The sequence below is a fragment of the Syngnathus acus genome, chromosome 10, assembly GCF_901709675.1.
Source record: "Syngnathus acus chromosome 10, fSynAcu1.2, whole genome shotgun sequence".
Lineage (NCBI taxonomy): Eukaryota > Metazoa > Chordata > Actinopteri > Syngnathiformes > Syngnathidae > Syngnathus > Syngnathus acus.
The window spans coordinates 28009417-28081505 of record NC_051095.1 but is presented as its reverse complement, the minus strand read 5'-3'; the positions used below and the strand labels follow the sequence as shown (position 1 = coordinate 28081505).

General features: G+C 45.5%; 1 long non-coding RNA gene across 1 annotated transcript; it reads right to left on the bottom strand.

Annotated features, from left to right (window-relative positions):
• Positions 1-35086: 35086 nt before the first annotated feature.
• On the bottom strand, positions 35087-48322 carry LOC119129575. Its single transcript, XR_005099271.1, has 3 exons — positions 48309-48322; positions 38481-38486; positions 35087-35677 (listed from the first exon to the last, which is right to left on the bottom strand). It is a non-coding gene; the product is annotated as an uncharacterized LOC119129575 (long non-coding RNA).
• Positions 48323-72089: the final 23767 nt, after the last annotated feature.

The following is a 72089-nucleotide window of genomic DNA, read 5'->3' as shown; positions in this document are numbered from 1 at the left end:
TCAAAAACTGGCGTCTAGCATTAGCCAAAACATAAGATATAATCAAGTACTGAACATTTTTAGACGACCTTGGCAGTGTCCGTGATTTAGAAAATCATCAGGCATGCATAAAACAGTTCCTTAAGGGTCATTAAGCTATTCAGGCAATATATAAAAAAACATTTGTTATTTCAAAGTGCTCAGAAATATATATCAGATCATATAGTTATAAAAACCTTTGTCATCACCACCTATTAAAAATGTCTAGTTATGTCTTCTTTATTGATTTGGTGTGTAGGTATAATAATATGCTTAAAATGTTTCTTTTATTGCTTTAATATCTGAATATACTTGTCTGCTTATGTACTTTAGTCAATGAGGTTTGAGCAAATCTGTTTTTGTAGCTAGGCAGGACTTTTTGTATTTCGAACCCATTCCTTCAAACTGAACATAAAAAACATATGCACCTCAACTCGCACGAAACTCTTATTCTAAAAAGTTCCTGTCAGCTGTAGGAGACTGTAGGAAGCAATTCCAATGATCAGAACATAAAAAATGAATAATAAAAATAAGCACTGAAAGTGGGAGCACCAAGACGTCTGCACGTGCCGCCATACTCAAATAATTTGTGAGTTTTTTTTTGGCAAACGCACAAAATGAGTGCCAAGGAGAAAGTGAAGAGGATTGTTGCAATTTTGCTGGCACTGACTCCTTATATGAGAAAAGGATAGAGCTTATATAAGAAAAGGATAGAGTTATATGTATATTTGAACAGGGGAGAAATTTGAGCTTTTGCTATTAAGAAGTATTGTTGCGCAGAACTGTAAGACTGTTTGTCCAAATGATCTTATGATGAAGATTCAAATAAAATAATGGATTTGAAGGTAAAATATGAACAAGACTTTGCCACCAGATTACTTTTTTTTGCGTTCAGTTTAGTTGGTAGTATTTTTATTTAATCTAATCTGAATTTGGCATACTCCTTATTAAAGGAGAAACCCCATGTACACTGCTACGAATTTTTGAGTTACACACCACAGAAAACTACCGTATTGGCCCGAATATAAGATGGTGGTTTTTTGCATTGAAATAAGACTGAAAAAGTGGGGGTCGTCTTACATTCGCGGTCTAGACATTATACCCATTCACAACGCTATATGGTGCCAGATATCTTTGAAGTGAATGCTGAACTTAACTCCCCAGGCCAAAGCGAACCCCTGTCACTAAGAAGAAAAATAAAAATAACGGTAGGAAGAAGAAGAAAAATAAAAAATAGCGGTAAGAAGAAAATAAGAGAAGAGATAACAAAAAATGGAGAAACGTAGCAACAATCTGGAGAAAAGTGGGTCGAAGATCGGCCAGATTTTTTCAAACTTGAGTCTTAAAAAAGAGGGGGTCGTCTTATAATCAGGGTCGTCTTATATTCGGGCCAATATGGTAGATCACACATGCATGAATGAGAGATGTCAGAGTAAAAGGACTGCACAAAGAGTGTTATTTTGAGCATGTGCACAAATTGATTTGAAGTGATGAATGCATGTGTTTTTGTTTTTTTCCCTTTGACCAGCGGTCCCCAACCTTTTTAGTGCTACGGACTGGATTATTGTCAGACAATATTTTCACGGACCGGCAATTGTATTGTGGTGCTGAAGGAAAGGAGATGGCGCTGGTGTGTCGCAAAAGTCTTTACTGATAGATACCGTATTAGCCCAAATATAAGACGGTGTTTTTTGCATTGAATTAAGACTGAAAAAGTGGGGGTCGCCTTACATTCGGGGTCTAGACATTATACCCATTCACAACGCTAGATGGCGCCAGATATCTTTAAAGCGAATGCTGAACTTAACTCCCCAGACCAAAGCTAACCCCTGTCACGAAGAATAAAAATAAAAATAGTTTGCATTATTTTATTGCAATGTTTTTCCTTATTCAGATTTGTTTCAAGACTGCAGTTAGACTTCACTTTGATGGTTAATGCAGTTATTGCAATTTTGTTGTTTTATCACAGTAGCCAGAAGCCATTCATTTACAAATGTGACTGCACTTTAGTTTACATATTTAAATGTTCAAATATTAAGATGTGACAGACAGTTTTTGCATGATTTGAATGAGGCAAAATAACATGCTTTTTCTCTCGAATATATTGTTATAATCATTTGTTTCAGATGTACTGTAATTCTTTTCTGTATAAAAATTAGATTTGGTGTTCAAAAAGTATTTTTCCAAACTTGAGTCTTGAAAAAGAGGGGGTCGTCTTATAATCAGGGTCGTCTTATATTAGGACCAATACGCTAATAGAAACAACAACAACGGAAGTGTATTATCACATAAATACCGCGTCCCCATCACACCTTTCAACCCTTAGTTCTATGGGGGAATTCTGTATGCCAACAACACAGTATAATATTGTCACAAGGCAAACAGGACAACCAAGTGCAGCACAGTTTGTTTATTGTTCTTAGGAGAAAGGGACGTGGAGATCAACAGCAGTGTGGCCGGTGGGCGAGGCGAAGACGTAGTCTGGACAGGCAATCAGTTGGGGCTGGCGGTGTTCGGGCCTGGTCACTTGGATGGAAACAAGGTCAGCAACTGGAAGAAAGCACAGGCGATCAACCACACAGCACAAGGAGCAAACAGGTAGCATGCAGGGATGAACTGACAGGGACTGGCTGGGATCATGGGGTTTAAGTAGGGATGAAATAACGAGCAGTGACGGGTGCAAGTGATTGATTTGATTAGGGGGCGTGGCTGGGAATGATGTTGAGGAAAAGGAGCGGCTGGGTGGCAGGTGACGGAGGCATGTGACAGAACCCCTCCCCCGCGGGATGGTTCCTGACCGATCCGAGGTGGGTGGGGCCAAGCAGAAGCAGGTCACTACCAATCCGATGTCAGAGTCCTTGGAGGAAAACATCTCCAAAGTGCCTGCTGTGCTCCCGGCTTTCCTTGGATAAGAAGCCACTTGATGCCCCTCACCCCTGCAGTATAGGCACAACCTTGCTTGGAGGCGTCTACACCGCTCCTCTGGCAAGAGCGAGGCGCGTCCTATCTCCATGGGTTCAGACCAGCTCAGCTGGGCAGGAGGAGTGTTCATGAAAGGCTGGCTGGCCAAGAAAGGGTTCCAGTCACAGACAGACGGCAGGCAGGGTAGAGTTAAGTTAAAGTTAAAGTCCCAATGATCGTCACACACACACCTGGGTGTGGTGAAATTTGTCCTCTGCATTTAACCCATCCCCGTGTGATTTTAATCCATCCCCTGGGGGATATAACGATACATAAATTAGATATCAAATAACTATTATATAAGCAATAATATTATCAAACCATCTGTGCACTCTAAATCATTAAATCCATCGATCAAATTCCTCGTCCTTTGTCAACAACGCAGTGCGTGCGCCCTGACGTCAGCCTCGTCGTTATTCCACAGATCTAGTATATAACTGGATTGTAGCGTTAACAAAGTACAAGGAAAGACGTGGGTTTGGTAAACGGCTCTTTATTTAACAAAACAAACTTCCAGGCGTGTGGCGGCGTGGACTTCCAGCCACGGAGGTGGAAGAGAGATCCATAGAATAGGACCGGGCGTGCGTAAAAGCCATGTCCGAGCCCCATCCACCGTCCCCGGACAGCCACCCGGCCGAGCGCCGGCCCCCAACTTCTATCCACGGAGGTGAAAAAGAGCTCCGTAGAGTAGGACCGGGCGTGCGTAAAAGCCATGTCCGAGCCCCATCCACCGTCCCCGGACAGCCACCCGGCCGAGCGCCGGCCCCCAACTTCAATCCACGGAGGTGAAAGAGAGCTCCGCAGAGCAGGACCGGGCGTGCGTAAAAGCCATAATAGTTTTTCAAACCTTCTGTGTCACTCCAAATCCTTAAATCCTTCAAACTCTTCGTCCTCCGTGTCACTTAGAAACAAAGCCGCTAATGATGCCGGTAGTACGTGGGGCCCTTCGTCATCTTCGTCATCCCGTGATCAATCTTTGTACTTTTTGTAAACAATCGCCACGCCGCGTCGCGTCGCGCTGCTGACATCACTTGAAATTCAAATTACAGTAATCCCTTGCTACATCGCGGTTCGTTTATCGCGGCTTCACTTTTGTTTTTTGAAAATTTTTGAAAAAAAACACAAGTCGCCCCCCCCACCCAAACTATGAAAAAAACCGCGACTTATAGTCCGAAAATTACGGTACAAACGTTTCTACTTATAAACCCGATTGCAGAACCAATTAAGTTCGAAAGTATACGCACCATTGCAACTTTACTAGCAGCGTCCTCATGTAGGAGAGAATTTTTCAAAATAAAAGGTCATTCGGACTCAGATAAATAAAATGGAAATAATGCAAATTATTCATTCTTCTTTGTGTGTCCGCTGCCTTCGACTATGTTCTTGGTAGTCTATTGCAATAATAACAAATGACTGCATTCCACATATAACAATTTAATAAATCCATTTTCTACCACATTATATGATGACACAGCCCTAGATGTGTCTATGTATTCTACGAGCAAAGTATTAATTTTTTAATATGCATTTCATTACAAATAGTACATACGTACTACATATGTGTTTGTGTCTTCTTTTTTCTGTTACCCATTTTATTTCTGTTCCAGTGCCTCCTTGACTTGCCTTCCTTTTTCTTCTCTCTGCACTTCTCCATTTCATATCACTTTCCGCCCTCCTTCGTGCTCTCCATTGCTGTGGCTGTTGGCAGCCTATTTAAATGCTTCATTGGAGAAGGATTAAGGTTTATGCAAGGTCAGTGTGGGATGTGATAATTATAATCACAGCTTTTTGCTTGGCCGGTGACTGCCATTTGTTATTCTCAGCTGAGTGGATTCAGAGGGCCCTGGGGAATGTGTTGACACGAAGCTCACTGATTTACTGGGTTTTGTCCTCCCCCTTCTAGCTCAACATAAAGCTGGTTTTGAGCTTCTCATGTTCTTTTCTGCTTGTTTTCCCTTACTATTTTAACAGAAGCACTTACCTTTATGTGTTTAACACAGTTTGAACACCAACATTTTGCTGCTTCTAATTGCTGTTTTATTTATTTATAACTTCTTGGTCTTGTCGGTCTTGACAGTGTTTTATTTGGCGCTTTGATTTTTAGACTAAGGTGTAGCTGCTATGTTACTGCCATATATCATACATGGCATATGTGTACTCTGTGCGCTGGTCTGTAACTATACTACATCTGTTTCTAAAAAAATTCTATAGACCTATGCAATTTATCTTTGTTTTTATGAAGCTCGTGGAAGCCTTTAACACTGGGACTGTAGAAGAGAAGTAGAAGACTTGAAACTGCTCAGAAGGAAGTAATTTAATATTGTCTTTTAGACTGCCACAAATGAGGAAAAAAAAGCAAGACCAGGGTAATTTTGGGGACAAGGAGCAGAAGGAGGAGCAGAAATAGAATATTCATTCATTTGTTCGTTCATTCATTCATTCATTCATTCATTCATTCATTCATTCATTCGTTCATTTATTTATTCATTCATTCATTATCCAAACCGCTTATCCTCACAAGGGTTACGTGTGTGCTGGAACCTAACCTATCTCAGCTGATTTTGAACTAGTTGCAAACCAATCGCAGGGCTCCAATAACAAACAAGCAGTCACAATCACACCCAAGGGCATTTTAGGGTGTTCAACTAACATACCATACATGATTTGGAATGTTGGGGGAAACCGAAGCACCTGGCGGAAACTCACTCAGGCACGGGGAGAACATTCAAACTCAACACACAGACAGACTGCTGTTCGCCTTGTAAACTGATTTTTACTGACGGTCCTAAATATTGGTGTCGAATTCTAATTTATCGATGAAGAAAGCACATTAAAAACTTTGCAATTTCTGGAGAAATTGCGTGGGAAGGCGAAGAAGCTGGAAAAAACCATGGGGAATGCTGCAGAATGATGTTTAAAGTTAGAACAGGTTAAATCGGTGAATAATGTAGGAATTGGAAGTGACGAACGAAATTTTGTAAAATTTGGTGTGAATTTTAAAGTTGAAAATTTAGAATTTTTGTTAAGTGGGGAATTGTGGAATAGGTAGGTAAATATGCACACTTAAAAGTTGGAAGGGTTTGAATCTGTTGAAAAATGGAGAAATGAGTTCATTTGGGAGCACTTCCGGTTCAATAAGGTCACTTCTGGTTTATTCGGGGCACTTCTGGTCAAATTGAGGTCACTTCCGGTTTGTTTGGCAGCACTTCTGGTTTAAATGTGGTCACTTCCGGTTAATTTGGGACACTTCCGGTTTGTTTAGGGTCAGTTCTGGTTTAATTGAGGTCACTTCCGGTTCATTTGGGGCACTTCCGGTTTAAATGAAGTTACTTCCAGTTTATATGAGGCACTTCTGGTTTAATTTAGGTCTCTTCCAGTTGGATTTGGGGCACTTCCGGTTTACTTCCTGTTAAAATTGGGGTATTTCAGGTTCACTTCCTGTTCATGTTGGGGCACTTCCTGTTCATTTTGGGGCACTTCCCGTTTGTTTTGGGACACTTCTAGTTCACTTCGTGTTCATTCTGTGGCATTTCTGGGTCAATCCAATATAGCCGCCTCACTGTGGAAGTGGGGGTGAAGGGGTGAATTGGGTAAGCATAGTGGAAGTGGGGGTGAAGGGGGTGAATATGGTAAGCATAAGTCAAAGTCAAAGTCCGCTTTATTGTCAATTTCTTCACATGCCAAGACACAAAGAAATCGAAATTACGTTCCCACTATCCCACGGTGACAAGACATAGTACACAATATACATACAAGTAGACAACACCAAAAAAATAAAAACAAGAAGGCACAAACAATGAATAAATAAGAGTGATGAATAAATAATAAATAAACAAATAACACAATAAACAAGAGGAGCAAAAATGGAGCAAGCGTGCATACAGCAGACAGTCAGAATATAGCGCAAAAGTACAGGACGCTACGCAGAAGGGGGGAGAGAGTTCAGGATCCTAACAGCCTGGAGAATGAAGCTGTTGGAGAGTCTGGTGGTGCGGGAGCGCAGGCTCCTGTACCTCTTCCCAGAGGGCAGAAGATCGAACAAAGAGTGAGCGGGGTGACTCACATCACTCACAATCGTGGTCGCCTTGCGGGTGAGATGGGAGGTGTAAATGTCCTTCAAGGAGGGGAGTGAAGCACCAATAACCTTACCAGCCGTGTTCACTATGCGCTGCAGGGCCTTCATGTTGTATTCAGCGCAACTACCACCCCAAACAGTGATACAACTGGAGAGGACGCTCTCAATGGTGCCACGGTAAAATGTAGTCATGACGGCCGGAGGAGCACTTGCTCGCCTGAGTTTCCGCAGGAAGTACAGGCGGCGCTGGGCCTTCTTCGCCAGTGATGCGGTGTTGGTGGACCAGGAGAGATCCTCACTGATGTGCACCCCCAGGAACCTGGTGCTGCTCACCCTCTCCACCACAGCACCATCAATGGTCAGCGGCAGGTGCTGGGTGTGACCCTTCCGGAAGTCAACAACAATCTCCTTGGTCTTGTTGACGTTCAGCAGGAGGTTGTTGTCCTTGCACCACGTGGTCAGAAGGTCAACCTCCAACCTGTATTGAGTCTCGTCGCCCTTGGTGATGAGACCCACCAGAGTCGTGTCATCAGCAAATTTCACCATGCGGTTAGTGCTGTAGGTTGCAGCGCAGTCATGCGTCAGCAGGGTGAAGAGCAGCGGACTGAGCTGGCAGCCTTGGGGGGCCCCCGTGCTCAGCATGATGCTGGCGGAGATTTTGTCGCCAACACGTACCACCTGAGCTCTCTGACTGAGGAAGTCCAGTAGCCAGTTGCAGAGGTAGGTACTGAGGCCCAGCTTGGCGAGTTTGCAGATGAGTCGTTGTGGCACAATGGTGTTGAAGGCAGAACTGAAGTCCACAAACAGCAATCTCACATACGAGTCCCTACTCTCCAGGTGGGTGAGGGCCGAGTGGAGGGCAGAGCAGATGGCATCCTCAGAGGACCGTTTGGCTCGGTACGCAAACTGGAAGGGGTCTATGGTGGGGGGGAGAATGGATCTGATGTGCTCCATGACAAGCCGCTCAAAGCACTTCATGATGATGGGCGTCAGTGCCACGGGGCGGTAGTCATTGAAGCAGGACGGGGCAGGTTTCTTCGGCACAGGTACGATGGTGGCAGCCTTGAAACACGAAGGGACGACGGCCTGCTGCAGGGAAATGTTGAAGATGTCCGTGAAGACACCCGTCAGCTCCCCAGCGCAGTCCTTCAGCGCTCGACCTGGGATGTTGTCAGGGCCCGCCGCCTTACGAGCGTTGATAGCGGCCTCCTCACGCTATCAGCAGAGAGGCACAGGGGCTGCTCTTGTGGAGGGGGAGGGGTCTTCAGCGGGCAAGTGCTGTTCTGAGCGTCGAAGCGAGCAAAGAAGCGATTGAGATCGTTGAGCAGACGGATGTCGCCCTCACAGCTCTGCGGCGCGGGCTTGTAGTCCGTGATGGTCTGAATGCCCTGCCAAAGGCTCCGTGCGTCCTTGCTGTCCTTGAAGTGGGCGGTAATCTTGCAAGAGAACGCCCTTTTCGCCTCCTTGATGCCCCGAGACAGGTCGGCCCTCGCTGTCCTCAATCCAGGCTCATCCCCCGCTCTGAAGGCTTTGTCCCTGGCCCTCAGCAGCCTGAGGACAGCCCCTGTCAGCCACGGCTTCCAGTTAGCCCGAGTGGCGATGGATTTCGAGTGGGTCACATCATCAATGCACTTCGCGATGTAAGAGGAAACAGAGTCAGTATACTCCTCTATGTTCGTCCGATTGTCGCAAGTGGCCGCCTGCTTAAACATTTCCCAGTCAGTAGAGCCAAAGCAGTCTCGAAGCGCATCAGAGGCACCCACAGGCCACACTCTAACCCGCTTGCGAACCGGCCTGGATGCTTTCACCATTTGTCTGTATGCGGGCAAAAGCATAACAGTGATATGGTCAGAAAGTCCAAGATGGGGGAGGGGGGCGGCTTTGAAGGCTCCTTTATGTGAAGAGTAGACCAGGTCCAGGAAGCTGTCGCCACGTGTCGGAAAATTAACATGCTGGTGAAGCCTCGGAAAAACAGACTTCAGGTTAGCGTGATTAAAATCCCCAGCGAAGATGGTGAAACCGTCAGGGTGAGCCATCTGTTGTTCACTGACAGCCTGGTACAGTTCACTAAGAGCCGCGATCCTGTCGCCTTCGATGTTGGTATACCGCGACTAGCAGAATCGCAGTAAATTCCCTGGGCAGGTAAAAAGGACGGCACTTAATGATCACAAACTCCGCCAGTGGCGAGCAGTGCTTGCATACCACTACAGAGTCCCGGCACCATTCGTCACGGATGTAGACGCATATTCCACCTCCTCGCGATTTTCCCCCTTTTACAATGGCCCGGTCCGCCCGATAGCACGCTAGCCGCTCCAGATGTACAGCAGAGTCCGGAATGTTGACAGTCAACCAAGTCTCAGTGAACACGAGCACACAGCAGTTACGCACTGTCCGGTTCGTAGATCTCAGCAGGCGAACGTAATCCATTTTGTTGTCCAGCGATCGAACATTCGCCAGAAGAATGGAAGGCACGGCCGGGCGAGCTGGGTTGGCCGCCAGCCTGGCCCGGACGCCTCCGCGCTTGCCCCTCTTCAGCCTCCTCGCACACCGCTTCCGACGCTCCCTAACCGGGGGAGGAATAGCAGGCGAGTCCGGCGACGTTTCAGGACGGAGCAGTCCGAGCTCCTTTAATGTCCCCGCTTCAAAGTCCAGAACGCCACAAAACTCGCTTTCGCCGATGTCGAGCAGAACCTGCCTGCTGTACTTGTAGCACGACTCAGTACGACGAGACGAACACACAAAACTGTCGGACAAACACCCATTAAACGAACAAAACACCGTACGGGCGGGACAGAGTGAGGTCGCCGCGTGTGCACGCGCCGCCATCTTGATAGAAAAGGTGAACTAAGTGAATAAAGTTGGAACGGGTTGAATCGGGTTAAAAATGTAGAAATTAGAAGGGAAGAACGAAAATTTGGCTTGAATGTGAAATTTTTGGTAAGTGGGAAGTTTTGGATTAGGTAGGCAAAAGATGAACAGTTTAAAGTTGGAATGGGTTGAAAAATGTAGAAATTAGAAGTGAAAAATAAAATTTGGTTAAATTTGGCGTGAATTTCGGAATTGAAAATTTTGAATTTTTGGTAAGTGGGAAGTTGTGGAATCGGTAGGCAAAAGATGAACAGTTTGATTGATTGATTGATTGATTGATTGATTGAAAGTTTAAAGTTGGAATGGTTGAATCGGTTCAAAAATGTAGAAATTAGAAATGAAAAATAAATTTTTGTGAAATTTTGCGCAGATTTTAAACGTGAACATGTGGAATTTATTAAATTGACAATTTTGGGAATGTTGAAAATCTTCCCCAATGTGATTTAAATGTGCTTAATGATGTGAATTTCAAACTGGAACGAAGTATATATGCGAAATGTTGAATGTGCCCATAACAATGAATGGGGAAAACCTTTCCGTAAATTTGCAAAATTTGCCGTAAATTTGCAAATTTTGCGAAAACGGAAACTTTTTGGAAGGAGAAAAATGCAAGCGTTCATCTCGTAAATATTTGGAATACGTCAAAAGTGGAATGGAGTGAATCGGATGAATTATGTGGAAAGAGTAGCGCATAAAAAACGTGAGGAGAATAAAATAGAAGAAGAACTCTTAACTAGAAAATGCAATTTCTGGAGAAATTGCATGTGAAGGGGAAAAGGTTGAATAAATATTTGGGGATAGCTATGTTTAAAGTTTGAACAAGTTGAATTAGTTGAAAAATTTAGAAATTAGAAGGGTACAACAAAATTCTGAAGAATTTGGCGTGAATTTCAAAATTTAAAATTTAGAATTTTTGGTAAGTGGGAAGTTGTGGAATAGTAGGCAAAAGATGAACATTTGAAAGTTGGAACGGGTTGAATCGGTGATAAAAGGTAGAAATTAGAAGGGAAAAACGAAATTTTGGAAAAATTGGCGTGAATTTCAAAATTTAAAATGTGGAATTTTTGGTAAGTGGGAAGTTGTGGAATAGGTAGGCAAAAGATGAACAGTTTAAAGTTGAAATGGGTTGAATCGGTTGAAAGCTGTTGGAGTTAGAGCAAATGTTGAATGCCCCATAGAGAATAAATGGTCATTAAAAAAAAATTGCGCCAAAATGTTTTGAAATTTAGGCGGCTCGGTGGCGCACTGGCTAGCACGTCCGCCTCACAGTACGGAGGGTGCGGGTTCGATTCCACCTCCGGCCCTCCCTGTGTGGAGTTTGCATGTTCCCCCCGTGTCCGCGTGGGTTTTCTCCGGGCCCTCCGGTTTCCTCCCACATCCCCAAAAACATGCTTGGTCGGCTGATTGAGCGCTCCAAATTGCCCCTAGGTAATTGCATGTGCGGATGGTTGTTCGTCTCTGTGTGCCCTGCGATTGGCTGGCAACCGGTTCAGGGTGTCCCCCGCCTACTGCCCGATGACAGCTGGGATAGGCTCCAGCAAGCCCGCAACCCCCGTGGGGATACAGCGGTACAGAAAATGGATGGATGGATGTCTTGAAATTTGGAACGAAACGAAAACTACGGGTTTAAAAGGTTCACTTTGGAATTCTAAAGTTGAAACGGGTTGAATCTGACAAAAATTGTAAAAGTTAGAGCAAATGGTGAATGCCCCATAGAGAATGAATGGAAAAAAAAAAAAAAAATTGCACCAAAATCTTTTGAAATTTGGAACAAAACTAAAACTACGGGTTTAAAAGGTTCACTTTGGTGTTCTAAAGTTGAAACGGGTTGTGTCAGACAAAAATTGTAAAAGTTAGAGCTTATCGTGGTGGAGGGGTTTGCGTCTCCCAATGATCCGAGGAGCCATGTTGTCTGGGGCTTCATGCCCCGGTAGGGTCACCCATGGCAAAAGGGTCCTAGGTGATGTGCAAGACAAAGCACGGCTCACAAAAACCCCTTATAACCATTAAGAAAATTGGATTTCGTTTTCCCTCCCCCGGACGCGTGTCACCGGGGCCCCCCTCTGGAGCCAGGCCTGGAGGAGGGGCTCGAAGGCGAGCGTCTGGTGGCCGGGCCTTCGCCCATGGGGCACAGCCTGAAAAGAAAACGTGGGTCCCCCTTTCCATAGGCTCATCACCTGTGGGAGGGGCCAAAAGGGTCGGGTACAATGTAAGCTGGGCGGCGGCCAAAGGCAGGGACCTTGGCGGTCCGATCCCCGGCTGCAGAAACTGGCTCTTAGGACATGGAATGTCACCTCTCTGGCTGGAAAGGAGCCCGAGCTGGTGTGCGAGGCAGAAAATTTCAGACTAGACATAGTCGGACTTGCCTCCACACACAGTTTGGGTTCCGGTACAAGCCCTCTCGAGAGGGACTGGACTCTCTTCCACTCTGGATTTGCCCACGGTGAGAGGCGTCGAGCAGGTGTGGGCATACTTATTGCCCCCCGGCTGGGCGCCTGCACATTGGGGTTCAGCCCGGTGAACGAGAGGGTCGCCTCCCTCCGCCTTCGGGTGGGGGAACGGAACCTGACTGTTGTTTGCGTCTTTTCACTCAACAGCAGCTCCGAGTACCCACCCTTTTTGATCCTTGGAAGAAGTGCTGGAGAGCGCTCCTTCTGGGGTTCTACTGGGTGACTTCAATGCTCACGTAGGCAATGACAGTGAGACCTGGAAGGGCGTGATTGGGAGTAACGGCCCCCCCGATCTGAACCCGAGCGGTGTTCTATCATTGGACTTCTGTGTTCGACATGGATTGTCAATAATGAACACCATGTTCAAACATATGGGTGGCAATGTGTGCACTTGGCACTGGGACACCCTAGGCCGCAGTTCGATGATCGACTTTGTAGTCGTGTCATCGGATTTGCGGCCGCATGTTTTGGACACTCGGGTGAAGAGAGGGGCGGAGTTATCAACTGATCACCACCTGGAGGTGGGTTGGCTCCGATGGTGGGGGAAGATGCTGGTCCGACCTGGCAGACCCAAACGTACTGTGAGGGTCTGCTGGGAACGTCTGGCAGAATCCCCTGTCCGGAGGAGCTTCAAACCCCGGGCGGGGGACGTTGAGTCCGAGTGGACCATGTTCCGTACCTCCATTGTTGAGGCAGCCGACCGGAGCTGTGGCCGTAAGGTCATTGGTGCCTGTCGTGGCGGCAATCCCCGAACCCGCTGGTGGACACCGGCGGTAAGGGATGCCGTCAAGCTGAAGAAGGAGTCCTATCGGGCCGTTTTGGCCTGCGAGACTCCAGAGGCAGCCGACAGGTACCGGATGGCCAAGCGGAACGCGGCTTCGGCGGTTGCTGAGGCAAAAACCTGGGCGTGGGAGGAGTTTAGCGAGGCCATGGAGAATGACTTCTGGACGGCTTCGAGGAAATTCTGGTCCACCATCCGGCGTCTCAGGAGAGGGAAGCAGTGCACCGTCAACACTGTTTACAGTGGAGATGGCGTGCTGCTGACCTTGACTCGGGACTTCGTGACTTAGTGGGGAGAATACTTCGAAGACCTCCTCAATTCTACTGACACGTCTTCTATTGTGGAAGCAGGGCCTGGAGACTGAGGTGGACTCTCCAATCTCCGGGGTCAAAGTCACTGAGGTAGTTAAAAAACTCCTCGGGGGCAATGCCCCAGGGGTGGATGAGATCCGCCCGGAGTTTTTAAAGGCTCTGGATGTTGTGGGGCTGTCATTGCTGACACGCCTCTACAGCATTGCGTGGACATCAGGGACGGTGCCTCTGGATTGGCAGACTGGGGTGATGGTTCCCCTCTTTAAGAAGGGGGACCAGAGGGTGTGTTCCAACTACAGAGGAATCACACTCCTCAGCCTCCCTGGTAAGGTCTATTCAGGGGTGCTGGAGAGGCGGGTCCGTCGGGAGGTTGAATTTTGGATTCAGGAGGAGTAATGTGGTTTTCGTCCTGGCCGTGGAAGAATGGACCAGCTCTATACCCTCGGCAGGATCCTCGAGGGTGGATGCGAGTTTGCTCAACCAGTCCACATGTGTATTGTGGACTTGGAGAAGGCGTTTGACCGTGTCCCTCAGGAATTTCTGTGGAGGGTGCTTCAGGAGTACGGGGTGCCGAGCCAACTGATAAGGGCGGTTCGGTCCCTGTATCGTCGATGCCAGAGTTTGGTCCGCATTTCTGGCAGTAAGTCGCATTCGTTCCCAGTGAGAGGTGGACTACGCCAAGGCTGCCCTTTGTCACGGATTATGTTCATAACTTTTATGGACAGAAATTCTAGACGCAGCCGAGGTGTTGAGGGTGTCCGATTTGTGGACCTCAGCATTGCGTCTCTGCTTTTTGCAGAGGACTTCGTGCTGTTGGCTTCTTCAAGCCGTGATCTCCAGATCTCACTGGATCGGTTCACAGCCAAGTGTGAAATGCTCGGGATGAAGATCAGCACCTCCAAATCTGAGTCCATGGTCCTCAGTCGGAAAAGGGTGGAATGCCCTCTCCGGATCGGGGATGAGATCCTGCCCCAAGTGGAGGAGTTCAAGTATCTTAGGGTCTTGTTCACGAGCGAGGGCAGGATGGAGCGTGAGATCGACGGGCGGATCGATGCAGCTTCGGCTGTAATGCGGATTCTATACCGGTCTGTCGTGGTGAAGAGAGAGCTGAACCAAAAGGCAAAGCTATCAATTTACCGGTCGATCTACGCTCCTAGCCTCACCTATGGTCACGAGGTATGGGTCGTGACCAAAAGAACAAGATCCCGGATACAAGCGACTGAAATAAGTTTTCTCCGCAGGGTGTCCGGGCTCTCCCTTAGAGATAGGGTGAGAAGCTCGTTCATCCGGGAGAGACTCGGAGTAGAGCAGCTGCTCCTCCACGTTGAGAGGAGCCAGATGAGGTGGCTCGGGCATCTCACCAAGATGCCTCCCTGGCGAGGTGTTCCGGGCATGTCCCAATGGCAGGAGACCCCATGGATGACCCAGGACGCGCTGGAGAGTCTATGTCTCTCAGCTGGCCTGGGAACGCCTTGGGATCCCCCGGGATGAGCTGGACGAAGTAGCTGGGGAGAGGGAAGTCTGGGAGTCCCTCCTTAAGCTGCTGACCCCGCGACCCGACCCCGGATAAGCGGAAGGAGATGGATGGATGGGTGGATGGATAGAGCATATAATGAAAAATGAGGGCACATACGGTTTATTTTGGGCACTTCCGGCTTGTATGTGGTCTTTTCCGGTTTAAATGGGGGCACTTCCGGTTAATGTAGGTCACTTCCGGTTTATTTGGGGCACTTCCAGTTTAGTTGAGGTCACTTCCTGTTTGTTTGGAGTCACTTCCAGTTACAATGAGGTCACTTCCGATTTAATTTAGGTCACTTCCAGTGTATTTGGGTATTTTCCGGTTTGTTTGGAGTCACTTCCGGTTTAGTTGAGGTCACTTCTGGTTTATTTGGGGCACTTCCGGTTTAATTTAGGTCACTTCCGGTTTATTTTGGGCACTTCCGGTTCGATTTAGGTCACTTCCAGTTTGATATGGGCACTTCCGGTTCACTTCCTGTTTAAATTGGGACACATCCGGTTCACTTCCCGTTCATGTTGGGGCACTTCCTGTTCTTTTTGGGGAACGTCCTGTTAATTCTGGGGCACTTCTGGGTCAATCCAAGATCGCCGCCACACTGTGAAAGTGGGGGTGAATTTGGTAAGCAGAGTGGAAGTGGGGGTGAAGGGGGTGAATATGGTAAGCATAAGGTGAACAGTTTAAAGTTGGAACGGGTTGAAAAATGTAGAAATTAGAAAGGAAGAACAATATTTTGGAGAATTTGGCATAAATTTCAAAATTGAAAATTTAGAAGTTTTAGTAAGTTTGAAGTGTTGGAATAGGTAGACATAAGATGAACATTTGAAAGTTGGATTGGGTTGAAACGGTTGAAAAATGTAGAAATTAGAAGTGAAAAATTAAATTTTGGAGAATTTGGCGTGAATTTCAAAATTGAAAATTTTGAATTTTTGGTAAGTGAGAAGTTGTGGAATAGGTAGGCAAAAGAAGAACATTTGAAAGTTGGAACGGGTTGAATCGGTCAAAGAATTTAGAAATTAGAAATGAAAAACGAAATTTTGGAGAATTTGGTGTGAATTTCAAGATTTTGAATTTTTGGTAAGTGGCAAGTTGTAGAATAGGTAGGCAAACGATGAACAGTTGAAAGTTGGAATGGGTTGAATCGGTTGAAAAATGTAGACATTAGAGGTGAGAAATGAAATTTTGTGAAATTTTTTAATTTGGCAATTTTGGTAATGTTGAAAATCTTCCCCAATGTGAGTTGAATGTGCTGAATGATGTGAATTTCAAACTGGAATGATGTAAATGTAAAATGTTGAATGTGCCATTAAGAATGAATGGGGAAAATATGCCGTAAATTTGCCATAAATTTGCGAATATTGCGAAAACTGAATATTTTTGGAATGAGAAAAATGCAAGCACCCCTCGCGTGAATTTTTGGAATATGTCGAAATTGGAATGGAGTGAATCGGTTGAATTTTGTGGAAGCACTAGAAGGATAAAAAACTGAGGAGAATAAAATAGAAGAATAATAAGAAGTATAAATAAAGTGAATGGTTTATTATTAGTGTGAAGGCCTTCACCTTCACACTAATAATAAAGTGAATGGTGTAGAATAACATACCGTAATTTTCGGACTATAAGTCGCGGTTTTTTTCATAGTTTGGGTGGGGGGGCGACTTATACTCAGGAGCGACTTATATGTTTTTTTCACAAAGTTTTACTTGATCATTAACACATCACTTACTTACAAGTATAGTTGACCACTTCACATGTTATTTTTAGTATAGTTGATCACTTCACATGCTTTGATATCTTTATCTTGAACATATTCAAAACATGAAAAATAGAGAGAAAAAATCAAATAAAGTAATTAACACTTTAAAGCGCCATATCCTCTGGACATGTCCTCTGTCACCAGGATGACATAAAGGACGAGAAATTTGATCGATGGATTTAATGATTTGGAGTGACACAAATGGTTTGATAATATTGTTGTTTATGTGATAGTTATTTAAAATATAGTTTATATATCGTTGTATGGGCCTGTGGAATAATTTGAACTGCGGCGCGGCACACGGCATTGTTGACAAAGGACGATCGATGGATTTAATGAATTGGAGTGACACAGATGGTTTTATAAACGTGTTATTTATGTAATAGTTTTTTTTAAATAACTGAATGTTACGTCAGGCCCATTCTCAGCTCCTCGTTTGTGTTTGTCACGTTAGCATACCGTATCGTTTAGCCTGTTGTTGCTCGTTCATGTCTGTTCTTGGTGTTGGATTTTGTCGAATAAATTGCCCCCCAAAATGCGACTTATACTCCGGAGCGACTTATATATGTTTTTTTTCACATTTTTGGGCATTTTATGGCTGGTGCGACTTATACTCCGGTGCGACTTATAGTCCGAAAATTACGGTAAGTGTGAAGGCCTTCGCCTTCACACTAATAACAATGACGAAGTGATAGACAGATGAATTGGGCTGGCCTGAAATAATAATGACTTCTGGGTCAGTTGCTGGTAAATTATGTATGTTCACTAACGTGCCCACCACTGAACAACACAGCTTAGCTTTTTTTTAAAGGCCAAGGTGGCCGTCAGGTTCACAGTGTTCTTGCCAATTTACAATTTACTGCAGTTATCAAGTGGCATATTAATTTACATAAAGAAATGTCTAGCTCTGCTATCACAAAACAGAGACAAAACAATGCAACTGAACTGTCATAGAGCACAAAGGGCTCTAGCTCTTCAAAATAAAATATGCCTCCAAATTCTAAACGCTATTCAGCATGAAGAAATAAGTTGGGATAATAGAGTTTGGTGTTACAAGGCAGATACCCACTGTTTGTTCAGTGAACTTGTTGGGTTTATTTCCTAAACATCTCACAAACAATAAGGAGAGAAGACGTTTTCGGTTTCGTGCAAGGAGAATTAGGAGAGCTGTATGGTTCTCCCACAATTCCCCCCGCAAGGAGAAATAGGAGAGACGTACGCTTGCCGTACGCTGGTCTCAACTACTCCCCCTCAGCTCTCCCATCAACCTCACTTTTATTTGGTTTGGGGTACCTAAGTTACATAATTCTAAGGGGTGTGGAAATCAGCACTTGTTTCATGTTTTTGTTGCAGAGTCTCTGCAAGCAGACATTAACAGATAAGCTATTTTGCACGTCATTTCATCATATCATCTAACAGCAGAAAGGTCTTCTCCGGTGGTTTCCTCTTGTCGCCGGCTTGAGATCAACTGGGGCCAAGCAGAGGCAACAAGTTTCGGCCCCTCTGCTCCTGTTTGTCAGTCACAACAGACTTTCCACAACGATCACAAATGTACAATAACATATGATAAATCGTAATGAAATATTACTCCGACAGAACTCAACTTAATATGAGCATGATCGAAATGAGAAAATTATTAAAATAAAAATTTCAGTCTCTGGAATATATGATGATGTTTGTGCATCTATTTCCACTGAGTTAAATGTATGTGAGTCGTGACGGCTCCCCTCTGGACATAAGCATAGTTTGATAGCTGCCATCAGATCTTGAAAAATGCGTAATGAAATTCATATATCGTATTTTTCAGACTAAAAGTCACTCCGGAATATACGTCGCATCAGCCATAAAATGCACAGTAAAGTGAAAAAAAACATATACGTATAAGTCACTCCGGAGTATTAGTCGCATTTTGGGGGAAATTTATTCGACAAAATCCAACACCAAGTACAGACATGAACGAGCAGGCTAAATGATACGGTATGCTAACTAGGGGTGTAAATCGCGGGTTTTGTCACGATACGATATCATATCGATACAAAGAACCACGATACGATATTTGCCGATATCTTAAAGCCTGCTGTGATTCATTCACGATACATCACGATATAGTGCTCTACGATCGATATAGAACAATATCCTGATTTATAACAATTCATACGCAAAATGCGGTGTGCGGTGACAGATGCGCCTCTATTCCTGCTACGGTCATGTTGCTGGCATTGTCAGTTACAAGAGCTGGGTTTTTATCTACAATGTGCCATTCTTCACATGCTTCGTTTAGGACAGAGGCTAGGTTCGCTCCTGTGTGAGAGTCACTGAAAACGCGAGTCTGAAGCACGTAGTTTTTTAGCGTCCATGCTGTATCAATGTCGTGGCAAGTGACCGTAATGTAGGCTTCAGTTGAGCGAGTCTGTAGTGATAGCAACCCGTTCTGCTTCCTTTAGTTCGTGTAATACCTCCGCTTTAGCACGGGTATATAGACGTGGTACACGTTTCACTAAAGTACTGTCTCGATGGTACTTTATATCTGGGCTCTAGCGTATTCATCAACTCGGAAAATCCCTCACCCTCCACGCTACTAAACGGTCTCAAGTCTTTACAAATATAATATGAAATTGCAGCAGTGATGGATGTAGCTCGTTTAGAGTTTTTACTTAGCATTTGGGGGAAAAATGTGCTCACGGAGGGCGTCGTGTCCGTGTTGTTTTCGCTGCCGCTGCTTGAGGGAGAGATGTCGTGTTTTTTCTTTAAATGTGCGGCGAGATTTGTGGTGTTCCCTGAATATTTGATCACCGCATGGCAGGATTTACAAACTGCACGTGTCTTGTCCGTTGAGCCATCTTTTCTTTGGAATCCAAAGTGCTTCCAAACGAATGAAGCCCAAAGGGGAGCGAATTTCCTCGTCTTCTTGGACGCTAGCCATAGCACCAGCCCAGGAGCCGCGTAGTTGTCGGCTCCCCTTTCACGTGCCTGCTCTGCTCACAACACAACACGCCGCGCACTGCTCCCGGAAAGAGGAAGCAAGCAACAATGAACTGGATTTCAAAATAAAGTCGCGTCTAATGTCCGAGGTCAAAAACGGGCGATATAGATCGATGTTTACGTTTAGCATCGATGCCAACAAATCGTAGAGCATTATATCGACTAATCGATGTGTATCGATGAATCGTTACACCCCTAATGCTAACGTGACATAAACACAAACGAGAAGCTGAGAACGGGCCTGATGTAACAATAACAGTTATTCAAATAACTATAACATAAATAACACCTTTATCAAACAATCTGTGTCACTCCAAATCATTAAAGCCATCGATTGAGTTGGTCCTCCTTTATGTAAACAAGTCCGACGTCAGCGGCGCGTTGCAGTTCAGATTTTTCTACAGGCCCATATAACAATATATAAATTATGTATGAAATAACAATAATATAGGGTGTTTCATAAAGTACGCAGTTTTTAAAAATGCAATAAATCAGCCAAAATCGATGCAAAATTCAAAATTTTTATTTAATTTCATTCAACATATACTTCAATTTAATAATGAAAAATGATATCGAGCATATGTCCACCTCCACTTTCTCTGCAGGCAGTCATCCGATCGTTGAAATTAACGATAACTCTTTTGCAGACGTCCCTGTCGATTTCGCCGATTACCCGTTGAATTTCCATCTTCAGTTCGGTAATCGTTTGAGGTTTGTTCACGTAAACTTGTGACTTCACATATCTCCATAAAAAGAAGTCACAAGGTGTGAGGTCACATGACCTCGGAGGCCATTCTTAGTCGCCGCCGCGAAGTGAGATCAGACGCTCAGGGAATTACGGTTTCGACCGGGCGATTTTCTGGTTGCAACTGACCCAGATTCTTCGAATTTCTGTACCAACCTCGAAACTGTTGTTGCGGTCGGGACATTGTCACATCCAAAGATCGCGCGAGGTTTACGGACAGTCTCTGCGTAGCACTCCCCGTTTTTGTAATGAGTTTTCACAATAAGAATGCGTTGCTCGATACTGAACCGCTCCATGGCTACAAAATGGAAAAACGACAAATGGTCTTCTAATCGGAGTGATAATAGATAACGAAAATGATAGGAACAGTGCTGACAATCTTCAAACAAAAAAATCCCGCGCAATTAAAAAACTGCGTACTTTATGAAACACCCTATATAAACAACAGTTTTATCGAACCATCCGTGTCACTCCAAATCAATAAATCCATCAGAATCTTCGTCTTCCGTGTCACTTGAAGAAAAAAAAAAAAAAAAACAGCTGATGACGCAGGAAAGAATACGTGCGCCGCGGACATCAGACTAGATATATCAAATAAATGTAATATAAACAACAATTTTATCGAACCATCCGTGTCACTCGAAATCAATAAATTCACCAGAATCTTCATCCTCTGTGTCAAAAAAAAAACAAAAACAAAAAAAAACAGCTGTCGATTCCGGACCTACGTGCGCCGCTGACGTCAGCCTCGTTGTCAGTTGGCGACTCCAATTATTCCACAGATCTACGTACCGTATTTTTCGGACTATAAGTCGCGTTTTTTTTCATTGTTTGGGTGGGGGGGGACTTATACTGAGGAGCGACTTATATGTGAATTCTTTCATAAATTTTCAAAATTTAAAAAAAAAAAAAAGTGAAACCGCGATAAACGAACCGCGATGTAGCAAGGGATTACTGTACCGTAATTTTCGGACTATAAGTCGCTCCGGAGTATAAGTCGCACCAGCCATAAAATGCCCAAAAATGTGAAAAAAAACATATATAAGTCGCTCCGGAGTATAAGTCGCATTTTGGGGGGCAATTTATTCGACAAAATCCAACACCAAGAACAGACATGAACGAGCAACAACAGGCTAAACGATACGGTATGCTAACGTGACAAACACAAACGAGGAGCTGAGAACGGGCCTGATGTAACATTCAGTTATTTAAAAAAAACTATTACATAAATAACACATTTATAAAACCATCTGTGTCACTCCAATTCATTAAACCCATCGATCGTCCTTTGTCAACAATGCCGTGTGCCGCGCCGCAGTTCAAATTATTCCACAGGCCCATACAACGATATATAAACTATATTTTAAATAACTATCACATAAACAACAATATTATCAAACCATTTGTGTCACTCCAAATCATTAAATCCATCGATCAGATTTCTCGTCCTTTATGTCATCCTGGTGACAGAGGACATGTCCAGAGGATATTAAAGAGGCTTTAAAGTGTTAATTACTTTATTTGATTTTTTCTCTCTATTTTTCATGTTTTGAATATGTTCAAGATAAAGATATCAAAGCATGTGAAGTGATCAACTATACTAAAAATAACATGTGAAGTGGTCAACTATGCTTATAAGTAAGTGATGTGTTAATGATCAAGTAAAAATTTGTGAAAAAAAATATATAAGTCGCTCCTGAGTATAAGTCGCCCCCCCCACCCAAACTATGAAAAAAAACACGATTTATAGTCCGAAAATTACGGTAATTTGAATTTCAAGTGACGTCAGCGGCGCGGCGGTTGTTTACATAAAGGACAAAGATTCCATCATGGGATGACGAAGATGACGAAGGGCCCCATGTACTACCGGCATCATTAGCGGCTTTGTTTGTAAGTGAGACGGAGGACGAAGAGTTTGAAGGATTTAATGATTTGGAGTGACACAGAAGGTTTGAAAAACTATTATGGCTTTTACGCACGCCCGGTCCTACTTTACAGAGCTTTCTTTCACCTCCGTGGATGGAAGTCGGGGGCCGACGCTCGGCCGGGTGGCTGTCCGGGGACGGTGGATGGGGCTCAGACATGGCTTTTACGCACGCCCGGTCCTACTCTACTGAGCTCTCTTTCACCTCCGTGGATGGAAGTCGGGGGCCGGTGCTCGGCCGGGTGGCTGTCCGGGGACGGTGGATGGGGCTCGGACATAGATTTTACGGCCGCCCGGTCCTATTCTATGGAGCTCTCTTCCACCTCCGTGGCTGGAAGTCCACGCCGCCACACGCCTGGAAGTCGACGCCGGTGCTTGGGGTCGTTACAGTTCAGTAGTTGTTGGCTCGTTGAACTATTGTTTTGTTAAATAAAGAGCCGTTTACCAAACCCACGTCTTTCGTTGTACTTTGTTAACGCTACAATATAGTTATATACTAGATCTGTGGAATAACGACGAGGCAGACGTCGGCGCACGCGCGGCGTTGTTGACAAAGGACGAGGAATTTGATGGATGGATTTAATGATTTGGAGTGACACAGATGGTTTGATAATATTATTGCTTATATAATAGTTATTTGATATATAATTTATATATCGTTATATGGGCCTGTGGAATATTTTGAAGTGCAAGCGCCGTCAGCGGCGCGCACCCATTGTTGACATAAAGGACGATCGATGGATTTAATGAATTGCAGTGACACAGATGGTTTTATAAACGTGTTATTTGTGTCATAGTTATTTGAATAACTCTGAATGTTATGTCAGGCCCGTTCTCAGCTCTTCGTTTGTGTTTATGTCACGTTAGCATACATTTTCGTTTAGCCTGTTGTTGCTCGTTTATGTCTGTTCTTGGTGTTGGATTTTGTCGACTTATACTCCGGAGCGACTTATATATGTTTTTTTTCACGTTATTGTGCATTTTATGGCTAATGCGACCTATATTCCGGAGCGACGTTTAGTCTGAAAAATACGGTATACAACTATATTGTAGCGTTACGAAAGTACCAGGCAAGACGTGGGTTTGGTAACCGGCTCTTTATTTCACAAATCAAGAGCTCAACATGTGAGCCAACACACGCAATCACACAGCCCTGGATCGCTCTTTCCGCCCCCCCCCCTGCTGCCTTCATGGCCTCCCTAGAAAATCGGAAACTACTGAAGTCTAACAACATACACGTTGCTACTCTAAATAAACTATATATCAAAGAACTGTAACATAAATAACAAGTTTATCGAATAATCAGTGTCACTCCAAATCATTAAATCTCCCGACTTCGGAAGTCAGCGAATGGAACTCATTGTCAGTGAGGCTCCAATTATTCCACAGCCATAGTGCGCCCTCATGCGGTTTAAAGTGAAAATAACATATGAAGTGATCAACTATACTAGTAAGTAAAGTGTTAATGATCAAGTAAAAATTTGTGAAAAAATTCACATATAAGTTGCTCCTGAGTATAAATCGCCCCCCCACCCAAATTCTGAAAAAAAAAACACGATTTACAGTCCGAAAAATACGGTAGATTAAATAATAAATCACACCAATTACCACTAAATTATCTAACACAGTGGTCCCCAACCACCGGGCTGCGGACCGGTACCGGTCCGTGGGTCACTTTGTACCGGGCCGCCAAGCCACACAGAAAAAAAAAAAAAATTGTTTTAATCGACGATCAATTAATTCAGGTCAAGACGCTCGTCCCGGTCACGTGACATGTTTCCCCAGTCGAGCCCGCAAAGCTAGCAAAAATGAGTAAGTATTTATTTTGAAAAATATAAAAAAATTGGCGATTCTCTCCCAATTACATCCGTCGGTTCAGGTCAAGACGCTCGTCTCGGTCACGTGACATGTCACCTCAGTTGAGCCCGCGAAGCAAGCAAAAATGAGCAAGAAACAGAGATGTTTGGAAAGCTTCTTCGGAAAGGGAAAAAAGCCCAATGAGGAGACGGAAGAAGAAGAGGCTACGACTTCTAAGAAAAGGAAAGCTGCATTTAAAAGACTATGACGCGCCAAGCCCACTCTGCATAATATGTGGTGACAGGCTAGCTAACGAGGCAATGAAGCCCTCAAAACTGCTTCGGCACATGGAGACCAAGCATCCTGCATTAAAAGACAAACCTTAACCATTTCGGGTGTCATTGTCTCCGATTACGCCTAGATGGGACCGGCTCGTTTCTGAGAAACAAGCTCAGTGCTCCCACTAATTCAATGTAATGGTGAGTTTTATTTTAATGTCGTTTATACTTGTTTTTATGCCAGTCGTATCATTTTATTTCATCGTATTCATATATTTATTATAAATGTATTATTTATTTATATAAATGTATTATTTAGTTATATAAATCTATTATTTATTTATATAAAGGCCGGTCCGCGAAAATATTTCTGACACGTAACCGGTCCGTGGCGCAAAAAAGGTTGGGGATCACTGATCTAACAGACAGAATTGCCAGTTGTTGGAGTGGTGCTCACTATAACTTATTTTTGCAAGAACCACACAGGAGACAGTATGCCCTTTTTAAGCACTTGCAAGTGGAGAGTCATTCGTCGCTGTGCGTACAGCGATGATCGAATGAGGTCTGACTCAGGCCTCTTGCAAGAGCATTTTTATTGAGAGAAACAGGGTGGGGGTGAGAGTGGACAGGATGGGGTTGAAGCCCCTGACCTCTGGTCAAAGCATAGCAGGGGGTGTTTTACGACGTTGTGTAAACAGAACAACTTTGATTGCTTCCTCTGCATCTGGTCAATGAGCTCAAAAGATCTTAGCACTTTGTTCTACTACTTTTGTTAAGACAGGACAAGCTAGGTTAATTATTACAGGTTACATTCCAACATAAGCATTGGATCAAACTAATCTATCAACCCTAACATATCCCTCCTGTTTATCATATGATTATGTCACCCCAATCAACAAATACAAGCAAGAAAATATAATGAAGAAAGAAGAATAGTAAAAATAAAAATAAAAAAACAGAGAAGATAGGGGACGGGTTGGTGATCATGAAGGGTGATACATGATAAAAACAACAAACAATGACAGTAATAATTTCCAGTGAAGATGAGGTGTTTCCTCAATACTCCAGTCCAATTTTAGTGTGTGAGTGAAGAACCTGCGCAGGATGTCTTAATGCAGGAAGAGTCTCACACGGTCCCTCTGCCTTAGGTGACCAGAATGCTATCAATAGAAAATAAAAATAAAAACACAGAAACAGTACATCATTGTACCCATCACTTGCGAGGCATTTTCGATGGTCAAATCATCAAGTTTCTGTAAAACATGCACGGCTAAACAGCATCATCGCAATCATCTTTCCGCAGCGCGTCATAATCAGTACATTTGACATCTCTGATATGTTGTATTTGCACCTGTGCCATGGTAGAAGACAAAGATCTTGATACAGCAGACTTCAAACACGGGACAACACAGGTCGCAAATAAGCACAACAACACCAGCACAACAAGCACAGGAGTCACAGATTTCAACAGCAGTTGCCACCAGTTGCCAGAGAATAGCCATGAAAAGAAATCCCATTGATGTGGGACTTTGTCTTTTGACATGGCCTGCTGTAAGTTCTTCAGTGAGTTCACGGCATCGTTGATGTGAGTGTCATTAACTCCTGGAATGTATGTGCAACAGGAAGTCCCACTGATGTGGCACACACCACCTTGCTCTGCAGTCATCAAGTCCAGAACCATCCTTTTTTGCAAGACCATTAGTCCAATAGCCTGAATCTCTCTGTTTTGTCCATCATTGACTTGCAGTGAGAGATTCACAAAGGATTGAAAACGATAGTTCAGTGTCTCGATGAAGACTGATTGTTTTCCAACTCCAAACCAAGGAAAAAGCGCATAAACGACTTTGTCTCCGACGGACCACACTTTGGGCTGTCAGGGACATTCACACCCCAGACGGGGTAACGTGGTTCAAAGGCTGCAACAGCCCTGCGTCGACGTCCAGAAGAGTTGTGTGCTGTCGTCAGCTGATGACATTGTATCCTGTAGGTGTGGTCTGTCACCATCACTGGTGCACACTGTTAGGGTAGTGTTCACTCTAACTTATTTTGCAAGAACCACACTGGAGACAAGTTAGTCGTTTCAGACACCTGCAGGCGGAGAGTTCACTCGTCGCTGTGCTTACAGCGATGGTCGAATGAAGTCTGACGTCAGGCCTCATCGGGTGCATATTTATTGAGAAGAAACACAGTGGGGTTGAGAGTGGGGGTGTGAGGACCCAGGATGGGGTGAAGACGCTCCCCTGCTGATCAAAGCATAGCAGGGGGCCTTTTACGACTTTGTGGAAACAAAGCAACTTTGATTGCTTCCTCTGCAGCTAGTCAATCAGGTGAAAATATCTTAGCACTTTGGTCTACTACTTTTGGTAAGACAGGACAAGCTAGGTAAATTATTACAGGTTACATTCCAACATAATCATACGATGAAGATATTCTGCAAACCCTAACATATCCCCCCTGTTTTATCATATGAGTATGTCAAACCCGATCAATCAAACATAAGAAAGAAAATACAATGACAGCAATAATTTCCAGTGAAGACGAGGCATTTCCCTCAATGCTCCAGTCCAAATTTTGTGTGCAACTGAAAAACCTGCGGCCAGATTAAAATGCAGGAAAAGAGTTACACGGCCCCTCTGCCTTAGGCGACCAGAATGTTACCAATAAAAAAAGAAAAAGAAAAACACAGAAACAGTACGTCATTGTAACCATCACTTGCAAGGCATTTTCGATGGTCAAATCATCAAGTTTCTGTAAAAGAATGCTGAGCTAAACAGCATCTACGCAATCCACGTCTCGCAGCACATCACAGTCATCACATCCGTCATCTCTAAGAAGTTGTATATGCACTTGTGCCACGGTAGAAGACACAAACCTTGTCACAGCAGACTTCAAACACGGGATAACACAGGTCGTAAACAAGCACAACAATACCAGCACAGCAAGCACAGGAGTCACAAGTTTCAACAGCAACTGCCACCACGCGCCAGAGAATAGCCATGAAAAGAAATCCCATTGATGTGGGATGTTATCCTCCGACATGGCCTGCTGCAAATTCCTCAGTGAGTTCATGGCTTCCTTGATGTGCGTGTCGTTATCTCCTGGAATGTATGTGCAACAGGAAGTCCCAATGATGTGGCACACACCACCTTGTGCTGCCGTCAACAAGTCCAGAACCATCCTGTTTTGCAAGACCATTAGTCTAATAGCCTGGATCTCTCTATTTTGTCCATCATCGACTTGCAGTGAGAGGTTCACAAAGGATTGAAAACGATAGTTCAGTGTCTCGATGAAGAGAGATTGTTTTCCAACTCCGATCCAAGAAAAAAGCGCATGAACAACTTTGTTTCCGACAGGCCATATTTTATGGTCGTCCGGAACATTTGCACCCCAGACAGGGTCATGGGGGTCAAAGGTTGTAATCGCCCTGCGGCGACGTCCAGAAGAGTTGTGTGCTGTCGTCAGCTGACGATGTTGAATCCTGTAGGTGTGGTCTGTCACCCACACTGGTGCACACACTCCTGTCCAGTTGGCGGGCAGCATCGGATAAACCTTGTGACCACAAAGCCACCAGCCGTTCTGTATGAAGTATGTTCCGTTTGATGGTGCAGCCATGTTGGTCGGAGAGCCCTCACCACCTGAAATGGCTCTCTTATCTTGACACTCAGTGGCGATGTCCAAAGCTCCCATCCAGTTCCCTCCTGGAGAGCAGTCTCTGTCAATGCATTTGTGGGTCTCACTTCCTTGGACGTAACACGTATAGTTCACTCCAGGTGGCCGGTCTGTGAAGGCCACCTGCGGCAGTGTTCGTCCTTTAACAGTCACATTGAGATTTGTCCAGAAAAGCTGATCACAGGTACCTTCCGCAAGTCCAGGGCGGGACGGGTCGGCATCACTGACTGTGACAGCACGGTGTTGATATCCAACTCCTCCCATGGATGCCATGCATTTCGCTTCAGTGACATTCATTGCTCTGGCCTCCAAGTGAACTTGTGTGGAGGACGGAGGGAGTTTGGAACACACATAGCAGCCCTCCTGTGTGTGCGATCTCACAGTGAATTTGACGTAGCGGTACCACGTGTTGGTTTCGTATGGGTTTCTGGGGTCCCATGACCAGTCCTCAAAGTTCTCATCGTGTGACCATCGTTTTCCACGGTCAACATTGTCACTTGGTCTGTTCAGTTGAGTCCATAGACCATAGCACGCTCCAGCCACAACGCAGCAGAGGATCCATCTGGCATATGGAGCCCCGTTGCTACTAGGATGGCAGAGACACCGGGACATCCCCTCGCCTAGCGGAGTGGGGATCGTTGTTTTCTTCACCAACATTGAGACGTCCCACCCTAAACGATAGGACTCCTTTGAAGTTAGTCTTCCCCACCACTCCGAATTAGGGGTCCAGCACTCTCTGCAACTTGCAGTGGCTGAGGTGAATCCAGCTTGGCCGTTCAGCTATCTTTACTGCGGTGGGGGTAGTCAGCAGGACTTGGAATGGTCCCTCCCACCGTGGGCTGGCCCAGTTCTTTCTTTTGATGACTTTGATGTAGACCCAGTCTCCTGGTATGACGGGGTTGTTGACCTGTGAGGATGAAAGATCAGGCGGCAGTAAATTTGCATTTGACACCTCTGTCAGTCTGAGCGTTCTAATCATGCAGTCTGCCAAAGACTGTTCTTCATCTGTGGACCATTGTCACTGTAAATGGTTTGGGGGATGCCATGAGTCGGTATGATGGCTTTGCAAATGGCTTTTGCCACTGTTAAGGCATCCGCACGTTTAGACGGAACTATTTCCACCCATTTGGAAAATGCATCAATCATCACTAGGCAGTATTTGTGAGGTCCACTTTGTGTGAGCTCAATAAAATCCATGTGCATGATTTGAAATGGGTAAGACGGTTTTGGAAATGAGCCTCTCTTAGGTCTCATGTTTCCTTGTGGATTATGTTTCACACAAACGGGACATGCTTTACAAAAATTTTTTAAGTAAACATCCAAACCAAAGGTAGTGAATTGTTGATGTATGATGGACCTCATCCCCCCTGTCGACACATGGCAAGGCCCATGCGTCGCAATTGCCGCTGCTTTAAAGAGTGACTTAGGCAAAACAGGTTTGTCATCGACGCGGAGGATATTATCTGTGTCCGCTATTGCTCCTTTTGTCGTCCACATTCGTTTTTCCACCATTGGAGCATTGCCCTGCATATCTGTCAGTATAGTCTTATCTATGAGTTGCGTGTCCTCTGAATCTATTAAAAAAAATTCATGGCCATGTTTCCCTGCTGCCGCTTCTTTAGCAATTCTGTCCGCTAGTCTGTTTCCATTCGAGGCTTCGTCTGTGCCTGTGGTGTGAGCAGCACATTTACACACAGCCAGTTTAGCAGGTAAATGAATGGCCTGCAACAAGTCTTTCAACAAGGAGGCGTGGGTAACTGGCTTACCAGTTGATGTTGTCAACCCCCTGCGCTCCCATTGTTTTGCAAAATAGAACAGAGTAGAAAACGCATACTGACTGTCTGTGTATACAGTGACTTCCTTATCTTCCGCCAATTCACAAGCTCTTGTTAGTGCAATTAGCTCAGCAGCCTGCGCCGACCTGCTGTATGGAAGCTCCTCTGCTTCAGCGATCTGGTATGGCAATTTCACAATTGCATACCCACTTTGATTGTTCCCTTTATATATTTATTTCTTCCTTAGCATTTAACGTACTCAAAATCACTCTTTCTTCAAAGTCGCTCTACTAATTTTCAATAGTAGTGTCCAACAACGTCAACCATTCAACCTGTATTTTCCCTTCATTCAGGCAATCAGTCATCAATGCTCATTTGCATCTCACACACAGTCTCCAAGAAGGAGACTTTCTATCACATCGGTCCCAATTCATCCAAGCTCACCACACAACATTCACATACCGTTTTCATCCCAAGGTTCTTGATAGAACAATCCACCAATCCAAACAAAACTCAACACGCAAGAAAAACTGCTGGCAAATCAACCAGAAGTTTTTCTTTGTTTTTAAATTTGAAGAACCCAATCTCTCAGAATCAGCTCTCATATAGAAGTTTGTATAATCTTATAACACAACCAGTCAATTATTTCTATTAAATGTGAACGTCTTAAATTCACAATTTTGATTCTTCCAATTCCTGAAAGCATGTTCTGTCGTTTCTTACTTAACATGCACTAGTGTGAATCAGTTTCTGCTCGCAAACAGATTTCTCTCTTTTCCTCTCATTTTTATCTTTCAATAGCGTTTCTGTTCTGCGGTGCAAATCGGATAGACCACAGTCTAGCAAATTTCTGTACACTAAAAGTTTAGCCAATTTTCATAATTTTAACACGCATGCACAGCTCTCGCGCGCGTAAGGTAGATCCCAGCACCAATGATTCGTCACAGGCTGGCCATTTCCTGTGGTCGATCATGAGCTGGTCCCTCCCACGCACACGAGGACAGCACATTCTAAGTTTTATTTATCTTCTAGAAGCCAGTTGCATTCATTTACCACTTGATTTGCAAATTTTAACTTTAGTGTACATACACAATTTGATCTCTGGTCATTTGTCATTGGGCATACAACAGCATTGTCATACTCCTTGCATGGACAGGAGCTCTAACAATCTAAAAAAACGTTCTAATAATCTGACAATGACATGTCTTGCTTTCATATGGACATCTGTAGGAGCACAAGAGATCACAGGGGAGGAATCTAGTCACGCTGACAATTTGGCTTTTCCTCTGCCCCTTCCTCCACCCTTTGATAGGTGTCGTTTTGCCTGACGACACTCTCTTGCGAAGTGTCCCCGTCTCCCACAGTTCCAACAGGTCTCTGAATCTGATGGGGGTTTTGAATTATACGGAGGCCTGCGACCTTGTTGGCCTCTACCTCTTCCTCTGGCCTGCTGGGACCCATGAAAGAAGACTGTTGTATCTTCATCTAGGTCAACATCATCATCATCGCCTAGATGAAACACGTCGGAACTTTTGGCCCATTGCATAGTTGTTGTCACACTTGCAATATCTACTTCCACCAAATGTTTCCTCACCCAGTTGCCGAAGTCGGGGGGGGAAACAGTGATGAGCGCGTTTTTAAGACGTTGCTGATAAGCACTCTCAGCCGCATCATCGAATGGGGTGCCACTGTGCACCCAGAATTCTTTTTCAAATCTTAATTGAATGGCGGTCTCGTCACTTTTTATCTGTCCAGGTTTTTGTCTCCTGAATTTGTTCTCTTTTCTCTTGTGAAGCTTTCAACCACATTCTAGCACAATTCAACTCTCTCTCTTTTCTTTTCTTTTTCAGTCCCTTTGTCGTTCTATCTACACTCTCCTCCAAAACATCAACCACCATCTTCCACACTTCAACTTTCAACGTCCCTTCTACTCCATACTTTTTCTTCCACTTTGGCATGTATTGCATACAATTAAGAAATTTACATGCCATGTACTTCTCATCTCCTTCAAGAGCTAGGGATTTACCGGTTTTGTTTCCCATCTTAATTAGGTATTATAGGTTTATACAATTTTTTTCATTTTTATTTTCTTTGAGGATCCTCAATGCAGGTTTAAATTGACCTTCCACCAAATTCTCTTTGCGGTCAATTTATCCTACCAGTCGCACTCTCAACCACACAAACACCAGCGCTTTTTATTTTTAGGCCTATCCAGGATGGGTGTAAAACCCTCCCAAACAGCTTGGAAGAACGGACAAAAAAAAGAAAGAATCTACGCCCTTCTTCAATTAGGAAAAAGAGACTCTGTCTTTTCTTAGCCCGTTCCTTCCACTGGGACTAGAATCCCAACTGTTTCATAGCTTGGAAAAACCAAAGCCGTATCTCATAGCCCGGACAAACCAAAGCCGTATCTCATAGCTAGGACAAACCAAAGCCGTATCTCATAGCTAGGACAAACCAAAGCCGTATCTCATAGCTCGGACAAACCAAAGCCGTATCAGCGCTTTTTTCTTTGACTTACTTGTCCCCTGGTTCGTTGCACTGCCGGGTCCCGTCAATCCACCTCTGTCAGACGAAGGCAGACCTAAGACGCTGGCCCAGCGAAGGATTTCCTTCCCAGGTCTTTCTTTACCAGGTCCTCCTAATGGACGCTGGCCCGTCGACGGTGTACAGCGCCTCGTCCTCCGTCAGCCAGATGGCGGGTATGAGGGTCCCGGGTTTCGGCACCAAAATGTTAGGGTAGTGTTCACTCTAACTTATTTTGCAAGAACCACACTGGAGACAAGTTAGTCGTTTCAGACACCTGCAGGCGGAGAGTTCACTCGTCGCTGTGCTTACAGCGATGGTCGAATGAAGTCTGACGTCAGGCCTCATCGGGTGCATATTTATTGAGAAGAAACACAGTGGGGTTGAGAGTGGGGGTGTGAGGACCCAGGATGGGGTGAAGACGCTCCCCTGCTGATCAAAGCATAGCAGGGGGCCTTTTACGACTTTGTGGAAACAAAGCAACTTTGATTGCTTCCTCTGCAGCTAGTCAATCAGGTGAAAATATCTTAGCACTTTGGTCTACTACTTTTGGTAAGACAGGACAAGCTAGGTAAATTATTACAGGTTACATTCCAACATAATCATACGATGAAGATATTCTGCAAACCCTAACACACACTCTCGTGTACAGTTGGCGGGCAGCATCGGACAACTCTTGTGACCACAAAGCCACGAGCCATTCTGAATGAAGCAGGTCCTGTCCGATGGTGCAGCCATGTTGGTAGGAGAGCCCTGACGCCTTGAAATGGCTCTCCTATCTTGGCACTCAGCGGTGATGTCCAAAGCTCCCATCCAGTTTTCTCCTGGAGAGCAGTCGTTAATGCATTCGTGGGTTTCATTTTCTTGAATGAAACACGTGTAGTTCACTCCAGGTAGCCTTTTTGTTTAGGCCACTTGTGGCATCTGTCGTCCTTCAACAGTCACATTGGGATTAATCCAAAAGAGTTCGATCACAGGTTCATATCTGCGAGTCCAGGGTGGTAGGGGTAACGTCACTGACTGTGCCAGCACGGTGTTGAAATCCAACTCCACCTTTAGAGGTCGCGCATTTCGCTTCGGTGACAGTCATTGTTCTGGCCTCCAGGTGAACTTGCGTGGAGGAAGGGGGGGAGTTTGGGACACACAGCATCCCTGCTGTGTGTGGGATCGCACAGTGAACGTCACACACCGATACCAAGTGTTGGTTTCGTATGGGTTTCTGGGGTCCCATGACCAGTCCTCAAAGTTCTCATCATGTGACCATCTTTTTCCTCGGTCGACATTGTCACTTGGTCTATTCAGACAAGCCCATAGACCAGGGGTGGGCAAACTTTTTGACTCGCGGGCCGAACTGGGTTCTAAATTTGGACCGGAGGGCCGAACCAGGAGCAGATGGACGTAGTGTTTGTGTGAAGTAATATAAGCGACGTGTAAAGGTCATTGCATAAAAGATTTTGGCCTTTAGTAGGTAGTAAAGCATGGATATTCCAAACAAGTTTTTTGAAAACAAATGCATTTATTAACAGCATTAAAAAAAAAAAACACTAAAAAACTGCTATCAGTGATTCTCATAAAATACGACACTATTATTATGAATAACAGTCTCCATCACTTCAGTGCCTGCAGGTCAGATTAATGAAAAATGTTTATCTTATGAGATCACATCAAACGGCAAACATTCTGACCAAATATATCATCTTGAAGAATCGGTGAAAGCATACATCCAAATAAAGTAATCAAAACGGCAACACGGTGAGGGGTATCTGAAAATCAGAGCAGAGTTTTAACTCACAAACACCTGGTAACAGAGGTGAGGAAACGGGAAACACTTCCTTAAAGTAAGCCTTAAGAACTTTACAGGTTAAGATTAGTCGCAAACAGGTGGTGCATCAATGTCCTTGAGCATCCTGCATTGTTTGAAAATGAGAATGGTCGCTAGTTTCAATCCCTGCTATGTGTACAAATCATATTCAAAATGCATTTTTTTACAACAAACTTGAGAGCCTCCCCTTCATTTTCAGTGGGAACAGTGTTGTTGGTCTCCCTTTTTTGCTAGTGCATCATAGTCTGGAGTAAAATTTGTTGTGGCAATTCTTAGGAGAGATCCGTTTACCTCGATCTGTGACGGGTTGATGCGGCTGAACGTCACGTCGCGTACGTCGAGCCAAATTGGCCACTCTTTTAACATTCGGCACTCACTTCTTTTCTTCGGGCCACTCATTTTAATGGGAGGATTCCAGGGGAAGGTTTGTGGGTGGCTTTAGCGTAAAACTGTATCTGAAAGCTCAGCGAGCGAATTACAAGAATGCTGTCGTCACAGCCCACGCTCTAAATTCGGGACTGATACAAATAGAGCGCGAGTGCGCCATGTCCGTACTACTGAGTACGTACGTACACGCACTTGTGAGTGTGCACCGAGCTTTCTGACACGGCTTCCGGTAGTAAATGCGCAGGCGAGCGGTTCCCCATCTACTGGGGAAACGCAGTCATTGCAGGCAAAATGACAAAAAAAAAAGTTTAATAATACAATCAATTCAGGGTTGGCGGGCCGGATTAAACGGTCCCGTGGGCCGGATGTGGCCCGCGGGCCGTAGTTTGCCCACCCCTGCCATAGACCATAGCACGCTCCAACCACAACGCAGCAGAGGATCCACCTGGCATGTGGAGGCCCGCTGCTACTAGGATGGCAGAGACACCGATATTTCCCATTGCCTAGTCAGAGTGGGGATCTTATGGATTTCATTCTTCACCAACATTGAGACGCCCCGCCCTAAACGACGAGGCCCCTTTGTAGTCAGATTTCCCCCCACTCCGAAAATGGGGTACAGCACTCTGTAACGTCCAGTGGTTGAGGTGAATCCAGCTGGGCTGTTCAGCAATCTTTACTGCGGTGGGGGTAGTCAGCAAGACTTGGAATGGCCCCTCCCACCATGGCTGGCCCAGTTTGTCCTTTTTGATGGCTTGGAGCAGTTGTTGACCTGTGGGGAAGAAAGATCAGGCGGCAGTAAATTTGCATTTGACACATCTTTCAGTTTGAGTGCTCTGATCATGCTATCTGCCAAGGACTGTTCTTCGTCTGTTCTTAGCAACTCTTGTAGTCAATTGTATTGCCCTTTTGAACTTGGCATATAGGAGTGTTTGCAGGAAGAGTTTGAGCACTTCCTAATGATTCCTCCTAACCAAAGACCATTTATGACAGGGGCTATCCCATTTATTGCCTCCTGTTTTAAAGGAGATTCTCTGATCTTGGTTGGATTTGTACTGGGGTAATGGACATTAAAAGTCCTACATCAGATGGGCCCTTTGTCCACAGTTTTTCAGGAAGCCCAGCCAATTCCCCCTCCTCCTTTTCATTCAAACAAATGTTGATTTGCCAGGGAAGCGCATAAGCGCGTGCCCTTAACACCTACACCACTTCCTCATAGCTTATTTAGTCACTTTTCAATCATCTTCCGATTGCTTCAAGCAAAAGTTTGAAAAGCTTGAGAAAATTTTAACTTAATGGTATGACGCCAAATGTGTTAGAGAATCCATATGTCGTAAAGTGTTGTATTATTACGATCTTTCACTATCTGTCCTACTCCCTCCTTCTGAGGCTTGGCAACGCCCATGCCTCACACCTTGACAAACCTTTTGAGAGAATGTGTTCTTTACTACATATGATTCTATCATCATTTAATTTGGCTTTCTTTCCAAAACACTTCTCAATTTCCCAGTTCACACATCTTCTGCACTGGTTCTCCAGTTTTTTCTCTAGTTAGTTATCAATCCAAAAGCAACTTTTTTTTTGTTAGCATTCAACTGACTCAAAATCACTCTTTCTTCAAAGTCGCTCTACTAATTTTCCATAATAGTCTCCAACAACTTCAACCATTCAACCTGTATTTTCCTTTCATTCAGGCAATCATTCCTCAATGCTCATTTGCATCTCACACACAGTCTCCAAAAAGGAGTCTGTCTATCACATTGGTCCCAATTTATCCAAGCTCTCCACACAACATTCATATACCATTTTCAACTCAAGGTTCCTGATAGAACAATCCACCAATCCAAAAAAACTCAACACAAAAAAAACTGCTGGCAAATTAATCAGAATTTCTTTTCTTTGTTTTTAAATTTAATGAACTCAATCTCTCAGATTTAGCTCACATATAGAAGTTTTTATAATCTTATAACACAACCAATCAATTATTCCTATTAAATGTAGCATTGCAATGTCTTTAATTCACAATTTTGCTTCTTCCAATTCCTGAAAGCATGTTCTGTCGTTTTTTTTTCCGAATTTCTCATGAGGGCTCGACACTAACATGCACTAGTGTGGAGCAGTTTCTGCCCGCAAACAGATTTCTCTCTTTTCCGCTCATTTTTATTTTTCAAAATTGTTTCTGTTTTGCGATGCAATTTGGATAGACCAAAGTCTAGCAATTTCTTTGCACTAAAAGTTTTGCCAATTTCATCATTCTAACACATACGCACACACATGCACAGCTCTCGCGTGCGAAAGGTAGGTCCCAGCACCAATGATTCGTCACAGGCTGGCCATTTTCTGCAGTCGATCATGAGCTGGTCCCGCCCACGCACGCGAGGACAGCACATTCTAATTTCTTATTTATCTTTTAGAAGCAATTTGCATTTCTTTACCACTTGATTTGCAAATTTTAACTTTAGTGTGCACACAATTTGATCTCTGGTCATTTGTCATTGGGCATACAAACAGCATTGTCATACTTCTTGTATGGACAGGAGCTCTAATAATCTAAAATAAAATTCTAATAATCTGACAATGACATGTTTTGCTGTATGGACATCTATTATTTCTTTCTCTGTATGAGCATGAGCGGTCAAAGGGGAAGAAGCTTGTCATGCTGAAAATGTGACGTTTCCTCTGCCTCTTCCTCCGCCCTTTGATGGGTTTTGTTTTTTATGACAACACTCTCTTGACCAGTGTCCATGTTTCCCACAGTTCAAGATTCAAGATTCAAGAGTTTTTATTCGCCATGTTTGAGCGTGCCAAACAAGGAATTTGACTTCGGTAAAACACACTCTCTGTTCAACATATAGGTGACTAACAACACTCAGGACATGTGAATAATGGCAAAAACAGTGTAGACAAATTCAAAAGGTGTGAAGAGCAGGATGTTATTGCACAGTAATGCCTCTGAGACTCTAAGAGTGGTGTGAGTTCATCAGAGCAACAGCCTGGGGGAAGAAGCTGTCTCGGTGTCTGCTGGTTTTGGCGTACCGAGCTCTATAACGCCGTCCGGAGGGGAGTAGTTCAAACAGACTGCAACCTGGGTGAGAAGGGTCTGTAGAGATGTTCCTTGCACGTTTCCTGGTCCTGGACAGGTACAAGTCTTGGATAGATGGGAGGTTGATTCCAATGATCTTTTCTGCAGTCCTGATTGTCCGTTGCAGTCTGTGCTTGTCTTGTTTGGAGGCTGACCCAAACCAGACAGTGATGGAGGTGCAGAGGACAGACTGGATGATGGCAGTGTAGAAGGTCTTCAGAAGCTCTCGCGGCAGGTTGAACTTCTTGAGCTGTCTCAGGAAGTACAGCCTCTGCTGGGCCTTCTTCCGGACAGAGTCTATGTGGCCGGTCCATTTCAGGTCCCGAGAGATTGTGGTTCCCAGGAACTTGAAGGTGTCTGTGGAGAGAATAGTATTACTGCGGATAGTGAGGGGCAAAAGTGGTGAAGGGTCTCGCCTGAAATCCACTGTCATCTCCACGGTCTTGAGCGGGTTCAGCTCCAGATGGTTTTGGTTGCACCAGTGGACCAGCCGCTCCACCTCCTGTCTGTACGCAGTCTCATCACCGTCCTGGATCAGTCCGATGAGAGTGGTGTCGTCTGCATACTTCAGGAGCTTCACAGGAGAGTCATCTGAGGAGAAATCATTGGTGTAGAGAGAGAAGAGCAGTGGGGAGAGGACGCACCCCTGAGGGGCTCCAGTATTGGTGGTCCGGGTGTCAGATGTGATGCCCCCCAGCCTCACACGCTGTCTCCTGTTGGTCAGGAAGCTGGTGATCCACTGACAGGTGGGGGCAGGCACCGCAAGCTGGATGAGCTTCTGTTGGAGGATGTCAGGAGCGATGGTGTTGAGCGCCGAGCTGAAGTCCACGAACAGGATCCTGGCGTACGTTCCTGGGGTGTCCAGGTGGTGCAGGATGTAGTGCAGTCCCATGTTGACCGCATCATCCACTGACCTGTTTGCCCGGTAGGCAAACTGGAGGGGGTGAAGCAGGGGGCCCGTGACCTCCTTCAGGTGGTTCAGCACTAACCTCTCGAAAGATTTCATGACCACAGATGTCAGTGCGACGGGTCTATAGTCATTCAAACCTGTGATGGCGGGCTTCTTGGCCACTGGAACGATGGTGGAGCTCTTGAAGCACGAGGGCACCTCACACAGCTCCAGAGAACGGTTGAAGATCCGTGCAAAGGTGGGCGCCAGCTGTTCAGCGCAGACTTTCAAGCAGGAAGGTGACACGCCGTCTGGGCCCGGTGCCTTCCTGGTCTTTTGTCTCCGGAACATCTGGCGCACTTCCTCCTCGCGGACCTGGAGTGCGGGCGCGGCCTCTGCAAGAGAGAGAGTGGGTGACAACGACGATAGAGGTGTGGACAGAGCAGTTGTGGGGAGAGGTGAGTATGTAGATTGTGCTGCAGGAAGTCCCGTTGTGTGGGAGGACCGATCAAACCTGCAGTAGAACTTATTCAGCTGGTTAGCAAGCCTTGGGCTCTCCACAGGACGGGGGGTTCGTTTCTTGTAGCCCGTGATGCTCTGCAGACCTTTCCACACTGTTGAGGGATCAGGATTGGCAGAGAGGTGTCTCTTCAGGTTCTCCCCGTAACACCTCTTGGCTTTCCTGACCTCTCGGTTCAGTGTGTTTCTGGTCTGCCTGAACAGGTCGCGGTCGCCGCACCTGTAGGCCTCCTCCTTGACTTTGCGCAGCCTCCTGAGGTTCGGTGTAAACCAAGGTTTGTCGTTGTTGTACGTGCAGAAGGTCTTAGTCTGCACACACAGATCCTCACAAAAACTGATGTATGATGTGACAGTGTCAGTGAGTTCATGCAAGTCAACAGTTGCCTGAATCTGATGGGGGTTTTGATTTGAATGGTGGCTTGCGACCTTGTTGGTCTCTAACTCTTCCTCTGCCCCTTTGGGAACTTTGGAAGAAGACCGTTGTATCTTCATCTAGATCATTACCATCATCATCTAGATGAAATACATCAGAACTTTCGCCTTTTTTGATCACTTTGTCAGCGTCTCTGGCCCACTGCATGGTTGTTGTAACACAAGCAGTGTCCACCTCCACCAAGTGTTTCCTCACCCAGTTGCCTAATTCAGGGGGGAGACCAGTGAGGAGCGCATTTTTAAGATGTTGCTGATAAGCACTCTCAGCTGCATCATTGAATGGGATGCCACTGAATTCTTTTTCAAATCTTAATTGAATGGCGGCCTCATCACTTTTTATCTTTCTATTTTTTGTCTTTTGAATTTGTTCTCTTCTCTCTTGTGAAACTTTCAACCACACGAACACAATGCACTTCTCTCTTTTCTTTCCTTTCTCAATCCCTTTGGCTTCCTAGCCACACTCTCCTCCAAAATGTCTACCACTACGTTCCACATTTCAACTTTCCTTGTACTCCATACTTTTTCTTCCACTTCGGCATGTATTGCATACAATTAAGAAATATACTCGCCATGTACTTCTCATCACCTTCAAGAGCTAGAGATTTACCGTTCTTATTTCCAATCTTAATTTTAGTAGTTTTAGTTTTTCCAATTTTTTTCAAATTTATTTTCTTTGAGACTCACAGCGATGTAACCTCACATACTGCGGCCTGTCGGTGAGGAAGTCTGTTTGTCCATGCAGCCAGGCGCTGGTCCACACCCGCCTTCTCCATATTCACCCTGAGCAGTGACGGCTGGATGGTGTTAAAAGCGCTGGAGAAATTGAAGAACATGATCCTCCCAGTGCTCCCGATGTCCTCCAGGTGAAGCAATGTTCTGTGCAGTAAATAAGTCACTGCATCGTCCACCCCAACACCAGGCCGGTCAGCAAACTGCAGGGGGTCGAGCTGCGCTCCCACCAGTAAACGCAGGTGACCCAGGATGATCCTCTCCATAGTCTTCATCAGGTGGGAAGTCAAGGCAATAGGCGTGAAGTGGGTAGGCTCCTTGGGGCACGGCACCTTCGGTACGGGGACCACGCAGGAGGTCAGAGATGCTGCTGAGTCTGCTGACACAAACGAAGTGGACGAGTGGATACTATAGGAGATTGAGATGCCTGGTTAGAGCTGCTCTTACAGCTCTAAGCCAATCATCGGCAACAGGCCCGGTTTTTGGTATGGGCAATATGGGCGACCGCCCAGGGCGCAATCCATGTGGGGGTGCACGAGCGCTCTCAATGAATAAAAAAATTGCCAGTTATCTTGCTCAGTGATTTCCATCTCAAATATATTCAGTGGGCACTGGAGCGCCCTTATTGTCACGTGATGTCAATTTGTGCTGAGAGTTGTGTCGGGTCAGGGTTCTTTTGTTCGTTCTTCGTGAGTGCGTGCGTGTCAGAAGAGCAGCCCCCTCTCTCGCCTGGGGGGGGTTAAGATGGATCCACATTGCTCTTCAATAAAAAGAGGAACGTACTGATCCATAAAGACCATACCAAATTCTCCATATATGGACAAACCAGCTTTATTATCTACAAATAGAGAAGGACTACAATGATCAATCAATAAAAAGAGGAAAGTACTGATCCATAAAGACCAGATCAAACTATCCATATATGGACAAACAAGCTTTATTATCTACAAATAGAGAAGGACTGCAAAGATCAATGGTCAAGATCTGTCACAGTTCGTTTCCTTGTTTTAGTGTTGTCATAGTTTCAGTTCGCGTGTCTGTGTGCTCGCCCCGCCCCTCCTGTGCCCTGATCAGTGTGATCACCCTCACCTGCCTCTCGTTAGCTGTCTTGTATTTAAGTCCTGTCTGCCCCTCACTCCCCTGTCGGATTGTTTGCGTCTCATGTCTTCTTGTTTTTTGTTTCTCTAGTTCAGGGGTGGGCAAACTTTTTGACTTGCGGGCCGAATTGGGTTCTAAATTTTGACCGGGGGGCCGAACCAGGAGCAGATGGATGTAGTGTTTGTGTGAAGTAATATAAATAACATGTAAAGGTCATTGCATAAAAGGTTTTTACTTTCAGTAGATACTAAAGCATGGATATTAAAAAAAGCTTTTTGAAAACAAATGCATTTATTAACAGCATTAAAAAATATTTCACCAAAAAACTATTATCAGGGGCGGCTCGGTGGCGCACTGGGTAGCACGTCCGCCTCACAGTTAGGAGGGTGTGGGTTCGATTCCACCTCCGGCCCTCCCTGTGTGGAGTTTGCATGTTCTCCCTGGGCCCGCGTGGGTTTTCTCCGGGCACTCCGGTTTACTCCCACATCCCAAAAACATGCTTGGTAGGCCGATTGAGCACTCCAAATTGTCCCTAGGTGTGAGTGCGAGTGCGAGTGCGTATGGTTGTTTGTCTCTGTGTGCCCTGCGATTGGCTGGCAACCGGTTCAGGGTGTCCCCCACCTACTGCCCGATGACGGCTGGGATAGGCTCCGGCACGCCCGCGACCCCCGTGGGGACTAAGCGGTACAGAAAATGGATGGATGGATGAACTATTATCAGTGATTCTTATTAAATACGACACTGTTATGATGAATAACATTTTCCATCACTTCAGCGCCTGCAGGTCAGATTTATGAAATATGTTTATCTAATGAGGCGAAATCACATCCAACGGCAAACATTCTGACCAAATACATCATCTTGAAGAATCAGTGAAAGAATACATCTAAATAAAGTAATAAAGAAATCAATAGTATTGTTGGTTTCCCTTTTTTGCTAGTGCATCATAGTCTGGAGTAAAATTTGTTGTGGTAATTCTTAGGATAGAGCCGAGGTGTCGGTCCGTTAACCTAGATCTGTGACGGGCTTTGTTGACGTTCATGTGGCTGAACATCTTCTCACACACGTAGGTCAAGCCAAATTGTCCACTCTTTTTTAACATTCGGCACTCAGTGTCCACCTTTCTTTTCTTCGGGCCACTCATTTTAATGGAAGGATTCCAGGGGAAGGTTTGTGGGTGGCATTAGCGTAAAACTGTATCTGAAAACTCAGCGCGCGAATTACGAGAATATTGACGTCACAGCCTACACTCGAAATTCGGCACTGATAGATGAAATTACTACGTACTACTGAGTACGCACACGCACTTGTGAGTGTGCACCGAGCTTTCTGACACGGCTCCCGGGAGTAAATGCGCGGGCGGGCGCTTCCCCATCTACTGGGGAAACATAGTAATTGCAGGGAAAATGACCCAAAAAAAAATTAATAATACAATTTATTCAGGTTTGGCGGGCCGGATTAAACGTTCCCGTGGGCCGGATGTGGCCCGCGGGCCGTAGTTTTCCCATGTCTGCTCTAGTTGCTTGTCTGTTCTCGTCTTGTTTTGTCTTTCTGTTCGGTTATTCTCGTCCCTAGTCGAGCATCTACTGTATAGTCTGTCTTTTGAGTTCGTTCAATAAACCCTGGTCCAAGCTGCATTTGGTCGCCCAGCTCCATTCACTTCATGACAATCTAAGAAAAGCATTGATTTAGAGAGTTGGCATGAAACCATAGGCATTGCAATTATGCCGATATAATGAAGCTGAGAAATGTTGGACATTAAGGGTAAAGAAAATATACCTGGGAAAGTTTGTTGAAACGAGGAAAAGAAAGCCAGACATGAAGGCTTAAAGTACCTCTGGACATGGTACACAAAGGCCCTGATCTTAAACTCGCAGGACGGCAAGGAAAAACTCAAGCAAGTCTCAAAGGGCTTCACATGTACAAAAAGTGCCAATTATTCTCAAACATCCCCTGATCTTAAACTCCCAGGAGGGCAAGGAAAAACTAAAAAAAAAAACTACTGGGGGAAAAATGAGAAACCTTGAGAAGAGACCATAGATGGGAGGATCCCCCTTCCAGGATGACTAGTCTGCAATGGATGCAGAGAGGGCACATAGTGTAAAAGAAAAAGTGCATGTCCAATTCAAAGTAAAGAGCTGCAGGAAGGTGCCCTCAATTGTCCTGGCAGTGTCTTCGAGGGAGGTAATCCGCCGCAGATCCCTCATCCCGATTGGTCGACGAGAAATCCAGACAGCCGTTATCAGTTTGGGAGTCACCTAACCCCCTCCCCAGCAGGGGAGGTGGGGGTCAGCGAACACAAACTCCAGCCAAATCGGCCACCACAGGTTAATTAAAGGCCATGGGATAAAAAAAAGGGTCTTTAATCGTATCTTAAATGTTTCTACTGAGGTATCGCTACTGCTGATATCTATCGGTAGGGAATTCCAAAGCTCTGGAGCCCGAATAGAAAATGCACTAGACTACTTTTTGGCCCCCGGGGTCACTAAAAGACTAGCGTTTTGCGAGCGGAGTTTACGGGACGGAACGTAAGGCACAACTAGGTCAACGTCACATTACTTATGGCAGGGGGGTCCAAACTTTTTGCAAGGAGGGCCAGATTTGATTAAGTGAAAGAGCCCAGGGGCCAAAAGTTTTTTCGGACATTTTTTAACGACAAAAATTTCATGCAAATACACACTGTTATGAAACAAATTTCATTGTCACAATTGTCTTTATTTTTCAAATGACAAAATAACCAAATATAAGCCACTCAGGCAGATGTGAACAACTCTAAAAACACCAATTCTGCCTTTCATTCATATCTGAAGAGTCAGATAACATTGAACTGTATGAAATACCTTAAATTTACATGAATTTAAACTTATTTTTGCCTCATGAACATTTTAAACAGGAGTTATAAGTAATGCAAACTTGTCTGTTATTATTAAAATTTAGACCAAGTGAAATTTGCTCTTGTCATTTACAATATCTTTCAGAAAGTAATAGTTTGTGTCACGTCTACAGCTTCATAACATCATCAGTGTTAACATGACCACTTCATAGATTGCTTTAGTAATATTTACTTTTGACTCACAGCCCTGCATGAAGAATCGCTGTTGTGATGCCAGTTGAGCTTGGAGCTGCTTCACTTTATTAAAGATTAAGATTAAGATTAAAGTCCCAATCATCGTCACACACACCTGTGTGTGGTGAAATTTGTCCTCTGCATTTAACCCATCCCCGTGTGATTTTAATCCATCCCCTGGGGGAGAGGGGAGCAGTGAGCAGCAGCGGTGCCGCACTCGGGAATCAGTTGGTGATCTAACCCCCCAATTCCAACCCTTAATGCTGAGTGCCAAGCAGGGAGGCAATGGGTCCCATTTTTATAGTCTTTGGCATGACCCGGCCGGGGTTTGAACCCACAACCTTCCAGTCTCAGGGCGGACACTCTACCACTAGGCCACTGAGATGATCAACGCGGTCACTCCCTGTTTGCTTGTCGTAAGTTTAGTCTGATAGTGTCTCTTTAGGTTGAAATCCTTAAGCAAGACAACCGTCTCTTTACAAATAAGACAAACACAATTGCCTTGATTTTCAGTGAAGAAGTATTGAAATTCCCATTTCTCTTGAAAGGGATGGCCCTCAATGTCAACTTTCCTCGTTTTCTTTGCAGTCGCCATGGCAGAAATGAGCGGAGAGGGGTGGTGCTGCCACCTTTTGGTAATAGGAGGAATTACAGTTTCAAGGTTCATGATTTTTTTTTAATTTCCTTTGACACTGCAGGCGGGCCATAAATACATTATAAGACCGAAGCTGCGGGCCGCATGAAATCTGACTGGGGGCCGGATTTGGCCCGTGGGCCGTTCTTTGGAGATGCCTGACTTATAGGAACTACACGATGCCAGACTTCACTCGCCCCAGCCACTTCACCCAGCTCGTACCCAGGAATCAAGGGGTTCCCTGGCCAGCTGAGAGACAGTCTCGCCTGCACGTCCTGGGTCATCCCTGGGGTCTCCTAGCGGCGTCCAGGAGGCATCTTAATGAGATGCCCGAGCCACCTCATCTGGTTCCTCTCAACTTGGAGACCAGCGGCTCAACTCCGAGTCCTTCACGGATGATTGAGCTTCTCTCTCTGTAAGGGAGAGCCCGGACACCCTGCAGAGGAAAATTATTTTGGCTGCTTGTATCCAGGATCATGTTCTTTCGGTCACAGCCCATAGCTCATGCCGATAAGTGAGAGCAGGAGCGTAGATCGACCGGTAAATTGAGAACTTCACCTTTTGGCTCAGTACAAAGTCCGCATCACAGCAGACGCGGCACCAATCTGCCTGTAGATCTCATGCTCCATCCTGCCCTCGCTTTTGAACAAGACCCCAAGATACTTGAACTCCTCTACTTGGGAGAGGATCTTTTCCCCGACCCAGAGAAGGCATTCCACCCTTTGCCACCCTTGTATTTCATCTCGACCGCTTCATACTAGACTGCGAAGCGCTCCAGTGAGACCTGGCAATCATGGCTTGGAGAAGCCAACAGCACCACATAATCTGCAAAAAGCAGAAATGAGATGCTGAGGTCACCAAACCGGAAACCCTCAATGCCTCGGCTGCGCCTAGAAATTCTGTCCATAAAAGTTATGTACAGAATTGGTGACAAAGGGCAGAGTCCAAGCCTCACTGGAAAATAATCCGATTTACTTCCGGGAAGGCAGACCAAGCTCTCGCATCAATGATACAGGGACCGAACCGCCCTTATCAGTGAGTTCAGCACCTGTACTCCTGATGCAGCCCCCACAGAACACCCTGAGGGACACTGTCGAACGCCTTCACCAGTTCGACAAAACATGTGGACTGGTTGAGCGAACTCCCATGCACTCTCAAGGATCCTGCCGAGGGTATAGAGGTGGTCCGCTGTTCCACGCCCAAGACAAAAACCACACTGCTCTTCCTGAATCCGAGGTTCGACCTCCCGATGGACCCTTCTCTCCAGCACCCCTGAATAGACCTTACCAGGAAGGCTGAGGAGTGTGATTCCTCTGTAGTTGGAACACATCCTCCGGGGACCGCTACCCCAGTCTGCCAACCCAGAGGCACTGTCCCCAATTTCCACATAATGTTGTAGAGGCGTGTCAGCTAGGACAGCCCCAAAACATCCAGAGCCCTTAAAAACTCCGGGTGGATCTCTCCCACCCCCGGGGCCTTGCCTCCGAGGAGCTTTTTATCTACCTCAGTGATTTTGACCGGAGAGTCCACCTCAGACTCTCCAAGCCCTGCTTCCACAATGGAAGGCGTGTCGGTGGAATTGAGGAGGTCTTTGAAGTACTCTCCCCACCGACTCACGACGTCCTGGGGCCTTGCCTTTTAACTCCATCGGGTAGTTCAACCCCGGAGATCTGAGAGTCACATCAGAGTCTCCAGGCCCTGCTTCCACAATGGAAGACGTGTCAGTGGAATTGAGGAGGTTGTCGAAGAATTCTCCCCACCGACTCACGATGGCCCTTGTCGAGGTCAGCAGCACACCATCTCCACTGTAAACAGTGATAACGATGCACCCCTCCTGAGACGCCAGATGGTGGACCAGAATTTCCTCAAAGTCATCCGGAAGTCATTCTCCATGGCCTCGCCGAACTCCTCCCACGCCTGGGTCTTTGCCTCAACAACCCCCGAGGCCACCTTCCGCTTGGCCATCTGGTACCTGTTGGCTGTCTCCGGAGTCTCACAGGCCAAAACGGGCCGATAGGACTCGTTCAGCTTGACGGCATCCTTTACCGCTGGTGTCCACCTGCAGGTTCTGGGGTTGCCGCCACAACAGGCACCGACCACCTTACGGCCACAGCTACGGTCGGCCGCCTCAACAATGGAGGCATAGAACATGGTCCACTCAGATTTTTTTTTTTTTTGTTTATTTCGAACATTAAAGAAATACAAGAAAATAGTAAAAATACAGAAAAATTATAACTCCATAGTACAATAGAACATAAAAAGAAAGAGAAAAAAAATTATATTGCATTATAATTTTCCCTTTATCGTAAAATCATATTTGTTCAAAAGGGAGTAGAAGGAAGCCTAAGCTTATCTGACTCTACCCCATGTAACTACATGTTTCTGTTTGATTCTGTCAAAAATCTGACCATAGTCAAATATATTAAAGAGAAAAAAAAATATATACATATATATATATGTATATATTTTTATTTTTTCTTTAGATAAATACAAAAGCAACTTAAACAACTTCACAGCATGTTACGGTATCCCGTCAATATTTTGTCCTTATACATTTTTTTAAACTTAGGTAAGGTACTACAGTTCTTTAGTTCTTCACTGCTGGTGTTCCATAATTCCACACCTTTAACTGTTATACAATGTAACTTTAAGTTTGTTCTCACCAAATCTCTTTTAAACATAAGCGTTCCTCTTAAATAATAGGTACTTTCCCTCCACTCAAACAACCTCTGGATACTGTTTGGCAATTGATTATTTTTTATTTTGTACACGAGTTGGATGGTTTTAAAGTCGACTAGGTCATTGTATTTCAGTGAGTTCAGTTTAATAAAGAGAGTGTTAGATGGTTCTCTATAATCCGCATTATTTACAAGTCGTATTGCTTTATTCAATGTCCCCCGCCTCCCACGGGATGTGGGAAAGGTTCTGCCAGAGGTGGTAGTTGAAGCTCTTCCTGACAGGGGATTCTGCCAGATGTTCCCAGCAGACCCTCACAGTACGTTTGGGTCTGCCAGGTCAGACCGGCATCTTCCCCCACAATCGGAGTCAACCCACCACCAGGTGGTGATCAGCTGACAGCCTCACCCCTCTCTTCACCCGAGTGTCCAAAATATGCGGCCACAAATCCAATGACAGGGGCAAAGATGGACACCCTTATGTTTGAACATGGTGTTCATTGTGCACAATTTATGTTAAGCACAGAAGCCCAGTAATAGAACACAGCACACGTTCTGATCGGGGGGGGCTGTTCCTCTCAATCACGCCCTTCCAGGTGTCACTGTCCTTGCCCACGTGAGCATTAAAATCACCCAGCAGAATGATTGAGTCCCCAGAAGGAGCACTCTCCAGTACTCCTTCCAAGGACTCCAAAAAGGGTCGGTACTCTGAGAGACGTTTGGTGCATAGACACAAACAACAGTCAGGACCCGTCCCCCTACCCGCTACAAACTCGCTCACCGTGGTGAACCCAGTCGGGGGCAATAAGTATGCCCACATACTGTGGAAAACTCCAGAGTGGAAGAGAGTCCAGTACCTCTCAAGGGGACTTGTACCAGAACCCAAACTGTGTGGAGGCAAGTCCGACTACCTCCATAAACTTGTGCACAGCCTGATTGTCTCTGGAAAAATTACGTAACATACTCATTTGTGGTGTTGGTGGGTGGGCAGTGGCGGCTCAATCGAAATGGTGAGGGAGGTGAATGTTTAGGATAAGGAGAGACAGAAAGGAAATGATCCACTGACTAAAAAGAGTGAAATTTTATCGTTGAAATGGGTGGAGAAACGGATGACAAGGATGCTACAGGAGGTGAGAACAGGCCACTAAAGACAAAGTATAAATGCTCGACATGTTATAACAATGACTGGTTAAAACAGAAGAAATACCCAATGTGGCTAAGACCATGCCCAGGCGATCCATTTTATGCTAGCTGCTCCCTGTACCCAGCAAAAATTCTCCTCAAATATGAAGGTAAAACCGCATTAGATGTTCCAATCCAGGTGCTGGGACCGGGGTGGTCTCGGGTCGCCGCCCTCACCTGACTCTCGGTGTCCCATGAGACACCATACAATGACTGATTTGGGTAGGATGGTGGAACCCGAACATTGATCCAATAAGGACCCCGGCCTATAAAAGAGTATCAAATTGAAGCAGCCAAAGAGGGACCACCGAGCCTGACGCGAGTTCGATCTTTTGGCCGTCTTCAGATACTCCAGGTTGCAGTGGTTCGTCCAGACGATGAAAGGGATGGAGGCATCCTCCAGCATATGCTCCACTACTCCAGGGTCAGCATCACCGCGAGGATCTCCCGGTTGCCGATGTTGTAGTTTCGCTCTGGGGTGACTCCTACGACCGATGCGTTCACCTCGACCACAAACTGCCTCTCGGGTTCGGGCGTCCTCAGGACAGGTGCAGAAGTGAACCTCTCTTTCAGCTCCCGGAACACCTGGGCTGCCTGATCGGTCCACCAGTACAGAGAGACGAGGCTAGTAAGGGCAGTGAGGGGAGCGGCCACCGTGCTGTAAATGAACCGGCGATAAAAATTGGTGAACCCCAGAAACTGCTGCAGCCACTTACGAGTTTCAGGGACTGGCCAAGATGTGACAGCCCTCACCTTCTCGGGGTTCATCTTGATGGATACCACGCACACCGCGTACCCGAGGAGTTTCGCGAACGGGGCGTGGAATTCGCATTTCTCCGCCTTGACGAACAAAGAGTTCTCCAACAGGTGGTGCAGCACCTGATGTGGCTGATGTGTTCTGGGAGCGTGAACATCAAACAAATCAAATTGTCGGTTCTTAAGAATACCTTCACAACTCACTCGAGTTAAGATTCAAGATTCAAGAATTTTTATTCGCCATGTTTGAGCATGCCGAACAAGGTATTTGACTTCGGTACATCACAGCCTCTGTTCAACATTTAGGTGACTAACAACACTCAGGACATGTGCGAAAATTGACAAATATTCTCAAACATCACTTGATCTTAAACTCCCAGGAGGGCAAGGAAAAACTCAAAACTCCAACTAGGGGAAATGAGAAACCTTGAGAAGAGACCACAGATGGGAGGATCCCTCTTCTCGGATGACCAGGCAGCATTGGATGCAGAGTGGACACATAGTACACAGTACACATAATACAGACAATTAAAAAAAGGCGTGGAGAGCAGGATATTATTGCACAGCAATGACTCCGAGACTCTATGAGTGGTGTGAGTTCATCAGAGCCACATCCTGGGGGAAGAAGCTGTCTCTGTGTCTGCTGGTTTTGACGTACAGGGCGCTGTAACGCCATCCGGAGGGGAGTAGTTCGAACAGACTGCAACCTGGGTGAGAAGGGTCTGTAGAGATATTACTTGCACGTTTCCTGGTCCTGGACAGGTACAAGTCCTGGATAGATGGGAGGTTGATTCCAATTATCTTTTCTGCAGTCCTGATTGTCCGTTGCAGTCTGTGCTTGTCTTGTTTGGAGGCCGATCCAAACCAGACAGTGATGGAGGTGCAGAGGATAGACTGGATGTCGCAGTATAGAAGGTCTTCAGCAGCTCCCGCGGCAGGTTGAACTTCCTAAGCTGTCTCAGAAAGTACAGCCTCTGCTGGGCCTTCTTCCGGACAGAGTCTATGTGTCTGGTCCATTTCAGGTCCCGAGAGATTGTGGTTCCCAGGAACTTGAAGTTGTCTTTGGAGAGAATAGTATTACTGCGGATAGTGAGGGGTGAAACTGGTGAAGGATCTCGCCTGAAGTCCACTGTCATCTCCACGGTCTTGAGCGGGTTCAGCTCCAGGTGTTTTTGGCTGCACCAGTGGACCAGCCGCTCCACCTCCTGTCTGTACGCAGTCTCGTCACTGTCCCGGATCAGTCCGATGAGAGTGGTGTCGTCTGCATACTTCAGGAGCTTCACAGGAGAGTCACCTGAGGAGCAATCGTTAGTGTAGAGAGAGAAGAACAGTGGGTAGAGGACGCACCCCTGAGGGGCACCAGTATTGGTGGTCCGGGTGTCGGATGTAATGGTCCCCAGCCTCACACGCTGTCTCCTGTTGGTCAGGAAGCTGGTGATCCATTGACAGGTGGAGGCAGGCACCGCGAGCTGGATGAGCTTCTGTTGGAGGATGTCAGGAGCGATGGTGTTGAACGCCGAGCTGAAGTCCACAAACAGGATCCTGGCATACGTTCCTCGGGTGTCCAGGTGGTGCAGGATGGAGTGCAGTCCCATGTTGACCGCATCATCCACCGACCTGTTTGCCCGGTAGGCAAACTGGAGGGGGTCAAGCAGGGGGCCCGTGACGTCCTTCGGGTGGTTCAACACTAACCTCTAAAAGATTTCATGACCACAGATGTCAGGGTGACTGGTTTATAGTCATTCAAACCTGTGATGGCGGCTTCTTGGCCACCGGTACGATGGTGGAGCTCTTGAAGCACAAGGGCACCTCACACAGCTCCAGGGAACGGTTGAAGATCCGTGCAAAGGTGGATGCCAGTTGTTCAGCACAGACTTTCAAGCAGGAAGGGGACACACCGTCTGGGCCCGGTGCCTTCCTGATCTTTTTTCTCTGGAACATCTGGCGCACTTCCTCCTCGCGGATCTGGAGTGCAGGCGCGGCCTCTGCAAGGGAGAGAGTAGGTGACAATGGTGATGGAGGTGTAGACAGAGCGGTTGTGGGGGGAGGTGAGTATGTTGATTGTGCTGCAGGAGGTCCTGTTGTGTGGCAGGACCGATCAAACCTGCAGTAGAACCTGTTTAGCTGGTTTGCAAGCCTTGGGCTCTCTACAGGACGGGGGGTTAGTTTCTTGAAGCCCGTGATGCTCTGCAGACCTTTCTACACTGTTGAGGGATCAGGATTGGCAGAGAGGTGTTTCTCCAGGCTCTCCCCGTAACACCTCTTGGCTTTCCTGACCCCTCGGTTCAGTGTGTTTCTGGTCTGCTTGAACAGGTCCCGGTCGCCACTCCTGTAGGCCTCCTCCTTGACTTTGCGCAGCCCCCTGAGGTTCGGTGTAAACCAAGGTTTGTCGTTGTTGTACGTGCAGACGGTCTTAGTCTGCACACACAGATCCTCATAAAAACTGATGTGAGGATCTGTGTGTGCAGACTAAGACCTTCTGCACGTACAGAAGAGTGTATACTTCAGGGAATTTCCATACATTACACATTTAGCAGCCTTCACTGTTCTTCAAAACCTGTTCTCACTGCAATTAAAAAGCAAGGAGGTAATTCAAACCTAAACGCCAGCATCTCCAGATTGTGTCAAATCAGTGGTATTTCAGTGACAAGCTATGATGATGCGATGAAGAGCCATTGACTCTGATGAAGGCGGAAGAACCCGCCGAAACATGTCAGGTAAATACACCTAAAACAATTTGTTTGATATAGAAGAACCAGTGAAGTAAGAGCCATTGAGATGACTGAAAACGTGAACAAATTTTAACAGCTCATGAAACACATGAAAGTATTTTTTATATGTTAATTATTTTATTTTGGATGGATATTTTAATCTCGTGAGAGGAGATTACCTTTTACTTTGTTTTTCAATAGAGCATTTTAAAAATAATTTCTTTAAAATGTTGGGTTTTTCAATATAGCATTTTAAAAATCATTTCTTTAAAAGGTTGTGTTTTAAGCCTACATCACAACTTGACTCACCGCAGACCCTTCTAGCCACAAGGTCATTGTCTCTTTTAGTGATAGACACACTGCCCCCCACCCTGTTACCATCTCACAAAAGCCTGTGTGCACTCGGAAATTCAGTGAACCCATCGAAAGACACGCACGCACGCGCGCACACACACACACACACACACACACACTGGCACGCACGCACGCACGCACACACGCATACACACACACTATCACTACCACCCTCAACCAAAATGATGAACGAGTGCACCTTGAGAAAAGGGCCCTCTCCAATAAACAAGCTTATCTCACCTCTCTCCTGCCGCTGCATGTGAAAAATGAGCTCTGGGTGTCACTGTTAATCACTGTAATTGTTAATGTTAAGAGGGGGGCAGTTGCTCGTTGCCCTACACCTTTATTGATTTCATTTTTCTTTCACATTAAAATTCTGTGTGCCTTTGTGGATCCTCCCCTCATTTCTTCAACCAAAAGCAATAGCTAATTAGTTATATACTGGGCCCTGTGTGATGTGAGATATCAGGCTAAAGCCTTCTATTACTAGACTGATAAAGTGGCTGTGGCTGTCCAAAATTATCTACAAGAGAATATGGCTGATGGTATTGTCGTGATTATTTTGATTAGACATGCTCATGCATCATATAACACAACGTAGCTGGATTGTGTAGCAACACAGTGATGTAGTAAATGATTGTATGTGATACTGTATTTTCATACATCTATCCTGTTTCTTCACTGTTTATCCTGTTCGGGTTCACGGAGAGCTTGTGTCATTAGTATACCAGCTGGCAATTAGGTGAAAGTCTGACTGAAATAACTTCTTCCAAGATAAAGTTATCATGTGATTCTTATCATGAGTCAAGTGGCACACTCAGTCTTTACATTGCACACACCGAATGAAACCCACACACGGCTCAGCAAACTAATGTAGCAACAGTCAGTCCCAGTTCTAGATTGAGTAGTATGATTTTGTTATGATATAAATTCATATTACAACAGAAATGACACCCTTAACTGGCTGCCAGACTATCACAGGTCACATTGTAATCCTGAATAAATTAGCAGAACTCAAACTCAGACCTTCGCCTGACCTTTTCTTTTTAGAGCCTATTAACTCAAAAGTTAGTCTTTTAGGTGTCTTTCAATCAATTGAATTTGATATCGCTATTTTTTCTTATTAAAATGTTCCCAGACATATAAATAGCTGGATAGATGATGCCTACCGTACTACAATCATGCGAAACATAATGTTTAATTATAATACATGCATATTCGTGGTCAGGCATTACCAACAACTATGAGCTGACACTTGAGGTAAGTGCACACTTGAGGTAGGTGGTCCAAATTTAAACATGAGCAATTCGGGAAGAGTAACACAGCTCAACAAGGAAGTGATGAGCCACAGCCTACAAGTTGCTCAATGGGCCAAATTTAAATGTTTGCGCATTGACTTGACATGATTAAGTGTGTTAATTTTTATAGCGCATTAATTTGCAACCAAATTATTAATCTAATTAATTATTAATCTAATTAATGTGTTAAAGTGACAGCCTTAATATTTAGATATTATAAATGTTAATATTAATATATGAATATATAATAATAGTATTTATAATTGTAATATTAATTTAAAATATATTAAGCATTTTTTTTATTTTCTGTAGTAGGTCTTAATTATGTAAATATGTAAATAAAAAATGATTCAATTGTCCTAATGCACAGCAGGGTGGGAAGATTTCAGGCAAGCACTGTGCGTGATAGCTGGCTTCTTGGTGGATGGGGAAGTGGATGAAATTGATGGTGTAAATTGTATCGACTTGTTGTTGTTGCCCTTTGATTCTGTTCATAACTTTTATGGACAGAATTTGTAGGCGCAGCCAAGGCATTAAGGGTATCGGTTTGGTGACCTCAGCATTGCATCTCTGCTTTTTGCAAACGACGTGGCGCTGTTGGCTTCTTCAAGCCGTGATCTCCAGCTCTCACTGGAGCAGTTCGCAGCCGAGTGTAAAGCAGTCGAGATGAAAGTCAGCACCTTCAAATCTGAGACCACGGTCCTCAGTTGGAAAACGGTGGAATGCCCTATTCGGGTCGGGGAAGAGATCCTGCCCCAAGTGGAGTTCAAGTATCTTGGGGTCTTGTTCACGAGCGAGGGCAGGATGAAGCGCGAAATCGACACGTGGATCGGTGCAACGTCTGCTGTGATCAGAATCATAATCAACTTTATTTGCCAAGTTTGTGCATGCCAAACAAGGAATTTGACTCCGGTTGATCTCATCCTCTGTACAACATTTAAGTGACTAACAACATTCAGGTGACAAACAACATTTAAGTGGCAAGAACAGGATATTACTGCCCAGTGATGTCTCTGAGATTCTATAAGTGGTGTGAGTTCATCAGAGCAACAGCATGGGAAAAGAAGCTGTGTCTGTGTCTACTGGTTTTGGCGTACAGCACTCTGTAACGCCGTCCGGAGGGGAGTAGTTTGAACAGCCTGTGACCTGGGTGAGAAGGGAGATGTTACTTGCACGTTTCCTGGTCCTGGACAGGTACAAGTCTTAGATGGATGGGAGGTTGGTTCCGATGATCTTTTCCGCAGTCCTGATTGTCCGTTGCAGTCTGTGCTTGTCTTGTTTGATCCAAACCAGGCAGTGATGGAGGTGCAGAGGATAGACTGGATGATGGCAGTGTAGAAGGTCTTCAGCAGCTCCTGTGGCAGGTTGAATTTCCTGAGCTATCTCAGAAAGTACAACCTCTGCTGGGCCTTCCTCCGGACAGAGTCAATGTGGCCGGTCTATTTCAGGTGCCGGAAGATTGTGGATCCCAGGAACTTGGTGTCTGTGGTGGGAATAGCATTACTGAGGATGGTGAGGGGTGGAAGTGGCGATGCGTGCTCTGTACTGGTTCGTTGTGGTGAAGAGGGAGCTGAGCCGAAATGCTAAGCTCTCGATTTACCTGTCAGTCTATGCTCCTACCCTCACCTATGGTCATGAGCTACTGGGTGTGACCGAAAGAACAAGATCCCGGAAACAAGCGGCCAAAATGAGTTTACTCCGCAGGGTGTCCGGGCACTCCCTTAGAGATAGGGTGAGAAGCCCGGTCATCCGTGAGGGACTTGGAATTGAGCCGCTGCTCGTCCACCTTGACAGGAGCCAGATGATGTGGCTAGGGCATCTCATTAGGATGCCTCCTGGACGCCTCCCCGTGGAGGTTTAGGGTTCAAAGAAGAAAACAAAGGACTCTTTCCTTCATTTGACTTTTTCACCGGTTTCATATGTGATGAAGCACGTAGGCAAAACGACCCAAGTTTTATGTTTACACGCACCATGGAAAGAGCACGAGTAGCGCTCACAAATGTATAAAACCAAAGTATCGGTTCACAAAACGGACAATACTACAAATGCTAGAATGACAACCGACTTGCATGCAGACCCACTAGTAAAGAAAATTGAAGGACTTGAGACAAACTGTCCTATTCATAACGAAGCGCACCCTCTAAAGAAATGTAGGTCATTCAAAGCAAAGAGCATTGAAGAGAGAACTCTACTGAAAGAAAACGGCTTCTGCTTCAAATGTGCCTCGAGGCCATTTGGCAAAAGACTGTAAAACCCTTGTTCAGTGCACAGAGTGTGACAGCGAATGCCATGACACTGCGATGCACCCTGGCCAAGCCACTACCGCCACTAGGCCTACTCCACAAGCAAGCGATCAACCTCCCACTGACATAGCAGTAAGTTCGCAATAAACCCAAGTGTGTGGCAGGTCTTGCTCTAAAATCTGTCTGGTTCGAGTGCACTACCAAGGTCAGCGTGAAATGGCAGCCAACATGAATACTATTTTGGACGGCCAAAGTCATCGCTCACTGGTCCATTCAGAATTTTTTGAGCTGTTTAACATAAACAGCCAGATTTGATGATGATGATGATGATGATAGAACTTTATTCATCCCACAGCGGGGAAATTTACTTGTCACAGCAGCGTATAAGAATACAAGTGCCAAATTCAAAAAAGGATAAATAACAGACAAGGACAAAGACAAGTGCCGCTAGTAGCGGTAGAGACGAAACACAATTTTATCAGGCACATGTTGGAGAGTCTGACAGCAGAGGGAATGAAGAACCTGCGGAATCGTTCCTTCCTACACCGTGGGTGTAATAGTCTGCTGCTAAAGAAGCTGCTCAGGGACCGCACAATGTCATGGAGGGGGTGAGAGGTGTTGTCCATGATGGATTTAAGCTTAATTAACGTCCTCCTCTCACCCGCAACCTCAATGGAGTCCAGGGGACAGCCCACGACAGAGCTCGCTCTCCTGACCATCTTATTTAGTCTCCCCTTGTCCCGGTCCGTACTGCCCCCACCCCAGTAGACCACAACGTATAGGATGGCTGAGGCCACCACAGAGTCATAGAAGGTCCTGAGGAGACCCCTGCACACACCGAAGGACCTCAGTCTCCTCAGCAGGTGGAGGCGACTCTGGCCCTTCTTGTACAGGGCGTGGGTGTGATCAGTCCAGTTGTTTGTTGTTAAGGCGAACATCCAGGAATTTGTAGTTCTCCACTACCTCAATGTCCGATCCCTGGATGTTCACCGGAGTGAAGTGGGGTGCTGTCCTCCCGAAGCTTACAATCAACTCCTTCGTCTTGCTGGTGTTCAGCTGAAGCTGGTCGAGCTCACACCAGCTGACAAAGTCCTTGATGACCGTCCTGTATTCCAGATGGTTACCCTCCAAAACATATCCCAACAATGGCCGTGTCGTCGGAGAACTTCTGGATGTGGCAGTGTGCGGTGTCGTGGGTAAAGTCCGAATGTATAGGGTGAAAAGGAAAGGAGAGAGCACCGTACCCTGGGGGACACCTGTGCTGCAGCACACCATGTCAGACTCACGGCGATGTAACCTCACATACTGTGGCCTGTCGGTGAGGAAGTCTGTTGTCCATGCAGCCAGGCGCTGGTCCACACCCGCCTTCTCCGACTTCACCCTGAGCAGTGACGGCTGGATGGTGTTAAAAGCACTGGAGAAATCGAAAAACATGATCCTCCCAGTGCTCCCGATGTCCTCCAGGTGAAGCAGTGTTCTGTGCAGTAAATAAATCACTGCATCGCCCACCCCAACACCAGGCCGGTAAGCAAACTGCAGGGGGTCCAGCTGCGCTCTCACCAGTGAACGCAGGTGACCCAGGATGATCCTCTCCATAGTCTCATCAGGTGGGAAGTCAAGGCAATAGGGCTGAAGTGGTTAGGCTACTTGGGGCGCGGCACCTTCGGTACGGGGGCCACGCAGGAGGTCTTCCACAGGGCTGGAACTTTGCTCAGGCTCAGGTTGAACAGGTACATGACCACGCCACTCAGCTGGTCCACACAGTCCCTGAGCAGTCTCGGACGGATGCCGTCTGGGCCCGGGGACTTCCCTGCCTTGATCTTTCTGAGGTGACTCCTCACCTGAAGAACTGTAAAGGATGGGGTGATGAGTGAAAACTGGAGGGTGACTTCGGGGCGGGTGAGAGGGGGTTGGTGAGCTGGCGGGGGGGCTGGAGTGTTGAAGGTGGCAAGCCGGGGAAGGAGAGGGTTGAAGGGCCGGGGGGGAGGCGGAATCAAATCTGTTGAAGAACAGATTGAGTTCATCTGCCCAGTCCTTGTCCCCATCAGCTGGTTTCCGATCAACCCCTTTACCATGGCCCGAGATGTATTCCATTTTCCCTACAAGTTGAGAACTTGTGCTGAACCCATCGAAACATCCAGCCGCAAAGCTAAAGGTTTCAAGATTGAATCTCTACTGATACCAGAGATGGGACCAAGTCACACATGTGCAAGTCTCAAGTCAGTCTTAACCTTCAAGTCTCAAGTAAGTCCCAAGTCATTTTTTTCTTGGGCAAGTCAAGTCAAGTCAAGTCCTTAAATAGGTCAAGTCAAGTCCAAGTCAAGTCCTTAAATAGGTCAAGTCCAAGTCAAGTCACCTTATTATTGCAATTTTACCCGCAGAATCTGATCTTAGTAGTGAAAAGACAAGATATCAGTAACTTTAAGTAACCATCATTGTCCAATGTGTCTAATCTGTTTAAGAAATATGACAATAATGTGAATTTGCACTGTAATTACTGATATTCAGTAAAATACACCATTAAATCATATTTACTTAATTCAGTTTCATCATCATATTCATTGCATTAAAGCTATATATACACACTTATTTAGATAAATGAAAAGCAGTTACTTGGCAGAATGACTCTTCAAATGACGGACAAAGTTTGAAGTTGTCGTCTGGCTGTCCGAAATGTTTTTGTTGCATATCTCGCACTGTGCTGTCCGTCTTTTGCCGTCATAAAAGTAATTGCGATAGCCGAAGGTGATGACTCGCAGTACCGCTCCCGCTGACATGTTTGCGCATGTCTGATATAAAGGGGCGTGATTCTCCAATAAACACGTTCGGTAGGTAGAGAGGGCACGACTGATTGATTGACAGGGTAGTGATCCAATCATGACAACGCCATTCTCAGCCTGCGCTCCTACCGTGTTATCGATATTAATTTTTTTAAATGTATTATTAATTTTATATTCAAACTGAAAACATAAACTAAATAACACTGGAGTCATTCAAGTCATCGTGTCTCAAGTCAAGTCAAGTCCAGTGTCTTTAACTTCCAAGTCCAAGTCGAGTCTCAGGTTTTTTCATTTTTTGTCAAGTCAAGTCACAAGTCATCAAAACAGCGACTCGAGTCGACTCGAGTCCAAGTCACAGTGACTCGAGTCCCCATCTCTGACTGATACTAATATAAATTATCTTTGAATTACAGATTATTCATTTTCATGACATTTTATGTTTTTAATAGTACAGATAGGGGCGAATGGTTGGTGGCTGGAAGAGCAAGAATTGGATGTTTGGGATGCTAGGCGTGAGTTGGAGGAGGGGAAAAACATGCAAAACCTATTCTTCACTTAGTGGAGAGAAGAATGCAGGATCTCGTGTCACTCACAGCTCATGTCAAAGTGGGATCTACCATAATAAGTGATGAATGGCAGGCTTATCGTAATGATTTACCTTATCTAGGCTACACCCATTTCACTGTCAATCACAGTGTATCTTATGTCAATGCTCAAACAGGTGCACATACCCAGCATATACGTAGAGAGGGCCTGGAGAACGGTTAAGGAGAATGTGTGGCGACTCAGAGAGAACCGACCAGAGGAGTTACTGGAGTTACCATCTCAGAGTTATTGACTGCCTTGTCTGCAAGCATCAAAAAAGGCCAATACGACGGATAATCGTTGATATTGCTGTGATGTATGACTTTAAATGTTCCTCTTAATCTTTCTTAGCACAAAAAATGTCCAAAACCTTTGTATACTGTTGTATACTGCGTTTTTGTTTTTCTGTACATTAAACAGAATGTTCAAAATTCATTTGTGTTGTCACTTTGGTGACATACATTACACAGAAAAGCCTATTGGTGGAAAAGGTTGAGGGACAAAAGTTGTATATATAAGTTATGTATTTTAAATATCACATCACACATTTTCCTTGAACTTGTTCCACCCAATTGATGTTTTACACAGTTTTACTGGTATTAGTAGATGGCTCAAAAACCTTTCACAACTTTTAGATTGTAAACAGTGAGTTAGTATAATAGTTAAGTATTAGTTATTAGTTTATGTATGTTCCAAACGTTATTGTAAAGTTGCAACTGTTCCTCATTTACCAACTGTTAATAAATGAGGACAAGTTGCAACTTTACAATAACGTCCCAATAACATACACTATTAATCGATGCTTGAAAAGTCATTAGTAAGTGCTTTACTAATAGCTTGTTAATTATACATTACTAATTTAAAAGGTATGGTTAGAAATCATAAACATACAGTTAACAGGTCATTCATAGCTTATATATGGGCGGCTCGGTCGCGCACTGGTTAGCACGACTGCCTCACAGTTAGGTGGGTGCGGGTTCGATTCCACCTCCGGCCCTCCCTGTGTGGAGTTTGCATGTTCTCCCCGGGCCCGCGTGGGTTTTCTCCGGGCACTCCGGTTTCCTCCCACTTCCCAAAAACATGCTTGGTAGGCCAATTGAGCACTCCAAATTGTCCCTAAATGTGAGTGCGAGTGGGAATGGTTGTTTGTCTCTGGGTGCCCTGCGATTGGCTGGCAACCGGTTCAGGGTGTACCCCGCCTACTGCCCGATGACTGATGGGATAGGCTCCAGCACGCCCGCGACCCCCATGGGGAAAAGCGGAACAGATAATCGATGAATACATATATATATATATGTGTATATATATATATATATATATATATGTATGTATATATATATATATGTATGTATATATATATATGTATGTATATATATATATATATATATATGTATGTATATATATATATATATATATATATATATATATGTATGTATGTATGTATGTATGTATACATATGTATGTATATGTATGTAGTATATATATATATATGTATGTACCGTAATTTTCGGACTATAAGTCGCGGTTTTTTTCATAGTTTGGGTGGGGGGGCGACTTATACTCAGGAGCGACTTATATGTGTTTTTTTTTTTCAAAAAATTTCAAAAAAAAATTTCAAAAAAAAAAAAATGAAACCGCGATAAACGAACCGCAATGTAGCAAGGGATTACTGTAATTTGAATTTCAAGTGACGACAGCAGCGCGAAACCATCTGCGTCACTCCAATTCATTAAATCCATCAATCGTCCTTTGTCAACAATGCGTGCGCGCCGCTGACGGCTTTTGCACTTAAAAATATTCCACAGGCCCATATAACGATATATAAATTATATATCAAATAACTATTATATAAGCAATAATGTTATCAAACCATCTGTGCACTCTAAATCATTAAATCCATCGATCAAATTCCTCGTCCTTTGTCAACATCGCCGCGCGTGCGCCCTGACGCCAGCCTCGTCGTTATTCCACAGATTTACTATATAACTATATTGTAGCGTTAACAAAGTTCAAGGAAAGACGTGGGTTTGGTAAACGGCTCTTTATTTAACAAAACAAACTTACAGGCGTGTGGCGGCGTGGACGTCCAGCCACGAAAGGGGACGAGAGCTCCATACGATAGGACCGGGCGTGCGTAGAAGCCATGACCGAGCTCCATGCACCGTCCTCGGACAGCCACCCGGCTGAGCGCCGGCCCTCGACTTCCATCCACGGAGCTGAAAGGCAGCTCGGTAGAGTAGGACCGGGCGTGCGTAAAAGCATTGTCCGAGCACCATCCACCGTCCCTGGACAGCCACCCGGCCGAGCGCCGGCGCCCGACTTCAATCCACGAAAGTGAAAGAAAGCTGGACGAGTGACGCGCGACGTCGCGCTGCTGACGTCAGCAGCGCGACGCGACGTCGCGGTCGCGCGTCAGCAGCGCGACGGTTGTTTACATAAAGGACAAAGATCGACTCGTCCAGCTTTCTTTCACTTTCGTGGATTGAAGTCGGGCGCCGGCGCTCGGCTGGGTGGCTGTCCAGGGACGGTGGATGGTGCTCGGACAATGCTTTTACGCACGCCCGGTCCTACTCTACCGAGCTGCCTTTCAGCTCCGTGGATGGAAGTCGAGGGCCGGCGCTCAGCCGGGTGGCTGTCCGAGGACGGTGCATGGAGCTCGGTCATGGCTTCTACGCACGCCCGGTCCTATCGTATGGAGCTCTCGTCCCCTTTCGTGGCTGGACGTCCACGCCGCCACACGCCTGTAAGTTTGTTTTGTTAAATAAAGAGCCGTTTACCAAACCCACGTCTTTCCTTGAACTTTGTTAACGCTACAATATATATTATCTATATATAGTAGATCTGTGGAATAACGACGAGGCTGACGTCAGGGCGCACGCGCGGCGATGTTGACAAAGGACGAGGAATTTGATCGATGGATTTAATGATTTAGAGTGCACAGATGGTTTGATAACATTATTGCTTATATAATAGTTATTTGATATATAATTTATATATTGTTATATGGGCCTGTGGAATATTTTTAAGTGCAAGAGCCGTCAGCGGCGCGCACGCATTGTTGACAAAGGACGATTGATGGATTTAATGAATTGGAGTGACGCAGATGGTTTTATTAACGTGTTATTTATGTAATAGTTTTTTGAATAACTCTGAATTTTACGTCAGGGCCGTTCTCAGCTCTTAGTTTGTGTTTATGTCACGTTAGCATAGCTATCGTTTAGCCTGTTGTTGCTCGTTCATGACTGTTCTTGGTGTTGGATTTTGTCGAATAAATTGCCCCCCAAAATGCGACTTATACTCCGGAGCGACTTATATATGTTTTTTTTCACTTTTTTGGGCATTTTATGGCTGGTGCGACTTATACTCCGGTGCGACTTATAGTCCGAAAATTACGGTATGTATGTATACATACATACATACATACATACATACATATATATATATATATATACTATATACGTATATATAGGATTTCTTGCCCCAGTGACTTTTCCGGCAAAACATTTGCTGCAGGAACTTTGCAGGCTGAACCTTACCTGGGACAAAGACATACCGAACACTCATGCACAATCCTGGAAACGTTGGCTGCATAGCCTTAGGACTCTCACGGACTTCAACATCACCCGCAGTTTCAAACCAAAGAACTTTGGAAAAGTTGAACATGCACAATTGCACCACTTTTGCGATGTAAGTGAAGTAGGATATGGCATGGCAACCTTTCTGAGGTTGGTCAATAGTCAGGAACAGGTACATGTGAAGTTTGTGATGGGGAAATCAAGAGTGGCACCGTTGAAATTGATGACAATCCCACGTCTTGAGCTGACCGCTGCAGTCCTGGCAGTTCGTATAGAACGGATGCTTGTAGATTGAGTGAAAATGGACCTGGAACCATCCGTGTTTTGGACAGACAGTACGACTGTGTTGAAGTACATAAAGAATGACAATAGACGATTTCACACATTTGTTGCGAATCGTGTAAATGCAATCAGAAGCATGTCTGATGTATCACAGTGGAAACACATTCCTGGAAAATTGAAACCAGTAGACTGTGCGTCACGCGGATTCAACACTGCAGAATTTCTGAAAAGCAACAACTGGATCAACGGTCCCAAATTTCTGAAAGACTTACCCCAACACTGGCCCAACTTACCTGTCGCTAGTGTGTTACTGAATTACTTCTCCACTTGGAATAAGCTCAGAAGAGCCGTTGCCTGGTTCCTGAAGCTGAAGAGTTTGCTCACTCAATGTGTTCTCAAAAGAAAGGGAGCCTTAAAGGCAGACATGGCTGGCCCTAAGACACTCTCTGTTCAAGACCTGGAAGAGGCAGAAGAAGCCATTGTGAAGTTATGCCAAAATCAAGGATTTCCACAGGAGATGGAAGGAATATCAACCGGAAAAGCTCCATCTTCAGACTGGACCCAGTCCTTAACCATGGCTTAATTAGGGTTGGTGGCCGCCTGAGCAGGATGGCTATGCCAGAGGTGCAGAAACATCCAGCTATCTTGCCTAAAAGGCATCACGTTTCAGAGCTTCTGCTTCAACACATTCATCAGCAAGTTGGCCATTGTGGCAGAAATCACATCTTGATAAGCTTAAGGCAAAAATATTGGATTCCTTGTGCAAATTCTCTTGCAAGGGAGATTGTAAACAATTGTGTGCCCTGTAGGGGAACTTTGCATGTGCAGGTGAACAAAAGATGGCCGATCTGCCAATTGATCGTTTGACTCCTGACCTCCCTCCATTCTCACATGTTGGAGTGGATTACTTTGGACCAATAGAGGTGAGAAGAGGGTGTGGCATGGCAAATCGTTATGGTGTGCTATTTACGTGCCTGACTACTAGAGCAGTCCATTTGGAAGTAGCACACTCAATGGATACAGATTATTGCGTGAATGCATTTAGGCGCTTCATAGCCAGAAGAGGCCAAGTAAAGGAATTAAGGTCGGACAATGGAACTAATTGGTTCTCTGCTGAAAAGGAGCTACAGGAAGCACTGAAACGTTGGAACATGGATCAAATTGACCATGGTCTCATCCAGAAAGGTGTCAAGTGGACGTTCAATCCTCCAGCCGGTGCACACCATGGAGGCATCTGGGAGCGCATCATAAGAATGGTGAAAAGGATATCCTCCATCACAAACCAGCAGTCGTTGGATGATGACGGTTTAGTGACAGTGATGTGTGAGGTTGAATCCATCCTGAACAGCCATCCTTTGACAACCGTTTCCAGGGACCCTAATGACTTGGAACTACTGATGCCTAATCACCTACTGCAGCTAAAGGTCCAGCCCGTGCTTCCACCAGGAACATTCAAACAGGAAGACTTGTATACCCGAAGGCAGTGGCGACAAACACAGTATATCGCAGACCTTTTCTGGACACGGTGGATACAGGATACGTTCCACTCATGCAAGAACGATCCAAATGGTCCCACATCAGGCCCAACTTCTGTGTGGGAGACATCGTTGTGATAGCTGATCCTACAGCACCGCGAGGGTCATGGGTGATCGGTAGAGTCATCGAAGCCATAGCAGATTCCAAGGGCCTTGTTCGTTCTGTGAGATTGCAAACGAGAACCAACCAGCTCTTACGGCCCATCAGCAAAATCTACCTGTTGGTAAAAGCCAACAACCAACATTGAACGAAGACTGCGCATGTGCTCACACTCGCACTACATTCATACACTGATACTTGCACACATTTATAGCATAATTGGAAGTGAAACTTAAAATTAGAATTAAGAAATTAACATTATTTGTTTTTTGAAAATTGCCCCCATTGTGAATGTTTTGTTATAGACACACGTGGTAGCTATAAGGGGCCGGGTATGTTGGAGGCAATTTAGTTTCCTTGGCTTAAATTCTTATTTTTGTTTAAGATTTGCTGGCCTTGGGCCATGGACTTTTATTTGACAAAGCCTTTAGTCACCTGGTTAGTCAAGATGGCTGCTCCCACTTGGTAGTCAGTCTCAGCCAGTCTCAGTTAGACAAAGAAAGAAGATAGTAGTGATATAGTTTTTTACCGCTCAAAGGCCGCTTCAAACTACTTCAAGCCTGCTACAAGCTTGTATTTTTTTGTAACTTGAAAACTTTGAACTTAGAAAACAAACTTTAGTTTACTTCTTGGAACCCTTTATGTTGAAACTTTAGTTGGATTACAAACAATTTGGTTTTGCACCTGTGTGCCACCTGCTTGCCTGCCTGCCATTCCCCCTCCCCCCTTCCCTTGCCTGGCCTACCACCCTTGTCTGTCTGCCATTGCCTCTCTCCCTCTTCCTTAATGCCTGCTTGCCTCCATCTTCAAAAGGGTATGAGCAACAGGGGGGATGGTTGGTGGGTTCGGTGGAGTTGAGAATGGGCTGGGGGGTCTTGGAGGGGGTGTAGCAGGGGGCGGGGTTGAGGTGAGAGTCCTCGGAGCAGAAGAGGCTCCAGTCGGGGGAAGTTGCAGCAGGGCTGGGTGGGTGGGGGGAGGAGTGGATGGTTGTTCAAACCGGTTGAAGAACCGGTTCAGGTCATTCACCCACTCCTGATCCCTGTCCAGCGCAGGTCTGGAGTTGCTACGTCCTGAGATGGTGTTCAGGCTCCTCCAGACCCCGTTGACATCGTCCCGCTGCAGTTGGTCTTCCATCCTCCTCCTGTAGTTGCTCTTCCCCTCCCTGATCTTCTTCCTCAAGTCCCTCTGCACCGTTTTCAGCAGGTCCCTGTCCCCCGATTTAAAGACCCTCCTTTTGTCCCTGAGCAGGTCTTTGATCTCAGGGGTGATCCAAGGTTTGCTGTTTGCAAAAACTCTGACTGTTTTGGTGGGTATGGTGGAGTCTACACAAAAGTTAATGTAGTCTGTGACACAGCTGGTGAGACCGTCGATGTCGTCCCCGTAGTCCTCACAGAACACGTCCCACACCGTGGTCTCAAAACAGTCCTGAAGAGTCTCCAGAGATTCTTCCGACCAGATCTGTCTGGTGTGGGTGACTGCTGGTTGCCTGTGCACCAGAGGCTGATACACGGGGAGAAGGTGGATCAGATCGTGATCAGATCTTCCAAGGGGGGGAGGGAGGATGATGTATATGCCTCCTTAAGGTTGGCATAAAAAAGGTCCAGTGTTTTATTTCCTCTGGTACTGCAGGTGACATATTGGCTGAAAGTTGGAAGTGTGGATGAAGGAGAGGCATGATTGAAGTCCCCGGTAATAAGAAGGAGGGCATGTGGATGCTGTGTTTGCAGCCTGCTTACACTGCTGTGCAGGACATCGCGGGCTGCGTCGGCATTAGCATTTGAGGGGACATACGCAGTTATCGCGATAACGTGCGAGAGTTCCCGCGGCAGGTAGTGTGGCCTCAAGCTAACGGCTAGCAGCTCAATGTCCGCGCTGCAGAGTTGCTCTTTGATAGTGATGTGCCCAGGGTTGCACCATCTATCGTTCACAAACACAGCAAGCCCCCCTCCTTTCCTCTTACCGCTCTCTCGTGTCCTGTCTGCCCTTATCAGGTTGAACCCGTCCAGAGCGACGGCAGAGTCCGGTGTTTGCTCCGTTAGCCAGGTCTCCGTGAAAAGCAGCATGCTACATTCCCTGTATTCCCGTTGGTGCCGTGCTAGCGCCGTTAGCTCATCCATCTTATTGCAAATGGACCTCACATTCCCGGTGATGATGGTGGGGAGTGTGGGCTTGAAGCGGCGTTTCTTTTTCCGGCACATAACACCCGAGCGTTGTCCTCTTTTCCTCCTCTTCAGCTCGGGGGAAACATTGGGCTTGTAGCCTTGGCTACAGAGGGCTAACAGCTGACCACGGGTGTAAACAATGGAGCATTTACTGCCTGCTTCGGTGAATGCTGGAGTGATGAACCAGGTGAAAAATAGGAAAAAGAAAAGGGCCAGCCTCACTGTTTTTGCAAACATGTTTCTGCCCGGTAAAAAAAAGAAAACACAGTACTGAGAAAAAGAGTAAAAAAGAACATAAAACGAGACAATATACAGACGAGTCGACGGAGCTGCTGCAAACGTGTCGCCACTAACGCGGCGCCAACAACGATAAGTGTGTGACAAGAACTATACAACATCTAACCTTTGAAATTTAAACTGAACTGAAACTGACACTCACAATAAGTAAAAAACTATCAGGAAGTGCTTAAAACATGGAAACTCAACTTGAAATGGGATTTGTTTGACAATGGAATGTGGATTTATTTGAATTAGCCATACACTTGGATACCGTAATTTTCGGACTATAAGTCGCGGTTTTTTTCATAGTTTGGGTGGGGGGGCGACTTATACTCAGGAGCGACTTATATATGTTTTTTTTCACAAAGTTTTACTTGATCATTAACACATCACTTACTTCCAAGTATAGTTGACCACTTCACATGTTATTTTTAGTATAGTTGATCACTTCACATGCTTTGATATCTTTATCTTGAACATATTCAAAACATGAAAAATAGAGAGAAAAAATCAAATAAAGTAATTAACACTTTAAAGCGCCATATCCTCTGGACATGTCCTCTGTCACCAGGATGACATAAAGGACGAGAAATTTGATCGATGGATTTAATGATTTGGAGTGACACAAATGGTTTGATAATATTGTTGTTTATGTGATAGTTATTTAAAATATAGTTTATATATCGTTGTATGGGCCTGTGGAATAATTTGAACTGCGGCGCGGCACACGGCATTGTTGACAAAGGACGATCGATGGATTTAATGAATTGGAGTGACACAGATGGTTTTATAAACGTGTTATTTATGTAATAGTTTTTTTTAAATAACTGAATGTTACGTCAGGCCCATTCTCAGCTCCTCGTTTGTGTTTGTCACGTTAGCATACCGTATCGTTTAGCCTGTTGTTGCTCGTTCATGTCTGTTCTTGGTGTTGGATTTTGTCGAATAAATTGCCCCCAAAATGCGACTTATACTCCGGAGCGACTTATATATGTTTTTTTTCACATTTTTGGGCATTTTATGGCTGGTGCGACTTATACTCCGGTGCGACTTATAGTCCGAAAATTACGGTATAATGGATTTTGGAACACATCCTTGCATCGAAATTGAATTTCCGGTGTTATCATCACTTTATTTGAAAAAAAAAAAATGTTTGAAGATATCTCAGTCTGAGTCACCTGAAGTTGAAGTTTCTGATTCTCACACAGATGATGTTAATGTCCAAATCATGGCTGAACAGCTGTTGAGTCAGAGCATTGCAACCCGAAAGGGAAAACTGAGTTTTCGCACAAGAAAACAAAATGAGTTAAAGCAATTTATGGATAATCCCAGTGTTGCTGATATGTACAAAGGCATTAAAGATCTTATTGATGCATTGAATTAATTTGACAAAGCTCATGTGTTGGTGCAAGACATGTTGACTGGTGATGAAAGGCAAGATGATCACGTCCAATGGTATGAACCAAGAAAGAAGTCTTTATCTTTTCTTGAAAATGCACAGACATTCAAAGGCAGTCTGTCTCAGCCATTACTTATCACCCCTATGGACATTGCTTCTAATACATCCAGAAAGTCAGGGAGTTCTTCTAAATCAGGGGCATCATCACTGTCATCAGCTCGTGTATAGGCTGAAGCAGAAAAGGCAGCTCTTCTTGAATGTGCTGCTGGGCTTAAGAAAAAAACACGCTCTTGAGCTGCAAAAGATGCAACTGCAAGGTGAAATAGAGTGCCATAGAAATTGACATTGCTGCGGCAAACGCAAAGGTGAAAGTTTTGGAGAAGTATTCGTTTTCGTTTTTTCGTTTATTTCAAACGTGGAAAGAAACAAGATTACTGCACACAAATGAAAAGACAAAATATATGTATATATATATATACACATACAAACATTCATTTATATATATATACACATCTATCTATCTACGTATCTATCTATCTATCTATCTATCTATCTATCTATCTATAGATAGACAGCGATTATCTGTACCGCAGCCAATCGCAGGGCACACACACACACACACATATATATATATATATACGTATATACATATACAGTGGAGCCTCGCTTTTCGACCGCAGTCTGTTCCAGAAGACTGTTCGAGAAGTGAATCGTTCGAATTACGAATCATGTTTTCCCATTACAAATAATGGAAAAACATTTAATCCGTTCCAAGCAACAACAAAAAAACGCCTTTTTTAAGCATTTTTTCATTTGCGCATTTTTGTCCGATCGCGCAACTGCAGCGCACCGCCAAACGCACAACCGTAGCGTGTCGCCGACCGCGCAACTGCACCGCGCTGGTCGCATTATTGTGACAGAGCCGTCGCTGAAATTTAGAAAACATTCTTCAAGTCCTGATGTACTTTCCAAAATCTAAGTGGGCCTCAGTGCGCAGGGAGCTTAATTTTGTCCAATCGCGCAACTGCAGCGCAACGCCGAACGCGCAACCGTAGCGCGCCGCCGACCGCGCCACTGCACCGCGTTGGTTGCATTATTGTGACAGAGCGGTCGCTAAAATTTAGAAAATATTTTTAAAGCCCTGATGTACTTTCCAAAATTTAAGTGCACCTCAGTGCGCAGGGAGCTTAATTTGGTCCGATCGCGCAACCGCAGCGCGCCGGCCGGGCGCTCACTGTCTTAGAGACTTAGACTTAGACAAACTTTATTGTCATTTTGTCAACACTGGGTGTACACAAAACGAAATTACGTTGCGTACGGCTTTCAACAATGTAGTGGTATTGCGGCTGGTTAAAAAGTGACATTCTATATAAAAATATGAAATAAGATAAGTATAAAGTACAAAGTGCAGCAGTGATAAAGTATGTAAACAGTGCAGGAGACAAAACAGTATTTACAAGTGTGCAGAGGAATGCTACGTTTGAATGTTCAACAGTCTGACGACAGCAGGGAAAAAACTATTGCAGAACCTGGTGGACCTGCAGCGGATGCTGCGAAACCTCTTCCCAGAGGGCAGCAGGGAGAACAGTCCATGGTGGGGGTGTGATGGGTCACTGATAATATTACGGGCTCGGGACACGCAGCGCTGGGATGACAAGTCCTGAATGGAGGGAAGAGGAGCCCCGATGATCCTCTCTGCTGTCCTCACCACTCTCCTCAGGTTCTTCCAATCGGAGGCGCTGCAACCTCCACACCACACCGAGAGACAGCTTGTCAGAATGCTCTCTATGGTGCTTCGGTAGAACGTCCTCATGATGGGTGGGGGCAGGTGGGCTCTCCTCATCCTCTGCAGGAAGTACAAGCGCTTCTGTGCCCTCTTGACCAGTGTTGTGGTGTTCACAGTCCAGGTGAGGTCGTCTGTGATGTGGACCCCCAGGAATTTAGTGCTGCTGACCACCTCCACAGCTGAGCTGTTGATGATCAGTGGAGCGTGGTGAGGCTGGTTCTTCCTGAAGTCGACGATGATCTCCTTCGTCTTCTCCACATTCAGGATCAGGCTATTGTCTCTGCACCAGCCCACCAACTGCTCCACCTCCTCTCTGTAGTCCAGGTCGTTGTTGTCCCTGATGAGGCCCACCACCGTTGTGTCGTCTGCAAACTTCACGATGTGATTGGTGGTGAACCTGGGGGCGCAGTCGTGTGTCATCAGGGTGAACAGCAGGGGGCTCAGGACGCAGCCCTGAGGGGAGCCTGTGCTGAGGGTGATGACATCTGAGGTGTTCTGTCCGAGCCGGACTGACTGAGGTCTGTTGGTGAGGAAGTCTAGCAGCCAGTTTCGAAGGGGGGTGCTGAAGCCCAGGTGTTCCAGTTTTTCCACCAGATGCTGTGGAATGATGGTGTTAAACGCTGAGCTGAAGTCCAGGAACAGCAACCGCACGTGGGTGTTCCTCTCCTCCAGGTGAGCCAGGCTCAGGTGAAGAACGGAGGAGATGGCATCCTCAGTAGAGCGGTTCTGCCGGTAGGCAAACTGGAACGGGTCGAATGTTGGGGGGAGTCTGGAGACGATGTGTTCTTTGAGCAGCCTTTCGAAGCACTTCATCATGATGGGAGTCAGTGCCACAGGTCTGTAGTCATTCAATGAGGTGATTTGAGGTTTCTTCGGCACCGGAATGATGGAGGCAGCCTTGAAGCATACTGGCACTGTGGCTTGGCCCAGCGAGATGTTAAAAATGTCTGTGATGACACCAGCCAGCTGACCTGCACATTCCTTGAACACCCGCCCAGGTATGTTGTCGGGGCCTGGGGCCTTACGTGGGTTGACTCTTCTCAGAGTCTTCCACACATCGGCTGAGTCAAGGCAGAGTGCCTCCTCTTCCTGGTGGGGAACAGTTTTAACTGCAGTAGTGCTCTTTAGTGCCTCAAACCGCCCAAAGAAGTTATTTAGACCATTTCGGAAGTCAGCATCAGCCTCACCCACCGGGGGGGAGGGTAAGTTGTAGTCCGTGATCGCCCGTATGCCTTGCCACATACTCCTGGTGTTATTGGCGTCGTGGAAAAAATCCTGAATTTTTCGACTGTGGCTTCG